The following is a 54,360-nucleotide window of genomic DNA, read 5'->3' as shown; positions in this document are numbered from 1 at the left end:
TGGAACCACAGAATGCCTGTGCATGGAGCTGAAATTCTCTAATTACCATTATTCCCCTCTGCTTTGCTGGCACGGTGAAATGTGCCAGCAGAATCTCCAAGAGAAGGTTTTGGAGCTTTCAGCAACCAGCAAAGCACAGACCTTTCTATGCAGAAAGACCTTATAATGACCAGCCTTTGTAGTGACCTAAAAAAGAAAAGAGAAATATGAAGGAAAAGGAGGATAAGGAGTAACTTTTCTGTGAAGAAGCTGCAAGGAAGAAGTCTAAACCACGGAAGTTTTGACTATAAGGCATTTCCAACAGAATATCCCTGGGCAGAGGGGATTGTGTACTTTTCCCACATGGATTTTAATCTATTTACTCCCTCTTTTTTTCAGTACAGAGCCCAGGAGCTCAAGTGAGGAAGGGGCTGTGCCTGTGGTGTGGGAGTCGCAGATCAACAGGGCACAATTTACAGCTCCATTGTAACCTTCCCCTAAAACCTGGGTCCCACCACCACTGTTGGAGTCAAAAAGCCATCTGGGAACTTCAGCAGGGACTAACCAGTGCCCACAACCACACTGGGCTGCTGCAATTCCACCCTGGAGCCCTGCCAGCGCCTGCACTTTGTCTGGGTGAACAAACAAAAACCAAACTCACGTTGAAGGGAATAACTCACTGGGCTGATTCTCAGAACCTACAGCTTCAATGTTTTAAGAAAAATATAATATAAAAACAGACACAAACCTGGCCTGTTGGTTCCCAGCAAGAGAAGAATCTCTTGTTTTCACTCTCAGCTGCAAATCTGAAGGAGGCCTGGAAGATGTTCCTGAAATGGCTGAGCACGTTCAAATGAGGCAAGAACAGAGAGAAGAGGTGCCCATAAAGAACTTTCCTGAGCATTACATAAAACCTGAGCCTCTTTAAGCATTTTCTTTTCATCCAACAGATACTTTAATAAGGCATTTAACGAGCCACTAATGAAACAGGAGATCTTTTAGGCAACAAAAACACAAACTTCCAGTGGGCAAAACCGTGAAAGCAATTGGAGAGAGGGAAGCGGCCGGAGCGAGCGGGCCAGAGATTCAGCTGGATGATCACGTATCTTGCTACAGGTATCACCAACCCATCTTTAGGCACCTTCTGGAAAGAGAGCTCACTGATACCAGCTGGATCAGCGCAGGAATTTGTTTGATGTGCTTAAGAGGTTGGTAACAATAGCTCCTAACGTGACAGCGGCGTTGCACGGTGACAGCGTTTCCCTGGAGACGGCGGATCCATCCAGCCCTGCCAGGATCAGGATCCCATCCCGGCAGGTTCCCCCTCTCCAGAGGCCCTGGAACTCCCTCCCCGTGCAGGGCCAGAGATGGGAAGACAAGCTCTGCCTGTAGACAAATAGCCCTGTGCAAGATGTGAGGATTTGCTGCAGCAGCCAGACATGTCTGAAAGGTAGGAGGGTGCAAGGAGACACGAACCTGTAGTCATTGCTTGACATGCTTTGACAACAAAGATAAAGTTACAGGATTGAGTGTCTTTTTAAAATGTACCAGCCTGTATTGCTGAAGGAGATTGCTGTGCAGGGAAAGCAGGAGTTCAAACAGAGCTGTTTTTCTTGGTGTCAGTGCCTGATTGCTGAAGGAAAAAGCTGTCCCAACAAAAACGTTGAGTTTGTTGTGAAAATGTGTGGAAGGAACGTGGATTGAGATGTGGGCTTCGTGTTGGTGCAAGCTGGATCCATGAGGAAAATGTTAGTTAATATGCTAAGAGTGTATCATTATGGTGATAGGACCTAATTAAGTTAATTATGTCTTGGGAGGGGGGCAATTTTATGAAGCATAAAGCAAGATAATTGATGCTGCAGCTATCAGCAAGGATGCTTTGTAGCCATAACTTACAGGTGTGTTTGTCACTAAATTACGCTCAGAAGAACTGCTTCAAAATGTTGCATAATGTCTCCTAAAACTCCTATAAAAATAATTGAAAGGTAATAGAGCATGCAAACACTATGTCCATATCTTCTACTCTCCTAAGTTCAGAGAGTTCTCATAATAAATGTTTGCATACAAGCAGAGCTGCTCTGGAGCAGTAAATTGTGTGCATTTGAAATGAAGCACAGCCTGAATTCTGAGTTTGCCATCCCTTAAATACTTTCACAAGCTGTGCTGGTAAGTTACCCCTGCAGTTCCTTTATGGCTTTGGCGTTTGCCATTGACTGGGACAACTCAAATAATTGGGTGTTTGGAACCTGGGAGCAAGCACTTATGTGTGCAGGTGGTTTGGGCAGATCCAGAACCTGTCAGAGCCTGCAAAATCAGCAGCGCCCACCCAGTGACACAAACCCTTTGCTTTGGGAGGATTTATTGTTCTTTTCTTACTTTCTCTAGTTTGGATTTTTTTTTTTTTTTTCTATTCCTTCAAGATGATCTTGAAACACATTTGATTTGGTTCCTTCCTTTCGAATGGTGCACATTTTTCACTTCCACAGCATCAGGACTGAATGAACTGAGAGCACTTTGCTGCTAAATAAGAGCCTGACCAGACCTCACTGAGCTCAAGCTCAGGAGCAGAGCTCTTTCCATCAGATATGGGCTGTGATCTGGTGGGATGTAGCAAGCACCACGGGAATTCTGACTCTGGATATGTGAAGAGTTATAAATAGCCCTACTACTTGTTCCCAAACCTTTTATCCAGGGCATTTCAGACTTAAGGGGAAAGCAGCTGTGGCTCAGGGAGAGCTAAGCCCGCTGGAGAATGCTGATTCCTCAAGAACAGCTGGGATAAGGCTGTGAGAAGCTAGACCAGACCCCAAAACTGCTCAAAAGGCTGGGACAAAAAGCCTTTCAAATCCCAAATGCAAGAGTTTGCTCATAACCCCCTGTATCCTTACTCCTCTTTAGCTGAGCTCCCCCTTTTCTGGGCAGCAGAGCTGAAGCTGTGCTGCAGTCCCAGATGTTTGTTTGTCGAGGCTGCTGCTTCATCAGGAGAAAGGATTTGACTGACACTCCTTTTTTAACAGCCAAATAGCTAAAATACACACAGGAGGGACGTTTCTCTCCGTTTCTCACTCAATGTCTTTCATGGTGCAGTTTCAGAAGCAGCTCAGCTTTAGCTCTTCAAAGTCTTCTCGTGGGCTTTTAATGTGTGCTGAGCTGGACTCAGAGGTACTTGCACTGCAGTCAGGAAACCTGGAGCATCCTGGGCTCTCTGGAGGCCTGGCCAAGGTGTCAGTGAGAGCAGAGCATTTCACAGCCCCACAGCTGACACTGACATCCCGACGAGGTGGGGCTTTGATCAGGGAGCTCAGCAGGGCAGGATTTTCCAGGGTACAGCCTGGTATCTCCTCAGTCGTCTTCTGAAAAAGGCAGAAGCTGCTCTGTTCTCATTCCTGACAGTTTGCAGAACACTTCAGGCTCTGAATTCCTCACTGGGACTTCCACTGAGGAGAATAGTACAAAATGCAAGGGGTTAGCCATGAGTGCTTCCAGTTACCCCCCAGTCTGTGCTCCCTCTTGTCAGCTCACACGGAGCACTCCAGACTTCAAGGTGCCTGCAAAGAATTGTTTGGTACACTTTTGTGGGGTTTTGTTTATTACTGAGATGAAAAAATAATTTTGTGCCTGGATGTGGTGTCAGCAGCAAAGCTGCAGCCATGACAGGAACCGGACTGAGGGCCAGCCTCAGAAATTAGGAAATGGTCACACACAAGATTTTTTTTCCCCCCATTACCTTTTGAAGTTTCCTTTCCAAACCTCTATTAGAGAATTCTTAAAATATAGTCAAGTACCTCTGCTTAAAAGAGATCATAAATACTCCCCCACTCCCCACAAAAAGAGGGAGAATGGAGGAATGCAATTGCCACAGAAGGTTTCCATTAGAGAAATTAATTCATCTCTCATAAGAATTTAGGCCCATGATTTATGATAACCACCAATTTCTCACTGCAGGCGAAGTGAGAGGAAATGACTCAGCCTGGACAGACATCATGAATCTAATTTTTTTTCCCCTAATGCTTGACATAATCTAGTGTGCAGCTCCCAGAGGTGTCATTGGAGATTCATATCCAGCCGAAGGGCCTCACAATCAAGGCAGGAAATTTTGTTCCTTTCATGTATTGTGAGATCTGTAATTGCTTGGAATTGCATCCTGCCTCCTTCATTGCCACTCCTTCTGCATCAAAATGGGAAGGTAAACAAAGCAAGGGGGAGAAAAGCTCAGTGGCACTTGGTCCTCCAGAAAAATCTTCCGTGACAAAACGTGGGGGTCCAGCTGGTGCTCATTAAACCCAGGCAGTTTGGAGATGAAAGATGTTTCTTTCTGTCACTCCTTCCCATGGAAATCTCACTACCCACCTGACTGGGGAAGTTCGTATCCATCACATATTTATTTTTTTCTGGAACTTTATGTTTTACTTGCCATCACCAATAGAGAATTTTGTGAGTGGGTTTCCTGCCAGGAGATCAGAATAGATATCATGGTAAATGGTGCAGCTAAAATGTTTTATCCCACATTTCCAGGCACTGGGAGTGTATATTCCTGTCTTAGCAGAGGAGGTAGTATCTAGCTGAGAGGAAGGTAGGTTTTGAAAAGTCTTGCAGTTATAAATAGTCATTTGAATACATCCTAAAAGATCACTTCCAAACTGAGCAAAATAAGAGATCTTTGTCTTAAACACAAAGGAATTTCTACAAATTTCTTTGGTCTGATCTCATTTAACATACAAGGAGGTAAAAGCAGAACAAACAGCAAGATAGAGCTAAACAAGAATTCCAGGCATTTTTTTATTTTCTGGTGTTTCTTTACCATTCCCTCAAAGTAAATCCTCTTTTCACAGGGCTGCTGTGAGTGAACTCCAGCTGCTCTCTAACACATACATCCCCCAAGGGGCTGCCTGCCTCGAGGTGACCTCAAAAAGTCTCTCAGTAAATAGCTGCTATTTTCCAAAATGCTGAGCTCACTCACACAGCTTCCCGGGAGTCACCTACAGCTCGCTGGGGCTGGTGTGACCCCATTAAAACCCCAACATAAAGCAGAAGGGAGGAGAGCAGTTTGTCAGGGCTGCTCCTGCACTGAGGTCACCAGGACACCTCTCCTCATCAGGGTTTGCCAATAATCTGTCACTGTCCATTTTAACCAATGCTCTGGTTAACCTGGCTGTTGCTCCCACTATGAGACCTTCTTTCCCTCCCTCCCCAAACCATTTTAAAGCTGCATTTTTATTCTGGTTTATTATATTTTATTTATTTATTTCTGCTCCTGATTCCAGTGGTTTTATGATGCTGAGGCTCCCTGGCAAGAGCTCCCCAAGCCTGTAGAATAAACATCACATTGCAGTGCTGGATGCACACCCCGACTAAATTAAATCATTGTTTTCAAGTGTTCTGTGGTAAATTCCTAAATTGCAGCTGCCAGCCTGCAAATTCTTCAATCCCTCTGAAGCATAATTGGAGAAATTGCCCCATTTGGGGTGTATAAAATGTGACTTTTGGAAGCATTCTTAGGCAAGGGACTAAGAGAGCACAAGAACACACAGCTTCAAGCTGAAGGTTGGACTTGGTAACCTTGGAGAGCTTTCCCATAATGAATTTATGATTTGAAGATTCTATTGAGCGAAGTGCAGCTTTTCTCCAGATCTCTCTCTGATGTTTTAGGATCCCCAGATCCTGGAACATATCCAAGAGACTGAAATAAATGCATTACTATTAGTAAAACAATGAGTTAAACCGCATGTACAATGGAACAAAATAAACTGAGGTATCTTTTCATCCAATCCAGATGCATAAAAGCAGGGCTCTCTTGGGTAGAAGGGAGCAAACACATCATGCTGTTGGACAAGTTCAGCTCTCCATTTTCACCAAGACTCAGTTTTCCTAACAAACTGCCAGGAAATTCCTCTTTCTGCTGTTTGCACACACCTGTGAAAAAGGAAATGCAGCTCAGGTGAGGGGGTTGCCCATGGTTTGGCCTCAGGATGTGGCTGTAGCCTGCTGGCAAGTCCTACCCCCAGCTATTCTGTATTTTCTGTAATTATTTTCTGTAATTATAAACCAAACCCAACAAAACTTGCCCTTCTCTGGACAGAATCAACACTGGCTCAGCATCTCCCCTCTAGTTCCTCAGGTCTGACTACAAGCAATCAGAAGTTCTTTCAATCCTACTCCTCCTGCTCCTCCATCCTGAGGGATGCCCACAATATTCCGCTGGATTTACCCCAAAACAGAGGAACCCTCGGGCAGAACTGGGACCCCAGGCTACCTTTCCCAGTAAGTGTTGGGTTTCCCAGGTTTGTAGAAAAGAGACATTGACAAGGAGGAGCTAAGGCAGAAATCCCCTCCTCAGCTTTGAGGAGGATTTTGTTTACCTCCTTTTAACCTCCGAAACCGGGGTGGAGTATGAACAGGGTTCTGCTCTTTGGGGTCAGCTCTGGCAGGGGATTTGCCTCAGCCTTTGAGCACCAAACTGCTGCTCTGGCAGGGGGATGATGAGCCCTGAGGAGGGTCCCTCCAATATTTGAGCCAATTTATTGGAGTTAACCAGGATGAGCTGTGGCAACCTCCACTGAGCTGTGAATTGCCACAGCATTTACCAGCTCCTGCATATGGCTCTGACTGGGGGACTTCTGCTGCAATAAGGTCAGAAGTAAGAGAAAACGCAGTGCCAAAACCTCAAGAGCTTTTACTGATTCTTTTATGTCTTTATTTTGCTTCTTTTTAAGCTTCCTTCTGACTCCTTCAAGTACCTTGGCTGGTGTGACATAGAGGAACACGGTGTTCGAGGCAATCAGCTCCTCTGTCCCCGAGTCAGGGAAGGTAAAGATCAAAAAGACACTTTGACACTTCAGCCCTCACTCTGTTGAGTCAAAGAGTGCATCCTTAAAAGCGATGAGCTGAAACCCTGGAGTTTGCCATCCTTTTGAAAAGGGGCAGGATTTCAGCTCGTAGTGCCCGCGCTTGCTTTTTTTTTTAATCATTAGGAAATTACCCTTTGTAATTGCCAAAACGAAAAAACAACTGCCTGAACTGCAAATTGAAAAATTTTAGTATTAATGTGCTGCTGATTACTTCTCTCAGAAGTTGATTAACATTTGGCTGCTCAGAGTGCAGTAGCCATGTGCCAAACAGCCAAACAAGAAAGCAAGAGGGAAAGCCAGTCCTGCAAACAGTGGCACATTCCTTGTATTTTAAGACTAAATTGGCTCTATTACAATCTACAGACACGCTCGAGAACAGATGGGTTTTAAAATCCAGTATTTGCATGTTTGGGAGTAAACAGTGGAAAATTTCCAGCCAGTCCTTGCTTTAATCAGGAATTTGAAGATGCCCACAGCTCTCAACTCTTCATTAAGACTTTAAGTCTTGGTGCGTGTCTGTCTCAATACAAATGAGGTTTGGAGTGGGGCTGTTGGTTTTGGGCACTGCTCTGGAAGCTGAAACATTTTCCTTTCTCAGGACAATCAAAGGTTAACTCACAGCATGGCAAGGAATGAGGAGTTTAGAGCTCAGGTCCTCATGAACAACCCTTCAGGAATAGTTTTCATTCTGATCTGCAGCAGATCTGTCATTTACCATCCATGCACAAAAGCATCACGACCGTGGATTGCTGGCTGAATTATGGGCCTGGGAATGGTAGAAAAATCTTCCCATTAATTTAAATCTCAGAAGCCTGGAAAGTCACACACCTATAATATTATATATATTTCTTCATTACAGAATCTTCCCAGCAATATATATATATATATTCTTCCAGCAAGAGACTAAGTGCCAGTTCTGTATCACATCCTCAACTGTAAATCTTTCTCTCTGACCAGGGCCCTCAGAAGAAGAGCTGTTTTTCAGGAAAGAAGAACATACTCTGAGAAGAAGAAAACAAGTAACTGACACAGAGAAATGGGAAAAGAGGCTGCAAGAGAACTGGGAAAACTGTGCTGTAAAACTTTCTCATTAACACTTTGGACTGTAGTTGTAAAGAAGCCAAATAATCATGTGCTGGCTGCTCACTGCATTTAATAGATTTAAACCTGTTACCAGGAAGGTGTCCCTGGCTGTGGCAGGGGGTGGAATTGGATGAATTTTGAATTCCCTGCCAACCCAGACCATTCTGTGAGGACTCTATGAATATTTAAACCTGGCTGCTGCACAGGGCTTTGGTGCCAGTTGAGTTTAGAGGCCAAACCAATGAGCCACAACCACTCAGTGCTGCTCCCTCCCGCACACTGGTAACACTCGTAGAGGAAGGAGGAGATGGACACCCAAATTCATGCTTGAGAGATGGCTTCTGTCTTCCTTTCAAAGAATGAAGGAGTCCATCACTGTGATTCTGAGGTGGATTTGGCACTTGGTACCACCAATTGTTATAAGAGCAGCAGCATAAAATGTGTTCTCATTTTAGCTACCTCTGACTAATTCTATATTTAATTATATAGCTATTACAAAGCAAGGAGGAAAAAAAAAGTGATTTCTCTTATTTTTTTCCCTTCCCAGGAGTTGAACCTTTCCTTCCAGGACCTGGGTGATCTTTACCAGGTGGAAAACTTTAAAAGAATCCTCCGCAGACTGATTCGGGTGGAAAAGCTTTGGTTGGTGGACAATTCTCTGACAGACCTCAGTGCCATAAGGTTGCCAAGGTAGACAAAGTGCCCTGCTTCTATTTTTATGGAATCTGTTTCTGTTTTTATGTAATATCCCAAAAATCAAAATTTTCCTGAAGTGACAGCTGGAGCAGGCTCTTGAGAGCTGCCAAATCTGCTCTTGGGGGGCGCTGGAGTGAGACTCCATCAGTTTATTGCTGCTCTGAGTTCGTGTCATCCCCAGGCTGAAAATACCCAGCGAGGAGATCACATCCCATCCCCTCGATTCCTGGGGAATAATTGATGAGTCCAGCCAGCTTCAGGGAGATCTGTGCCAAAAGGGGAAGTTGTTGCACACAGGAGGAGTCTCTGTGAAGAGATGGGGGAACACAACCCAAGCAGAGAGGCCAAGCACGACCGTGACAACTATAAATTTATTTTACCATCCATCTGTTGCTACTCTGCTGTTGTGTATTTTGGGTGTATGGAGAGCTGTAGCATTGAGAACAGAAATAATGATGCATCTGTTGTACAACATAAAGAAATAAGGGAATATAAAGTGCAGGGATCTGATCTGGCAGTCCATGACTAGGCAAAACCAGCACAAAACGTAAAACCAGTGTATAAAAGCCATCCCTGCTGCAGGGATCCTGTCCCAGATGTGATAGTGATGCCATACACTTTGTACTTTACAGATGCAGAGAGCTAAATGTAAATAAAAACCACTTTACATCCTTCAAACAGCTGCCAAAGATCCCTCAGATTCAGCACTTATCTCTCGCTGAAAACAACATCACGAGCCTAAGTGGGATTTCAGACTTCAGGCACACTCCACTCGAATCCCTCATCCTCAAGAGGAACCCCTGTGAGTTCCAGGAAAGATACAGACAGCTGTAAGTCCAACCCTCTCGTGGCTAACAAAAGTGATAAACACAAATAAAAACGTTTGTGAGAGCTTCAAGGGAATGGGATCTCAAACCCAATGAGCTTTCTAAAGAAGCTTTTCGTTTTCCTGTGGTTTTAATGCTCTGAAATGCTCCAGGAAAGTGGGTTAGTGAGCTACTATGTGATAATGTCACCCTGCTCCTCTAAGCTCTCCTAAGCCTCCTGATGTTTACATTCTTGCAATGAAGATTCTCACGCACTTTTCTGTAAATAATCATTGTTTTTCATTCTTTTCTGGAGGAGGAGACATTTGATGGACTGTTGGCTTGTCCAGTGTCATTGGAGAGGTGGCACTGTCACCCTCCAATCCGCTGTCACTTTTGAAAGTCTGTAAATGTTGGAGTCAGAAACTAAATTTCCCTTCTTTTTACCTTGGAGGTTCCAGCATGCATGTCGTTTTGTTTTGTGTCCCATAGCGACGTGATAAAAGCCCCCAAATATTCAAAAACTGCCTGTGATGCTTTTTAATGGCATGGCTGGCAGTTCTGGAACTGAACTAAGCCCATGGATCAGGTTCAGAGACGGTGAGCAGGGCAGATAAATTAGATTCCCTTTTATTAATAGAAACTACCTATTACTCAAACTCCCTTCAGTCTCCTTGCATCCTCGGTGGGTTCTGCAAGGAGCCGAAATTGCATTACATGTCAGAGCTGGGATCAGGAGGATGTCTTGAAAGATGGGAGCAAAAGCAGCAGAAAATGAAGTTCCCTTCATTTGATTTTTCTGGATTCCCCTGTCCCTGTGGCAGGGAGCTGCTCTGCCTTGAGCAGCCTTTGGCATGGGCTGGAGATTTAACAGAGCAGCCTCAGACTGGAAATGGAAATTCTAATCCGAGGCATTACAATCCAAGAAAATCCAGGAGAATATAATCTATTCTAAGCCTCACTCCTGGAAAATCTGCCTGGTTGCATGTTTTTCCCCATTACAAACACAGGCAGGTGTTGATATTTTAAAGATAAACCTTGCAGAGCGTGTCTGAAATCTCCTCCCATCGTTCCTGGGAGGGGGGGAAAAAAAAAGCAGGAATTTAAAAGAAGCGTTTAATGAAAACCTTTCTGAGTTTCCAGTGTATTTCCCTTTAGTCTTGTGGGCTTCCCTTTGGCAGTGTGGTGCTGATAAAGGCAGGGAGGCAGATACCAGCATGGAAGGGGAAAAGCACATTTTAAATGATGGATTTCACCTTTCATTTGCATATCTACGAGTCCAGGAGAACAAAAGCAGAAAATCACCTTTTAACAATTCCTAATTGTGTTTCTGCTCTCAATCTGTCAGTTCTTAGGGCAATTAAATATTGGTGCTATTTGGTATAACTCTGGTATTATGTTCAGTGTCAGTGCTGGAGGACAGATTCTTGAAGTGCTTTATTGGGTCTGAGGATATAAAGATGGTTCAATAGAGTGAAATCTGAGAGTTTTAATTAGCTCCTTATCAGATAAATTCTGCAACAAACGACAAATCAAGATTTCCAGCAACCCAAATCTACTTTAGCTATGTTTGAATCCGCTGTTCTTTTTTATCAGTGTCTGTTTTGTTCTCAACATTTCCCAAGATTATTTTTCTCAATTTCTGTTTTTTTTTTTCTTTTGTCTCTCTTTAAGTGTGTTCTCCAATTTGCCAAACCTGAAAATACTGGATGGTATCCCAAAACTGCCAGAGGACTGCTCACCCCCTGAGGTCAGGTTTTTTTACAGAATGTGTACTATACTCTAGCACAGTATTTTTGTAGGATCTCAACTGTGCTACAACCACCTTGCTTAAAAAAGACTGTAAATCCTGCTTATGGAAGTTATATTTTTTTTTTTTTACTGGTCAAAGAGATATTGAAACAGAAATAAAACATTTTTGAGTGCATTGGTGATACAAAGTAAGTATGTGTATGGATGTGTAAATAAGACATAATGTTATATTGGATATCATGAGTTTATTAAATTTATTATTAAAATTATTATTTATTAATATCAAATTTAAAATTTATTATTAAAAATAGTGTGTGTTTTTCTCATCTAGGAACTCTGTGTCAACAACAACTCCCAATGTTTGACTCCCACTGCATTTAATTAGAACACATCCAAGCTCAGACCCCAAGCTCATTGTGGGGCATGACACAGGGACGAGCACCCAAAGAAAAGGAAAACAAATCCCCCACGTGAATAAAAAGCCCCACCAATGTCCAAGTGCTCTTTAATGAGCTTTGTACATGGGAAAAGCTGAGCCACCCCAACCATTTCGACCCTAATAATTAAAAAAGATCTTGCTTTGGAGTTTGGTGTGGCCAGGGAGCACTGGGGAGGTAAATCATGAAAAGGAAAGGAGTTTTTTGTCTCGCTGCTGGCATTGTTTGGGGATGTCCTGTTGCTTAATAGAGGCTCCTCAAAGCAAAGCCACAGGAGGGAGAGACCTGTGGGAGCTGATGGGATTTGGTTTCTGGATGCAATTATCTCTGAGAGGTCCCCGTCCTTGCCTTTGATTGATTTGCTCTCCAATCTTTGGGGTTTTTTTTTCCCAACCAGCACACAAATAGCTGTGCCACCAACAGTGCAGGGGGAGAATGGCAGAGCCCTGGAGATGAAGCCAATTAGGAGAATTGCCTCGTTGCAGAGGCAGTCAATAAATTCTCTGCTGTGTGCTGGCTGCAGGGAGGAGGAACAGGAGCTCAGCCCTGCAGGGCTCTGCAGTGCCAGGACTCAGCAGCAGAGAGGGCACAGCAGCTCTGTTCACCATCTGTACTGCGCCCAGGCAGGAGAAATCAGCAGCTTGGAGAGGTTCCAGGCTCTCCCTTAGGGCTGTCCCTGCCTCTCCCACAGCTCAGCAGCCAAAACAGGTGATCAAAATATTGCACGAACCAAATCAGGAGATGTTAAAGGCGTTACAGGATCTGGCTCAGAGGATTTTGTACAGCTGGGACAGGAAAAGGCAGTGGAGCACAGCAAAGAGGTGTCAGCTTGGTGGTCACCCTCTTGAATTTTGGAGGAGCAGAGCAGTGTTTACATACTCACAGGGCTGCATCAGCAGCTCCAGGCAGTGGGATCCAGCCCAGCACTGGGAGCAGAGGGGACAGTGCAAACCCCTCCATGAACACACCCCAGGGTCAGGCGGGAAATTCAGCAGCACACAGCACAGAGCTTTGAGAGGTTCAGCGAGAGATGGTGTGGTCTGCACAGAAACAGCAACACAGCCAGGCCTTAGGAACGGGGAAACAGAACATTCTGTGTGCACATGGCAAACTGGTCCAGAGAACAGGAATGTCTGCTGTGGAGGGGATGAGAACTGACAACATGAAAGCTTTCTGTGGACTGAGGATGGTGGACTAGAAATCATCAGGTCTAGAAATGAATCCAGACACCCTATGACACATTATCATTGTAAGGAACCCCTGTCGTGTCTGGGAGTGGAAGGTTGAGCATAAAGCATTAAATATATTCTTTTCAGCTGAGGATCTGTGTGAGAAAACACTGTGCTCTTGGAAATGAGGCAGGGAGCTAGAGCAGAGGGAAAAGAGAGCCTGAAGGATCTGCCTCACTGACCACCTGACATTAGCGACCCCCTTAGTGACCACCTGACCCCTTAGTGACCACCTGGCCCCTTAGTGGCCCCCGAACCCCTTAGTGACCACCTTATTGAGCCTTCCCAAGCCAGGAGCAGAGGGAAAACAGAGCCTGAAGAACCTGCCTTACTGACCACCAGACCTTAGTGACCACCTCACTGACCACCTGACCCCTTAGTGGCCACCGAACCCTTTAGTGGCCACCTGACCTTAATGACCACCTTATTGAGCCTTCCATGGCCAGGAGCAGAGGGAAAACAGAGCCTGAAGAACCTGCCTGACTGACCACCTCACTGACCACCTCGCTGACCACCTTGCTGAGCCTTGCCTGGCCAAGCCAGGAGCAGGGAGCAGCCGGGCACCGCTGTGGGGCTGTGGCTGGAGGCAGGACAGGCAAACAGGCTTTTGCCAAAGTGTCAGACCCTGAGGAGCACTCAGACCAGCAGTGCTGGAATCACAGCACGCAGCACTCGAGGACCAGGCTCTCTTCCCAGAGCTCAGCATCACAAAGCGAGGCTGGGGTGGGAAATTGCTCCAGTCCCGCGGGCAGAGGGTTCAGTCACCAGCTCCTGGTAAAGCTCCCACCCACCTCTTGCAGCTGTAATTAGGAGCTGCTCCATCCCTCCTGGGAGAGGCTCAGAGGCTCTGCTGTTTGCACCTGAGTGCTGGGTCAGCCACCAGGGAAAGGCTCAGACACTGATTTATTCTTTCCTAACAGGAAGTTGGTTCTGCTCTCATAATTTTCCATTTCATTATTTTAATGCTCTGGCTCTGGGATCTCAGGGAAATATGAGGTAATTCTGGGGAGCCTTGCTGGTTTTATTTAAAGTGCATCCAGGAGCAAGAATGTGCTGGTGATGTTTGAGGCATTTTGCTGTGGAGAGGTTTAAAAGGAGATCACAGAACCACGGAATGGTTTAGGTTGGAAGGGACAGAAAAGCCCATCTAAATCACCCCCCTGCCAAGGGTTACTCCAAGCCCTGTCCAGCCTGGCCTGGGACACTTCCAGGGATCCAGGGGCAGCCACAGCTTCTCTGGGAAACCTGTGCCAGGGCCTGCCCACCCTGCCAGGGAAGAATTTCTTCCATCCATTCTGAAATGTAAAACAACAGCTGCCACCGATGAGCTCAGTGTCAAAGTGTCACGAAATCAATTTCCAATGACTTACACAGATTCCTTTGAGCCTGACATTTCAGGAAAATTTAGGAAAGCGTTCCCAAAGTCCTGCTCTAACATCCTAGGACAAGATTTCCTCCAGGCTGAGCTGCTCTCTCCTTGCCCATTGCCTGCTCCTGCCCTGCTGCTCCTTCCAGGGCCACCAGAGCATCTGCTGTCACCAGCTGGGACAAGGTTCATTCTGAACCAATTCCAGCTATTCCCCGGAGTCTCCTTTCCTTCATTTCACTGTTTGAGCAAACCCCATTGACTGGGAGAGAAGGCATTCACAGAATTAGGGGCTCATCTGTCTGATGGATGTCTGTCTGGGCACTGGGAACTGCCACTGCCATTAATATTGGCTGGGGTGAAATAACATGACCTGAACTATCCAACAATGGGAACTGGAGAGAGCAGGGCAGCCACAAAACCCTGGCCAGTGAGCTGAAGTGCAGCTGCCAGGAGTTCAGATGAATTAGGAAAAAAAAAAACCCCTGTTTTATTCAGTGGAATGAGCTACAGCCAAAAGAAACACAGAGTTCACAGAGAAACACTGAACTTTTTGACAATAATAACCAGCTGCAATTTGCCACTCTTTCTTCCTTAAGCCATTCTGGGTCTCTTGGTTGTTGAGTTTTTGCTGAAAGTTGTACTCAGCATGCCTGAAAGAGCCCACCTGAGGGAGCTGGCACTAGGTCTTGGCTTTAAAGAGCCTTTTTTCCTCTTTGTGCTAATTTTTGGGGTTGTGCAAATTATTCTCCAGTGCTTTCTGCAGGCCTCAAAGAATTCCATTTCATAGGATTTCTAAAAGGATAACATCCCCTCATTATGGAGCTCCTTAAAATGGCCTAGATGTTCATGTTAAAGGTCTCTTTTAGAGTCACAATGGACTGGTTCTGTGCAGGGAGACTCCCAAAACCCTCTGTGGGGCTGAGCAGACTCAGAGCACCCCACAGACCCCTCCCAGGCTGTTTCTGCTGGGCAGTGCTTCACCACTTCTTCCTAAAAATGATGAAATTCAAGTTTCCCACCTATAATTTCACCTTCAGATGGTGCCTGGTGGATATTTCCACTGCCTGGTTTGGGAGGGTGTTACCAGGGAGCCCCAGGAGCTGCCTGGGCTCTCATCAGCCATCACTCCCTGTTCAGCTGGGGCTGAGCTCCTCTCCCAGGTGTATCTCCTTGCTGGAAGTTATTGTGGTGGTCAGTGGAGGTAACTCAGTGCTGCCTCGTGGATGGACAGGATGGACACCACCTTGGACAGGTCAGGCTGGATGGATCCTTCTGGGGGCCCCCTGGGCCAGCTCCACCCAGGTAAGGGGAGATCCTGCACCCAAAGGTGCCCAGATTGCCCCACAACCTGCTGCAGCTCAGCCATGCTCAAGGGTTGGTGCCCCGGGGTTTGGCTTTTCTGTGTTTCACATTCTGTGCTGCTTTGCTCTGTGGGTCTGGGCTTCATATTTTGGGATGGTGAGAAAGGAAATGATGAGAAAATTGTGTTTTTTTAGGCTGGAAAGAAAGGCTTTGGGGTGGCCTAACTGGGACCTTCCAGTGCCTGGAGGGGAGTGATGAAGAGGGACTTTGGGCAAGGGCCTGGAGTGCCAGCACAAGCAGAGCTGGGTTCCAGCCTGAAGAGAGCAGGCTTAGATCAGGTATTGGGAGGAGGGGAAGGTGGTGAGGCCCTGGCACAGGTGCCAGAGAAGCTGTGGTGATGCCTCAGGTTTGGCTTTTCTGTGTTTCAGGTTCTGTGCTGCTTTAGTGTGTGGGGCTGAGCTTCACATCAGGGGATGCTGAGCTCTCTGCACAGAGCAGGGAGACAAAACAATTCCTGCTCCAGCTGGGCACCAAGGACAAATGATCCAAAGCTCAGCCCAGGAGCACAAACAGCGTGGGCTGCAGAGAGAAAAACAAGCAGGGTGGGAGTGCCTGGGCTAAAGCTGGAACTGGACAATGAACTGCAAGGTGCAAATGGAGCAGAGCTGAGCCAAGGCAGAGACCCCGGGAGCGCTCGTGCATTTTGGGACCATTTGGGTTCCTCTTGGGGGCAGCCCTGGCTGGGCTCTTGTGCTGCCCAAGGTGGATCCATGGAGGAGATGCTTTGAATAAATCCCTGCTTGATTCTGGAGCTCTGCCCAGCCCCTGCTCCAGGGCAGCCTGCACAAGGCATTGGGGCAGTGCCAGTTCCACCAGGATCTGCCTCCACATCCCCTCTGTCCCCCCGGGTGTGCTGGAAATGTCCACACTGTGGAGTGCAGGGCTGGGCTTTGGGAGCAGCATTTGGGCTGCAGTGGCCCAGGAATGGCAGACTCTGCTTTGCTCAGTCCCAGTTCATGAACAGGAAGGGGCTTTACTCAGCAGGTCTTTATTTATCCAGCATTTTCCCCATTTCACAGGAACAATGTCCTGTACAGCTTTTTCATCTCCTCAGCCACAGAGGGGATCAGGCTGTTATATACAGAGGAAATTTGCTCTCATAATCAGTTCTTGAGGGCTTTTGTGGCTATTTTTTATTGTATGATGCAGGGTCTATGCTGCTTTAACACTACACAGTGTCTCAGCTCCTAATCCTTTCACAATTAAGCAAATATATTTTGCTTTCTTGAGAGATAACAGAAATCCTGCTCAAAACACAAAGCAAAGCCAAACAACGAGAACAGAATTCTTGCACAGTGAAATTGCAGGAGCAGCACCGAGGAAGCATTTCAAAGGCAGTGAAACCTCTCCACAAAGGTAACTCCAGCCAGCAGCCACTGTCTGCAGGAATGGTTTTAAAGTATTTCCACGTTTTTCGTGCTCTTTTCTTTGACCTTTAGTGCAAGGCCATCTGTGCTGAGCAGCTGATTCTTGTGGTCCCTTGAGTGGCTGCTGTAGATAAGCTTCAGAGTGTATAATAAGGACTAAAACCTGCTGGAAGAATACATTTTTAAACCTTCCCCCTTCCAGATAAAGTTTGCTATAACTAATTTAGCCCCTGAAGGAACAAGTCTATTAGCCCTTTGATAGCTAATTTAATTCCTGATAATTTATTGTGCTGGATGGGTTGGGAAAACAGATTTAAATGCCTTTTGGAGGATAATAAGAAATCATCAGGGGAACTAAAACACTGTGGAAAAGGAGAATAGTTGAAAGATGAGGCTGAGAGAGCTGGCAGTGCCTCCCTGGGTTGTGTGAGGAGATTGGCAGCTTGAAGGGGGCTCTGAAGGCAAGTGCAGTGTCTGGGGAGGGGATAAGGTGAAGAGCCTGGCTTGAGGGAAAATAAAGTTTTTCAGGCTCAGTGTTTTGGCAGCTCCTGCTTTTCACTGTTAGATAAAAGGGTGTGTGATGAAGCAGGGGGCCATGGTTAAAACTGAGGGAGTTTTTTCCATAACCTCAGGGATTTATGTCACTTATTTGATTTTTATCTGCTGTTCCCATAGACCTCTGTCTCCAGGCAGGGCCACGAGATGCTGAGTTGTGCAGATCCCCTGCTGGCTTCTGTTGCTGGCTCTGGAGCTGGCACTGTGCTCCCCCACTGCCCAGCCAGCATCAGAACCATTTCTGTGCAGAAAGGAGACCATTTATTGGCACTTGCTGTGCTTGTGGCACACCAGGCTGGGGAAAGGTCCTGCCAGTGAGCTCAGGGCTCTGCAGGACATCCAGCATCCCAACCTGCAGTGCCTCAGATCAGCCACCCCCTCCTGCAGGCACAGCACACCTCCACCTCACCAAAACCCCCCCGAGACCTGGCTCTGCTCCTCCCTGGTGGTTTTTGTGGCACCACAGCTGCTGCCAGGCTGATTTGGTGACTGCCACGTGTGGGCAATTCCCCTGCCACAAACCCAGCCAGCAAACCCTGCAGCTGCCTGCTCTGCTCAGGCCTGGAGCAGGACAGCAGCTCAAGGCAAATGTGGGAACCCTTCTCCTGCTCCCTTCTGCAGCCTTGGCACAGGTTTTTGTGCCATTTTCCAGGCTGGCTTCTTTTCCTCTCTGTCCCTCCCTGAGGTGCAGCCGTAAAATTCTTAGGGAATGAGTTGTCTGCATGAAGCAGGAGGTAGAGCAGGACACACAGGAACAAACCCAGCAACTGAGAGAGAGCAGGACACACAGGAACAAACCCAGCAACTGAGAGAGAGCAGAACACACAGGAACAAACCCAGCATTTGAGAGAGAGCAGAACACACAGAAACGAACCCAGCAACTGAGAGAGAGCAGAACACACAGAAACAAACCCAGCATTTGAGAGAGAGCAGAACACACAGAAACAAACCCAGCAATTGAAAGGAGTGTTTGCACAGCTCAGATCTCAGGGGGATGAGCCCTGGGAGGCTTGAGAGGCTTTCTGCCACCTCAGAGTGCACTGAAACCTTGTGGGGACATGCCTTGCCCCGGGTGATTCTCCCTCTTGGAGAGGAGTGCTGCCCACAGGAGCAGCTCCAGGGGGTGGGGGCAGCTCCCAAAAATCCAGCTCCTTGCAGAGGCACAGCTGTCAGGGCTGACAGGTTGTTAGAGATTCATGCTCACTTATGAGCCATGAAATAAAGCTCATCTCCCCTGCAATTTACTGCTATGCAGTGCCATTGATTTTTATGGGAGCTGCCTGGTGTTTCATAGCACAGTGTAATTCTGCTCCTTTTTTTTCTTGGACATTTCCAATTTGCCCATCGTTCACTTAATGGCTCAGTCAAGAGCCCACTGAGCTTTTTATAGGATTTAAATGGGAGACATTAGCATAGCATGGATGCTTTAATACACCTATGGATGAATCTTTAATACATTCTTATTGATCAAGTCCCTATATGATAACAGAGGACTGTCCTTCCTGTTTACACAGGCAGAAAACAGGCACAGGAGGGAAAATTATTGCAAATGTCACGTGCAGGATTTAACAACAGAGGACTCAAACCCACTTATTCTAAGCTGTAGAATCACGAATGGTTTGGGTTAGAAGAGACCTTAAAAATCATCCAGTTCCAACATCTCCCACCACCCCAGGCTGCTCCAAGCCCTGTCCAGCCTGGCCTGGGACACTGCCAGGGATCCAGGGACAGCCACAGCTGCTCTGGGCAGTGTGCCCAGGGTCTCATCACCCTCACAGGGAAGAATTTCCTCTCAACACCCCCTCTAACCTTACTCTCTGTCAGTTTGAAGCCGCTCCCCTAGTGCTGGCACTCCAGTCCCTCCCAAACTGTCCCTGTAGCTCCCTCCAGGTACTGGAAGGTCACAACTGGGTCACCCCAAACTCTTTTCCAGGCTGAACAACCCCAGTTCCCCCAGCCTTTCCTCACAGCAGCTGTGCTCCATCCCCCTGCCCTGACTCCTGGGTCCTTTCAGAAGGTTTTTATTGCTGTTTTTGTGCCTAGCAGCACCTCCTGTCTCTGCCCCTCTGCTCCTGCTTTTGCACAGCTCTGTTTGTGCTGGTGAGGTTTAACCCTGCTCTGCCCTGAGCCTGGATTCACAATCAGATGAGAATTGCTGCAAAGGAGCTGAAACAGGTCGTAGTGTTTAGCAGGCCCTAAAGGAACTAATTAATTAATGAGGGTAAATTGTTGGTAAGATGATGTGAGCGTGTGGAAACAGCTCTCGGGGTCATTAAAAACCAGGAACAGATTTATTGACTGCTCAGATGTCAATGAGCTTCCCTTACAAGCGTGGACATTGTATCCTGTGAGGCAGGGGAGGGACCTGCCACTGCTAATGCAATATTAACCAGAATTCCTCCACTTAATCCTCTTATTAGCTATTGCATGGCCGGGGCTGCTGCCTGCTGGGGAGGCTGAGGAAGGAAGGAGCTGTCCCCTGCTGAGCACATTTCAGGGTCTGGACACTGAGGGGTGATCCAGCAATCCTTCTGCAGGAGGTGATGCCCAAAAGAGCCCAAATCCTGTGAGGAATGGGGGGAAATCCCTGCAGGTTTGCAATGCCCACCCTGGCAGGGGGCAGGGTTGGCTCAGTTATAGGGTGTGAGCCTGGTGGCACGAAATGAGCACTGCCTTTCCCTCCCTACCCACGAGGAGCCAAAACAACCGAGCTCTTCCTGCAATTCCTTGTTTTCCCTGTGCTTTCCTGGCCTGCATTCTCTGAGGTGAATTCTGTGGGTTTTGGAGGTCAGGAGGGGGTTCCAAACCCCGCTGCCCACACCAGAGGGGTGGTGAGGGATCAGTCAGCACGAACAGGCAGGGACTTCTGAGCTCCCCTGAGCTGACCTGGGGCAGCTCCTTTGGGTCTGGGAACAATTATCCCAAGAAAACACAGCCAGAAGGCAAAATGCAGCAAGGGAACAAACCTGGGAGCCGATTCTGTGCTTTTACCCAGCTTGGATGCTGCTCCCCACAGGAGGCACCTTGAGAAAATTGGGAAGCTGCTCAGAATGGAGTTTTTCACTGGAGTTTTTCCACAGAGCTTCAGGAACCCAAGCAGGAGCTCTCCAAAGCCCAAAGCCCTGAGTTCCCGTGGATGATTTGGGGGCTGTGTTGCAAAGCAGGGGGACTCAGAGCGAGGATGAAGACAGAGCAGGCGATGACTTTCAGCCTGCTTCACTTTCCCAGCTGCTGGGAACAGGGAGAGGTGATGTGGGATAAGCAAATCCCAGATCAGGTTATTCACCAACAGAATTGGCAGTTGTGGGATTGCCCTGGAAGGGAAAAAATATTGATTTTATTTTTTTTTTGTCCTCTGCTGCTTGAAATGCCAGCAACCCAGGTTATAGCTTAATCTGTGATGCTGTACCTGCAATGAAAAACACCACATCTGTTGCACACCAAAGAGATTTAAGGCACCTTTCTGGAAAGCCAGGGCTCTTTGAAATATTCATGAATCTTCAGCCGTTTCCCAAGATACAGAGGAATGTCAAATAATCTCCTCTTCTGTAACATTTAATACCTTGAGCTGGGAAACCTTTGCAAGATGGAAATGCCCCCTCCCTTCTCCCCTCAGGACACTGCTGGGAATTCCTGTGATGCAGATCAGCACAGGGGCAGCTCAGGTGTGGAGCTGGGGTTAATTTCATGGGGATGTTACTGCAAAGGCTTCAATAAAGCAGTTTTTAGTGACAAGGGGAGGGCCTGAGGTGTCAGTGCCATTCATGGGGATCCACGTGGAGCTCTGGAAAGCCAGAACTGCTGAAGGCAGGAGAGCTGAGTGGGAGTGATGGCTCAGGTTTTGGCTTTTCTATGTTTCAGGTTCTGTGCTGCTTTAGTGTGTGGGTCTGGGCTTCATATTATGGGATGGTGAGCTCTCTGCACAGAGCAGGGAGACAAAACAATTCCTGCTCCAGCTGGGCACCAAGGACAAATGATCCAAAGCTCAGCCCAGGAGCACAAACAGCGTGGGCTGCAGAGAGAAAAACAAGCAGGGTGGGAGTGCCTGGGCTAAAGCTGGAACTGGACAATGAACTGCAAGGTGCAAATGGAGCAGAGCTGAGCCAAGGCAGAGACCCCGGGAGCGCTCGTGCATTTTGGGACCATTTGGGTTCCTCTTGGGGGCAGCCCTGGCTGGGCTCTTGTGCTGCCCAAGGTGGATCCATGGAGGAGATGCTTTGAATAAATCCCTGCTTTATTCTGGAGCTCTGTCCAGCCTCTGCTCCAGGGCAGCCTGCACAAGGCTTCAGGAGGAGTAAAACAGGGGGAGAAAGGCTGGAACTGGGCTTTGTGTGGCACTCAGGCAGTGCTGGACCAGAGGTTTCTCGGAGGCAATCTGACAGGAAGCTTTGGATGGGGAATGCAGCAGGCACTGAGGTAAATTGCAAATTTAATGGTGTTTGCTGTGAGGACAAGCCCTGAGGGGGATGTCTGACAGTGTGGAGCCACCATGCAGAACAACCTGGAGAGCTGTTCATTACAGAACAGCCCAAATCCATGTGGGAAGTGAAGCAGGCTGAAAGTTATTGCCTGCTCTGTCTTCATCCTTGCACTGATTTGCTTTGCAACACAGCCCCCAAATCATCCAGGGGAACTCAGGGCTTTGGGCTTTGGAGAGCTCCTGCTTGGGTTCCTGAAGCTCTGTAGAAAAACTCCAGTGAAAAACTCCATTCTGAGCAACTTCCCAATTTTGAAACTGCTGACAATTTTTCTAATATTGTAATTTTAAGTTTTCTCCAGAATGAATCTGTCTCTTCAGGAGCACCATGGATTGTGGCTTTGCAGATATGTCACTGTGAATTATAACACTTCCACAAAGACTTTCTTCAAATCACGGCATTATTTTCAACAAATTTATTTTAAAACTTCTCAAAATATTGATTTTGAGGTTGGAAACATCTCAGCATTTTTCATTGTTGCACCACATCCCTTCCTTTTACAACCAAATCAGTGCATTAACGTGGCCATCTGGCATGGCATAAAATGGGGGGGAACCATTTCCATTTCCAATTTGCCTTTGTTTCCTAGAGCATTTGGCAGCCCAAGGAGTGCAGTTGGCTCTTCTGTGCCACATAATGTTCCTCAGGGAAGGAGATCAGTGGGATACAGGTATTCATAAAGGTCTGGCTTGGGTTGCAGGAGGGTCTGGAAACGCAGAACTGAGCTCAGCTACAAGAGCCTGCAGCCCAAGGCTCAGGTGAAAACAATTCTACACAAATTACTTTGAGTAACAGATATTTCTGTGTGTCTGTATACTCACAGATGTAGAATTCCAGGATGGTTTGGGTTAGACGAGAACTGAAAGCTCGTCCAGTCCCACCCCTGCTGCTGTGTCACATGTACCAAAAGCGACTTTTAATCTTGCTGTGGCTGCCCAGGTTTGGATTCTGCCTGCCCTCGCCCTGCAGGCGCTGTGTGTGTGCATTTACCCCCGATGCAGCCGAGCCAGCAGCTCTGTGAACTCGGGTTTTTCGTGCTCAGCCTTGCAAAGCTGAGCCCAGGTCGCTCTGAGCAGGGAGCGCCCTGAGGCTCCTTCCTGGGGAAGCCCGAGCAGAGGTGGATACAAACACGGGTTTGTGCTTGGGTGACAAATGGATTTAGGGCCGTGTTCCCAAGCACAGCCTGTCCTGTTGGCTTTTACCAGCAGTGCCACTCGGAGCAGCCTCACTGAGGTGGGCTCTGGTGTCATTACCAGGTATTAATTAGCACAGACTCCATTTATTTCAGAAGGCTGATCAGTAATCTATGTATTTATTAAGAAACCCACTGCTCTTTTATAGACTAGCTCACTGGAGGTTGACCTAATTGGTCCTTTACTTAAAACACCATCACCATTGGCTAATTAAGAAACCACCCTTTGGTAAACAAATCTCCATCACACATTCCACATGTTCCCAACAACAGGTGCAGCAAGTTAAGATCTTAAGAATTGTTTCTCATTTTTTTCCTCTGATCTTCTTGCAGACTTTCTCAGGCACTGGCTGGGAAAGTTGTGTGTTTCTCTCTGTGGCCAGAGAGCTGCTGCCACAGCCTGGAGCACCAGAGAGTGCTCTGACCCACAGAGTGAATTCCACTGCTTCACTTCTTGCATTGTGGTATTTTTTCACGGGTTCATGGCTGGAGCAGCTCTCGTCATCCTCTTGACTGACCTTGTGGTGGGCAGGATTCTCTCGTGATGCCCAAGCTGGGGCTGGACCAGAGAGGCTTTGCAAAGATGTCTCGTGGTCAGAAATTCATTGCAGCCTTTAATTAATTGCTGCAATGACTAATTGACTCAATGACCAGACACACTGCTTCTGGTCAGAATTTTATGGTGGGGTTTTGCTTTGTGTTTCAGTGGGAGGCTGAGGGCTCCTGTTTCACTGGTGTTTTCCTGAGGGTGCTCTCAGCCAAACCACCAGGACTCTCCTCTGTCTGCAGCGTGGATTTTCCTCCCATCCATCAGCAGAGCTTGCCCAGAGCTCTCCCCCTGCTCCCTGAACTGGCTCCAGTATTTTGATGAGTCCCTGCCAGCCCTGCTCACGGCTGCTCTGCTGCTGCCAAATCCCAAAGCGATGGAACTTTTCCCTTAAAATTCCAGCTTGGCCTCTGGCTGGTCCTAAAGCCGAGCATCACGCTGGGATCGCGCTCTGAGCTGGAGAACTGAGCACCCCCTGTGCTGCTCATCCTCTGCCCCAGGGCTGCGGCTGTGGCCCAGCTCCACTTGGTTTCAGGTCACAGAAACTCATTAAATTCTTGATTTAGCCAAGCATTTGGCATTCCCTGAATTCCAGGGATCCTGTGGCAATGAGGACCAGCTCAGCTACCCCATGGTCCCCCTGGGTCTGGCACTCTGACCCTTGTCAGGCACAGAGGTGGGAATACCATTAACAAAAATATTCCACTTCCCTGAAAATGCTGCCAGGGCTCCATCCCTTCCCCTGCCTGCCCCTGCTTCCTGTATTAAAATGAAATCCAAACACAGCATGAGGAAAACTGACACAAACCCTCATGCATGTGAAAGAGCAGTAACTACATTCCAGTTTATTGACTGCAGTCAAGTTTTATTATGCCTCAAATAATTAAATACTGCAACCATGACATTAAAAATACAGGCCAATTTACCAAAATAATTGTATTCTGAAGATTATGTACATATTATACATTTTACAGTCTCATGTAAACTTTTTTTTTTTTATACATAAGGTAAATCTGATTTATGGTAACTAGAAAACCCAAAAATACTCACTGACAAAAATCTTCCTATGAAACATAAGCACTGGATCTGGGACAATTAGCAAAACTGCAATGAATGGAAACCAACTATAAAACATAATATAATCAAGTTAGTAGAAAAAAATGAATTAAATTACATTCATATAAAAAATTGAACTAAAAACATTGCTATGCATCATTATTAAAAAAAAAAACAAGGGAAAAACCCCCACTCCCTCTCCCTTTATATATTAACACAGCCTTTGATGGGGAGCTCCCCTGTGCCTCATTTCCAGCAATGGGGCATAGCCTGGGAAATCCAGATTCCCATTCTCCTTTAGCATATATTAAATAACTAGTGTCTGTACCAATACAAATATTGTATAATTCATGCACTGGGATTATGTTCAGGGTAGCCCACACCAAGGCACAATTTTTGTGTCATTTCCCCCCCCTCCCCTCCCCAGGTTTCAGCATGCAGTGCTGGAGATGTTTGCTAAACAGCTTCTGTGGGCTTTGGCTCGAGTCTGAGTCTCACCCTGGGGCACACAGAAATCCTTCCAGCAGATTTTTGTAAATAAATAAGGAAAAAGAAGGTAAAGGCCTTAAGTTCAACATCTTGCACCAACTGTTGTCAGCTCAGCTACCACACCCTCCAAGAAACACGGCACTGAGGCAACATCATTGTGGCTCTGGTCAAATATTTTATATATTAACTAGGACAAGGAAATTGCTGCTGCTGTAAATCTTCATCCCTGTGACAGCTGTAGTGTTTTGATTTGGCATAATGGAGCTCCAAGTCTAAATTGGTTTTCAGCTCCCAGCTCCTCTCAGCACAGCCCCATTTGCATGAGCAGCCAGGTACTGCCTGTAATTGAAGTACCTGGGAATGCTCATTAAAATAAATGCATAATTGAACCGTATCTAAACAGCTGCCAAAATTAACAGCTGGCAACTTGGCTGCATTCTGAAGGCTTGTAAAATTTGCATATTTTATAACTGTTCTGCACCCAGAAAAAGGCCTGGTCCTGCAAAGGGCACGGCCTGTGCTTGGCTTTGTGAGGTTACAAGGAATTTGCAGCCCTTGGTCAGAATAAATCCATGGAAGACAACGAGCTGGAGTGACTGATGTCACCTGGATTTAGGCACTAGGAATATTCCTTCAGTGGTGAGTGCACCTGACATGACACCAAACATTCTGTCAGGCCTGGACAAGGTGAAAGTGTATCCAAAATGGCCTCTATAAACCGTGCCCAGAGTTACAAAAAATCCAGCCTAGAGGATGTCTGGTTATGTACAGCCTGGATAGAAAAGAAATCCTAATCTAGAGTATCAAAATACTGTATTCATATAAACACAGGACAGCACCTAATAGAAAAGTAAAAAGTGGAAAACACAAGCTTCTGTTTGATTTTTTTTTTTGAAATTAAATACCCTAAAAAAAGTTGGTTAAAAAAAAAGCAACAGGAATTTGTGTACTGGAAAAAGAAAAATGAAGGGAGGAACTACATCTCCCCTCGTCTGCGAGTTTTTGCTGCAACAGCTCTGCCTTCCTCCTCCTCCTCCTCCTCTTCCTCCTCATAATTTTCTTCATGAATGGCCTTCTGGTTGTTTTCTTCTTGCATTTCTTGCTCTTGGTTTGTCCCTCTGTTATTCTTTTCATCTGCCTGATTGGGGAAAACAAAACAAAATGAGCTTACTACAGATTCAGTGCCAGTTTCTTTACAGCTGATTTTAGGGCAGTGAAATGATTTTCAGCTGGACTTGTGAAAGCTGATGGGCAGAAACAGGGAAAAAAAAAAGATTTTCCAAAGCCTCCAGGGAGCACGAATTGACACAGAGATGGAAGGGTGAGCTAAAAGAAGTTGTGACAGTATGAAATGTGCAGCTCTGTGACCCAAAACAAGCTAGAACAATTATGATGTCACATCCCTGTGCCATGACCAGTTGTGGTCAGGGTTTTGATCCTGCCCCTGAGCCCTGGCCTGCACAGAACTCACATTGTCCTCGTTTTCCCCATAGGGCTCCTCAGCATTGTGCTCCAGCTCTCGCTTCTTCTCTTCAGTCAGATCCTCCTGCACCTGCAAAGCACAAGAGAGGTTCTGTATGGTTCAACTGCCTTTCAAAGAGTGGCCTGTGGCACAACTGGGCACATCTTCACATATTTTTACAGACTGGTTATTATGTGGTATTTTTACAGAATGATTCTAAAGAAGGGAGAGGAGAGCGGGGAGAGGTTAAAGGAGGATAAAAAGAACCATAACCACCCAACAGTCAGGAAACTCACTTCCTCTGAGAGCATCTAACTTTTAAATACAATTCTCACAGACAATCTCTTCCTTGGAGAGAGCAAGTCGTGCTGAATCTGTCTCCCTGATATTCAGCTTTTGGATCTCTCACTCCCTTCTGTTCTGCCAGCACTCTCCCTCCATTCCATGCCCCACTTCCCATGTTAGGTGCAAATTTGAAAGAGGAATGTTTCCTTTTGGGAAGTGCTGCTGTGCTTGTCTGCTCCAGTGTCCCGTGAGCTGGGTCAGAGGCATCCATCACACCAGGGTCACTTTGGGAAAGATCTGAACAGCAATATTTGAGTCCACCCACTAAAGGAACTGATCCCCACTGCAGCATCTCTTTTCTCTCTTAATTGCTCCCTCAACCCCTGCTGCCTCTTCCCTGCTCCCACTCAGCACAGTGGGCACACCCTTTCTGAGATGTGCATAAATGGTTCCCGGAAGCCAAAGAGCAGCTGCCAAAGGCCAGCTCTGCCCAGTTCCCAGTGGCCTGCTTGGATGTGAGCAGCAGCATTTTGCTAAGTGCATCCCAGCTAATCCAAAGTGCTGCCCATGAGGGAGTGACAGCAGCCAATTCCAAGGCTCTTTTTGCAAGGGGTTTTGTGGGAAGCAGAAAGAGGAATTAATCAGGTATTGCTGAGGGGCTGTGGCAGCTCAGGGTGGTGCAGGACATGAAGGGAAAGTCCCTTCCTTCTCTGCTCCAGCTCCATGTGCTGTCAGCTTCCTGAGCAGCTCCATGAACTGCAGCTTGGATTGCTCAGGAGGAGCACAGATAAATCAAAGTCACAGCTAAAGAGTAAGTAAGTGGCCAAGGAAGCAGTTTGCTCAGAACTGCGCTGTGTGATTAGAGATTAATGAGGTTTTCTGTGACCTTGAGGTTTCCAGGAAATTTTCCTCGTGTTGTGAAAGGCTTAATCTTTTCAATTATTGCACAATTAATGCTGTGTGGCATGGAAGACTAATGGATTGCAGCACAGGAGCATGAGTAACCCAGAGTGTATCCAGAAGGGGACAGCAGAGTAATGGCAAAGACTTCCCAGGTTTCTAAAGTCAGACAAAGTGATTTGGGTTCATCCTGCAGTTCCAAAAGACACAAAAGAGTGTTAATGGAGCTGTGCTCTGCTACCTGAGCCTACATCTGCCTTGGATCTGTGTTCTTACCTCCTCTTCTCCTTCTTCCTGGTATTGTTCATCCACATTATCCTCCTGCTGGTCAGGATTTCCTGCCATCTGCACAAAGATCACATAAAAATTCAGATCTGTGAGCTTGCCTAATAACCAGAGGGCTGAAGATTAAAGCTTCTTGTTCTGGAACTAAAGCTCTCTGTAAAGCTGAAGTAACAATAATGGCAGGAGAAGTTTTAGTGCATTCATTAGCAGTAGTGAGAGCCCAGCTCTGTGATTTAAAGTTGCCCTCAATTAAAAAATAGCAGGATGAATATAAGAAAAATCACTTCACAGAATAAAGCAGGACTTTCCATACTAAGCAGGAAGACAATGGAATATTCACTCAACTGAAGACCAATGCCATAAAAAAACCAGACTCTCTCTGCCTGGAGGAGTTTACAGCTCCAACACAGTTGAAATGTGCAGCTTTAACCTCCTGAAGGAGCCCCAGAGGTGCCTCTTTTGCCTTTACCCACCACCAAGTGCTCCTCCATTCCTGGATGTCCTTGTTTCTGACCCGTTTCCTTGTGCTTCTCATTTTCCTCAGGCAGGTTTTCTTCTCTCTCTTGCTCAGCTTCTTCAAATTCATCTTCTCCCTGATTATTGGGGTCATCAGCAGGATTTACATCTTCCATGGCTGCCTTCTGTAATTTACAGGAGGGAGTGTCAAATACTTTCAGCCCACGGTCCAGCTGCATTTCCCTTGAAAGAGCAGCAGCTGGGCTGTCAGAGCCAGCTCCATCCCCACTGGCAGCAGCTGGAATCTCTGCAGGCTCAGGGCTCCCTGAGGAGCCTCAGCATGAGCAGGGACAGAGGTGCAGGTACCTGCCTGCTGAAACCCACAGAATCTGAGCACCTCTGCCCCAGAGGCTGCTGCACAGCTTGTGTTTACTGACCAGCTGACAGGGCCTGATAAGGCCATGTGAACAAAGATAAGAGCTGAATGCTCACAGCTCCACAGAGCTGATGGCATCATTCACTATCAGCCTGTCCTGCTCTGTTGACCTTGGCTATATCTACAAGAAAACAAAACACTTTTCACCTCTGCCATGCAGAAAAGCAGCATTTTCTGCTTATCATTCAATAAAAGCAGTTTTTTATCTTTATAGACAACAAGTTAAAGATCTCTTAGAAATATTCACTGCACCAAATCTGCTGAATGGGAGGGGAGTAAGGAAGATGCACTTGATGTTGAGAGCTCCAGGTAAGCTGGAGTTTGGTGGAAGGCCCAGGGTGATTCTCCTGCCCCAGATCTCTGTGCAGTTGGTATCAGGGCTCAGTTCAGTGCTGACCTACATCCTCTTTCAGGACCTCACACCTCTGTACTGACTCCAGCTGGCTACAGAGCCTCTTGAGCTGGCCTTTGATTAATGACAGCATGAAAAATCCCATCCCTTCTCATTTTGACTGGGCACTGCTGGTATTTTTTGAAGCCAAATGTACCTGTTCAAGTCCCAGCTAAGACCAAATCCTTTATTCCACCGAAAGCACAGATCAAAGGAATGTGGAAATAAACACCTTGCTTCCCACAAGGGAGCTTTTTCTTTTTATTTCTTCCCAAATGAGTAAGGACACCTTTAAATAGATTTCAGACGTTGTTTTCAACTGTCAAGCCTGTCTTTCTAGCAGACCTCTGCTTATCTCACTTCTATAAGGTGCAATTATGTCAGACGAGACCTGTGGGTTCTCACTTCAGTAACACTGCAACCCTCAGCATCTTAATTCATACTTACTGATTCATCAGCCTGCTGATTTTCTGCCTGATGTTCTGCTTCTTGCTGTTCATTTGCATTATTCTGATCCTCATCTTCACCTTCATCCTGGTGCTGGATGTCGTGTTCATAAGCTGAGGAATTTTTGAGGTGGTTATTGTTTTACAGCAGTTTTTAGTTATCCCTTTAAGAGTCTCCCATAGACAAGGTTCCACATGTGCTGTTAGCAGTGGGCAGCCTCTACATAAACAGATAATGCTCACAGAATTGATTTACTCCTAATAGGAAACAGAAATTAAAAGATCAGGCCAGGCTGGATGGGGCATTGAACAGCCTGGGCTAGTGGAAGGTGTCCCTGGTCCATGGCATGGGTATAGAATGAGATGAGTGCCTTCCAACCCAAACAATTCCATGATTCTGTAATTTAAAGAGATCAAACAAACCCACAGGCAGGGCCAGGAGCATAACCAAGATCCACAGAGCCTGGCAGTAACAGCTCAGTCAAAAGGACACTTTTCCCTGCAGGAATGTGGGGATGATCTTTAGTAATTCCTCTATTTCACTCAGTCAGTTCAGCCATGGCTATCTGAGCTTCTGGTTTTAAATTGCAAGTTTATGTTTCACTTGAATCCAATCTGGATATGAAATGAATATTAAAGTCTGCCATGCAAGGCAGTACACAGGGAGCCTGTGAGCATGGCAGGGACAGAAATTCTCTCTTACCTCCTTCCTCTTCCTGAATACCTTGCTCTTCCTCCCCTTGTACAATGTCCTGGTCCATGTTATCATAATGAGCCTGTTGGCTGAGAACATTAAAAGCCAAGCATCATTTCAGTTTCAAAAGTGTGTTTTCTGCTTTAATAAACAAACTCCCCACCTGCAGCTCTGCCTCTCTCAGCAGCTGCCAGAGCAGGCCTCAGTTTCATGCTCTATTATCTGATATTTTCTCACATCACCTTTCCTGAAAAATGCTTGATAGAACAGAGACTTTCTTGTGTTGCTGCACTGACTTTGTGTTGTGTGTCTCTGTATGTGGAGCCTGCAGTCCTGAATGATATGGGTCAGGCAAAGAGCAAAGCCAGGACTCTGAATTTTAGGGAACAAAGCTCCAGCTCTTCAGGGAATGAGCCAACAGAACCCCCTGGAAATCTGCCCTCAGGTACAAGGGCCCAGAACAAAGCTGACAACATAAACCCAGAGCACAACAAACTCAAGAGGGAGAGTTGCACCTGAGGCGGTTTTTGAAGAGTTTCTCCCCTTGCTCTGCCTGTCTCTGCAGCTGGAGCTCTCTCTCCTGGAGCTGCTGCTGCCTCAGGAGCTGCCCTCTCAGCCTCTGCTGGTGCAGGGACTCCTGCTGCTGCCTCAGCTGCTTGGCCTCCTCTGCTCTCTGGGCTCCAAGGTGCTGCTGCTCCAGTTGCTGCTCGTAAGCTGCTTTCTGCCTTTTTGTTGGGGTTACCTGTCACAGAAACGTGTTAGTCACAGATTAATCATCCTCTCAGTCATCAGAAACAAGCAGGGAGAAAGCTGTCCAGAGGGAAAAACAAGCTCCATGCAATTACAGCAAAGTTATTTTCAAGTTTCTGTCCCTGCTTGAAGTTAGAACATTTCTTGGAACACAGACTGGAAGTGTTGGGGTGTTTGTGGAGTACACAGGGAAGAAAGAGGAGATTGTAGGCTAAGGAAAGACATGCTTTTCCTGTAAATAATAAAAAAAGCCTCCCAACATATTACACAGTAAAAGGAGGTTTTGCTGACTGATAAGACAGCAAAAAGTTTCCATTGATTTAAGTGGTAATCTCAGGGGGAGCTGCTTTTAGCCTTAAGTGAGACACTGCACATCTTTTTATACTCAGCAATAACTTGGACTAACTCCAGCTTCAGAGCTTAACCCATTGCTGTTCTGACCCTCTTCAGCTCTTCAGCACCAGCTCTTCATAACACCAGAGTGACACAATTAATCTACCAGGACAGAAAGTGTTTACAAAGCCTACAGTGGGACCAGTGAAATACATTTTCCACTGCAGATCCAATCTAGGATGTAAATCCAGGATTTGCTGGTTTTATTTAGAGCTGCACTCTGACTTCCCCTGGCTATTTTAGTCATGTTTGTCTGGCAGTTAAAATTCCCTGTCAAACAACAGTGAGCATGAGCTGGCAGTGTGTTTGCAGAAGGCAGGTACCTCTGACAAGGAAACACTCTGCAATTTGCTGAGATGCATCAAGTTACCAGACCAGAGCAGTTCTCCATCCCAGCCTCCCTGTCACCTGCTGAGTTCTCCATCAGCTACCACGGGCCTCAGGTTTAAAGTGGGAGACAGGATCCAGTCTGCTGCTCTTTTTTTTTTCCATCTGCTGCTTTTTATCAGCAGAATTAATGTTCATTAAGATCTGGCCAGCACTGCAGTACAAGTGTGCTCAAGATGAGCCTGAATCCTATTGCATCCAAGTGCTTTGAATCCCAAATTTTCTATAAACGTGACAGTAATTTTATCTAAAACCAGCAAGTGCTCTGAATCCCAAAGTCTCTATAAAAACTTTATTTTGCCTAGAAATAGGTGACTGCAATGCAAGGCCAGCACTGAAAAGAGAAGCCTCCACCGAAACAGCAGATTTAATCAATTAGAAATGAGCTCCCTACCTCTGACTGCAGGTGATCACCCAACATGTTGGTTTCTTCTTCCTTTTGTTCCTGCTTTTTCCATTCGTGCTCTTCTGGGGCTTGGTCCTGCTCCTCCTCCAGGTGCTCAGGCTGCCCTGCCTGCTCCATTTCTTCCTCCTCAAGCTCTTTTTTGCGTTCTTCTTCCATCTGCTCTGCCCGTTGCTCCTCATCCTCCCCAGCTTCCTGCTGCTCCTGGATGTTCAGCTCCTTGGCATTCTGGCCCTCATGAGCCCTTCCCTGCACGTGGAAAGGCTCAGCCCTGTCCTGCTCCTGGCTCTTTATTTCTTCTCTCTCCCTTGGCTTCTCATTCTGCAAAACAGACACAGGATTATGTGTGTACAACACATTTATGGATTTCAGTTTCAAGAGAGCCAAGGACAGGCTCAGATCCTTTATGCCAGCCCAGAGCTGTTGTCAGGAGGGCCAAATGCCCGCTTTGGAACGAGCTCCTCCTGCCAAATGGGGTCATTACCTGGTTTGTGGCTGTACAGCTACACAAGGTGTTGTACAGTTCTACCACAGAGTAAGTTAAGCCTCATTTTAGTTGAAAAATGAAAAACTCTTACAATTCTACAAAGCCAGCTTTGTGTTTTAGAGACACAGTTTACTGCTGGCTTTGGCAGAACTGGGTTCATGGCTGGACTCAAAGATCTTAAAAGTTATTTTCCAAACTAAATGATTCCATGACTTTTATTTCTTGTAGGTTCTGCCGGCCAGAAATTCTTTTAAAACAAAATCACAACTGTTTTTTCTTAACTTCTTCATTTACTTCTACATTTACTTCTAGATTACACGTTTGCTGCTTGAACCTTGGTGTGCCAATTTTAAATTCACCAGTGGGCCACTGGAACCTCATAAAATAAAAATTTCTTCGGAATTTCTAAAAGCTTTCTGTAACACTTGAGACAGCTAAAATTTTAGATTTCTTATTTTAAAAATTAGATTTTGAGCAACTTCTTAAAGCAGCTGGCCTGGACTAATCAGGTGAGAAAAGATCATCATGAATAGATTTCCTTACCACTGCACAATTTAACCATTCCTCACCGCTTTCCTCCAGCAGTGACAAAGGTGCACAGTAAAAAACACTCTCCTAAGAGACATTCAGCACATTCTGCTGGATCAGAGCCATTGCTGGGCTGTCTGGAGCCCTTTACCTGCTGCTGCTGCTCAGCCCCAGCTCCGGGGGGCTCCGGGGGGCGGCTCTGGGGGGACGGGCCCCGCACCTCGGGCTGCTGCTCATTCCCTCCTTCCACCTTCTCCACATCCTGGAAACTTGGGATTTTTTTGAGCGTGTCCTTCAGCTGTTTGTACTCTTCCACCTGAGTCTAAAACCAACATGTTAATTATAGTGTGTCCAAATTAATTTCTTAATCAAATGTTGTCACCTTGGAGTTGCTGGCGGGACACGTGGTAGAAAACTTGATTTTCCACGGAGGAGAAGGGATGGGAGCTTTTAAAATATAATTTTTTCCTCCAAATATTGGATGACACTGATCCATCAGGATCATTTCAAAGTGCACATGCATACCAAAGTGTATTAAAAACATCTCTGTGGGACAAAGAAGAGGAGTTGTTTTATTCATGCCAAGCAGAAGTAGTGTCAGAAGAGGATGATGAAGCTTTCCTGGCAGACTGAAGTGAGGGAAGTTGAGAGCACCACAACTTCTCCTTTGCTGGTAGAAAGAAGTACAGCTCTTTCAGAAACAGAAGTTTTAAAGTACATCTAAAAGTCGTGAAAATGCCAAGTGCTCAACATTTAGACAGGTGTTAGACAAGACAACAGCCGACATACGGAACTGAGGCAAAGAAAGTCACAGTGGTGAAGAGCAAGGGAAAAGCAGAAGGGAAAAAAGAAAAGTAGAAGGAAAATGTAAATTTCTAAAGGCTTCCTGAAATACAACAGTAAAATGTTGGAATTTGATTTGCTGTTTAACTTTGGACAGGATCAGGAAGCTTTAATGAAAATCCAGCAAGGTTGGTACCCCAATCCCTGGCTCTGCAGTAAGATTTCCAATTAAAGAGGATTTTTTGGGGTGGGCAGGGTGTATAAAAGCTGACCAGCTGCACACACAACAGGTGCTACACCAGTTTCCCTGCTGCTCCAGGGGAGGTGTGGGTGTGTTTAAGAACCTCCACAAGCCTATGGACCCCTAAAACAGAATGGCCTAAAGGGACAGCAGAGTGCACAGTGATTACCCTGTCAGTCCAGGGGGATGCTTCTGCTCCCTGATGAACTGCTGGAGAGGACAAACTTCAGAGGGAAAAGGAGCATTTACTGGGAATAAAACTAATACTCAGGTCTCTGACTTTTTTGTCTCCTCTTGGAGACCATGAACACACTGGGATATGTTGGAATGAGTCCAGAGGAGGCCGTGGAGAAGATCCAAAGGTTGGAGCCCCTCTGCTCTGGAGCCAGGCTGGGAGAGCTGGGGATGCTCACCCAGAGAAGGGAGGGCTCAGAGCCCCTTGCAGGGCCTAAAGGGGCTCCAGGAGAGCTGGAGAGGGACTGGGGACAAGGGATGGAGGGACAGGACAAGGGGCCTTAAGCAGAAGGAGGGAAGCTTTAGATTTGATATTAAGAAAAAATTCTTTACTGTAAGGATGGTGAGGTCCTGGCACAGGCTGCCCAGAGAGGTTGTGGACTCCCCATCCCTGGAAGTGTCCAAGGCCAGGTTGGACAGGGCTGGGAGCAGCCTGGGACAGTGGAAGGTGTCCCTGCCCGTGGCAGGGGGTGGAATTAGATGAGCTTTAAGGTCCCTTCCAACCCAAACCATTCAATGGCATTTGAACAGTGCCCATCCAGGTCAGAATTCAAGTACTCCACTGCAGAGTCACTAAACTGAACACTCTGAGTCAAGGCCACAGCTTAAAAGGTGCTGACACTGGCAGAAAACAGGGTTTATTAAAATACATAATTTATCTGCCTGGCTGGGAAAAAGCACGAAGACCAAAATGCTTTAAAGGTTCGGGTTAGTGCAGTATTGACTACTGGTGTTCACCTAGAAACAGAGGGATCCTTTCTGGAGCTGGGAAAGAATCCCTTGGGGACTTTGCAGCTGGTTTGCAGGAGAAACCACACAGAAGTGTGGAATACCCTCTGCTCTCAAGGCATGTGCAAGACCCTTCCCTGGAGGGTCCCCACAGGATAAATGTCACAGCCTGGCTGCAGACAGAGAGGCTTTGTGTGACACAAATTAGAAGCTTTCTACTTAAAGAACTGCATCAAAGCCAGCAGAGTAGGGAGCTTCCCTTTGGGCTTGGTGAACCTCCACATGGCCTTGTGGAATTTCAGATGTTATCAGCACACACCACACAGCAAACGTGGCCAGTGGGAGAAGAGCTCAAAATTAGCAGCCAGTGTGGGCTGGTACTGCAGATTATGATTCTTCAGATATTCAGTCTATGAGGGACCTTCCTGATCTTTCCCTGGCTTTTGAGTATCTTACACATATTGACAGGCACAACAAGCAGAACGGAGAAAAAAAAAAATTCAATGCTTCTAATGCTGCTAACGATTTTGTGGACTGTGAAAATGCCTAAATGAAGAAAATCAGTCAGGAATAAAAATAACTTCACACTGCCTCATTGCCTTTCCCTGTGATCTTTCACCAAAAGTCTTCCTCTGCTCCAACATCACTCCCACTTCCAGATTCCCTGTGGCCTCCACAGCTTGTACTGGCACAGCTGACTGAGCCTGCAACAGTTTGTGCTTCATGGATAGTTCACTTGAAAATGACATTTAAGGAACTTAATGCTGCTGGTTCTTCTAAAAACTAATCTGAGCTGCACCTGGAGTTGTCATACCTCCATACACATCTCCATCTATGCTCTGCTGCTGCTGCACTGATGAGCACTGCCCAGAGCAGCTGTGGCTGCCCCTGGATTCCCTGAAATGTCCAAGGCCAGGATGGACACTGGGGCTTGGAGCACCCTGGGATGGTGGAAGCTGTCACCATGGCAGGGGTAGCACTGGATGAGCTTTCTCCAGACCACTCTGGAACTCCATGAAAGCCTCACAACCTCCCCAGCCACAGAGAAGAAGAGATTTTACACCAGCACCCAGGTCTAGGAGATAAATGTGAAGGTCAGAGTGCAGGGTGCTCACAGCAGTTCCATCAGAGAGGACAGAGACAGAAAGGCACTGACAGCCCCCAGGGAAGCAGAGACTCTTTTGCCAGGACCACATGCACTGCTGGGCTGGCCCACAGCCTGCTCTGTCCCCTGAGCCCTCTGGGGAGCAGCCCCTCCGTGCCATGCACTCCTGGGTCCCCATGCCAGAGGCACATGCAGCACCCTGCAGCCAGGAGAGGTTTGGAGACAGATTTGGGAAGCTGAGAGCCAGCAGCAGCTGCTTTCCTTCTGACCTGAGCAGCAGCTAGTGCACTCTTGTGGTCTTCCAATGTCACCACAAGCTCGTTGTGCTGGGACAGTAAGTTCTTATGCTGTTGCTACATAAAAAGAAGAACATCACACATTTCACATAAAGTTCATTCTAAAGATCAGTTAGGGGGGGTTGGAACTAGGAAGATAATTCAATTTATTTTGAAAAGAAAATCCTTAGCTGGAATTTATTTATTTCACATGGAATGCATATTAAACAGGAAGAGGAAGCAAGCACACCAGGGAAGGCAATTTGGAGGCCAGGATTTGCGTAACTAAAATAAAATTAAAAGTAGGGGTAGATGTTGATGAACATTTAAAAAACAAAGCAGAGATGGAAAACATTAGGCACTGAGTTTTGCCAAAACCCAATTTTTAACTTGTAAAACCAAATTCTGATTTCTATACTAAATACTTCTCCTTTTATTTTTTTATGGCCATATACCTAAAGTGCAGGTGGCCAAAGAGGAATCCAGTCCAGCCTATTCCTCTCCTTTTTCCCACATAACAGAAACTAAGAATCTACAGCACAGCCTGTTATGGGCTTGGGAAAACTTGGGAAAATTTTTTCCTCATGATCTTGAAAGTTCTCCTCAGAGCAAGGCCTACCTTGACATCCTGCAGCTGGGTGTGAATGTCTTGGTGAGCTTTTCTCAGCTGCCTGTTCTCCTCCCGTAAGTTATACAGGGATTCTGTTGAAAAGAAATCAGAAGAAATACAGAGTTGAAACCTAGCTGGATTTGTAACACCAAGCTAAGCACTAAAATTAAGACCATAACACAATCTACATAAAATCCCACACGAGTGCTGTAGTAAAAATTAGGTAGAATAATTGTACGGTTTGTTTTTCTTCTCTCCCCAGCCCTATTAAAAGCTTTCCATTTTCAAGCAGAAAATCATAACATTTGGTGAAATATTCTATCAGTGCACCCAGCCTGCACCTGGAATTCTGCATCACTGCTCCTGCGGGGTGCTGCAGATGGCAAAATTCCCCCTGGAAATCTGAATCCTGGAAAGGCAGAGAAGAAGGCACCCTCCCCTCTTTCCCCACATCACACCTGGTGAGTGAGAGCTTTCTGTCACAGGACCCAGCTATTCCTTTGGAAGGGATGCCCAGATGGCTCCAAAAGCTTCTGGGATCGGGGACAGAGGCTTCTATTCCCACTTTCTACATGATGACACGAAGCCAACAACCAACCTCTGCCTGCAGTGCAGACAAACAGCTCCAGAACCAGCCCCTGTGTTAGGGACAGGCAGCAGAGAAAGCTCTGATGGACACAGCCCCATCCTTTTGCTACGTGGAACTGTGTAATCAGAATGGAAGAGGCCTGAAAACTGCCCAGAATCTCCAACAGGAAACTGGATGCCAAGAGTGAAAACTAATCACCCAAGTGTACAGGTGCAGCGTGCTCCAGAGGGGCTGGCACATACAGGGAAAAAGGAGGTATAAAATGTAAATAAAGTCACTTCAGATAGAGGCACAATTACATCTCTGCTAGCAGTGGCAAATATTCTTAGACTAACTTTCAGTTACAAACAAGTTACAAACCTTTTTCCCCAGGTTAATACCAGTCTTAGAATTAAAAATTAAAGACTGACTCAACAACCTCTGACACTGGACAGGCTTTGAAGTGCTGGGCTTTTTGCTATTTCTGTGACCCAGACAGAAACACAGAGCACGTATGAACAGATTTCAGAGAGAGGCCTCAGAAAATCATCAATAAAATGGAACTTGCCAGGATGCACAAATGACCTGTGAGTGAGAACAGAGAAAATGTCTCTCTCACACCACACAAAGCCAAACACCCAATTTAATGTGGGCAGCCAGACACAGGTTAAATTTACCCTTCAGCTTGGAGATCTCCTGCTCCTTTTCCTGCTGCAGCTGTAGGTATCTCTCCTTGTGATCACTGAATGTCCTGCTAAACTCCTCTCCCTGTTTTCGGTGATCTTCCTCAAGGTCAGCGTGCTGTTTCTTCAGCTCTTCGTGTTGACTCTGCAAATACCAAGTTGGGACACTGCAACAGCTCTGTATCTGCAGATCTGGCTAATATTGTCTTTGGCAATTTGTTTAGTAAGTGCAGATGAATAGGAGGCATTCATAACAGGAAGGTTATTATTCAAAGCATGCACATTGCAGCTCCTTCCAAACACAAAATGATCTCTGTGATGAGCAGGCTCCTCTTCCAGGGCTGTGTCACCTCACCCCAGAGCTGCACTGTCCCCCTGGGAGCTGCTGAACGTGTCTCAGAAAATCCCTACATGCCAAACTACATGAGGGCTGATAAGTCAGCCTTCCCTACAAGTAATTGCATCTGATAAGATTGAATTACCCACTGGAGAGCCTGACTAGGAAAATCTGCAGGAAACCATCTTTTAACAGTCGGAGGAAGGCACTGTCCACACCCTGGCACTCTGCAGTGATGCCAGAAGCCAGCAGGCTGTGTCCCCCCAGCATAACCACTTGCACAGGTGCTCTGCTGTCCCAGTCACCCACCTTCAGCATCTGGTGCTGCACACTCAGGGCACTGTATCTGCTGTTGGAGTCTTGCTGGAAAACAAAAGCACTCGTGTGAAACCCCCTGACATCCCCTGAGCTTTGCACACACAGCTTTTGTCACCAGCCAAGGGATGCAGCTCCCCAGGACACATCCATCTCTGCCCTGGCTTTGGAGCTCCCAGGACACAAATCCATCTCTCCCCTGGCTTTGGAGCTCCCAGGACACAAATCCATCTCTCCCCTGGCTTTGGAGCTCCTCAGGACAAAAATCCATCTCTGCCCTGGCTTTGGAACTCCCAGGACACAAATCCATCTCTGCCCTGGCTTTGGAGCAGAGCAAGCTCCCACACTCTGCACCTACTGCAGCAACAACCTATTTTAACTCCTGCTCCTCAACTCCCAAACTGCTCCCCAGTTTCAACATGAAATAGCCATAAAATCCTAATTTACTTGCTTTATAAAGAGTTCTTTACAGGTTTCTGGGTCCTCTGCCAGACAGAGCTTTCCTTCTGGCACTTGGTATATAAAACAAAGTTTCTTGATGTCTTTATGCTTTCCAGTTCAAAGCCCATGTGTTAGAAAGCTGTCACTGTTATTTTCCCTGGGGGCTAAGCTACAAAAAGATTTCTAACACCTTCTTACTCCCCTTTCCCCTTAAATAAAACAAAATAACGTTTGAACTACCCTAACATAAACAGGGGATTATTTTCTAAATTAATTTTCTGGAGAGGTATTAGTATCTCCCACTATAGCTCAAATAATTAGGAATTGGAGAGCACTTATGAATGCAGAGTAGAACTGGGATAAGTGAGAGCTCTTTCAATTAGTATTTTGCAAGATCTCTTCCTTTGAACAGTCATAATTGCAATGTATTTCCTTTTCCTTGCAACTCAAATAGCATCAGCTATTAAAAACTTATACTAGGAATGATGACTTACCCTTCCTTTATTTAGTGTTTCCTGTGCTTCTAGTTTATAAACAAGAAAATCTGCAACATAAAAGGGAAAGTAATGATGAAAAAAAACCACCAAGAAGATGAGAATCTCTGCTTGAATAACTCGACTGTTAAGTACATAAATTCTTTTCAAGAGCTGAATATTCATGCAGGAACAATTTTCAAAGGATCTTAAAAAGAAAAATAAAAAGAAAAACAACCTATAGAGAATTTGAAAAAATGCACAAATTCTTAAAATGCACGAACTTAAAAAAGTTTCATAAAACATTTTCAGCTAAAGTTTTCCTACCATAGTGAGAGATGCAGAGTTCAGGCTCAAATCTACAGATGGGTAATTAGATCTGACACATGAACTCTCCCAGCAGAGGCCCAAGAGCATCATTCAAAAGGAAAAAGGCATTTATGAACAATAAACATTTTATTCTTGGAAATAAGAAAACATTTCCTCATTTATTTCTTGACCTCTCTCTGTTTCCAGGGTTTGAAAAGGTGCCTCCCCCTCGGGTAGCAGCGGGACCATTCTACGCTAGATGGCACCAGAAACCCACCGAGACCTGCACAGTGAGAATCATCTCTCACTCCCTGTCAGCTCTGCTAAAGTCATATTTTTAATTCAGCAGCTGAGTCCTCAGTTTTAGGAAGAGCAGAGGCTCTGCCCTGAAAACAGCAGTGAATTTAGAGGCTGAGGAAACTCAGAGGCTTGAATCCTGCTGAACTTCCACAGAGGGCACACAGAGGTGTAAGAAATGCAATTTGCATTTGCCTCACCCACACCTAGAATTCAGTTTTAATCAGGAAAAGGTGTATAAGCATGTGCTCACCCTAAAGCACGTGTAATAGCACTCATTCCAAGTTTACTTCCCAGTTGATGGAACGCAGGAAAAGATCCCATGGTTTTGGTACAAGTTTTGAATTTTTGGCACGCCAGGACAGGATTTACACGTGCCCATACCCCACATACATGTTGGGTTTTTATGTACATGGATACAAACGTTTTCTCTGTGTTTATTACTTCATATTGCAGTCAGCTGTAAATAGTATTAAAGAGATGATTGCTTTTAAAAAGATCTGATTAAAAAAGATTAAGTAAAAAAGAGCTACTAGAAAGAGCAGCACAGCTCTGCCAAGTGGATCCTAATATATTGCTTATATATTACCCAACTGATTTAAAATTGAAGAAAAACCATTTGAAATTACTTTCTGCTATAACCAAGTTAAATATCAAAGTGAAAAGTACATTTTTACCTTCCTTTGCTTTCTTATGTTCCAGCCTTTCCTTTTGCAGTGACTTTTCTAATCTTGACCGGTGCTCATACACAACTGAAAAGAGAAATTTTGTTCACAACTCATTTCAAAAATAACATACAAAAACCTCACCATCCACCCCAACACACCCAGGGAGTGTTGGCACAGAATGCAGCGGGGAAATACAAGTGGAATGAGGTCACGGCATAAAGGGCTGTTTGTAACCCTTGTGACAGTAACTTTTTCCCTTTCTGCACCCTTTATCGATCCCAAATCCTGGGTTATTTGCATTGCCAACACAGAATGTGATAACCAGGTGAGGGATTTGTTTGTGGAGGCAGCCAGCTGTGGTGGAGCTACCAAAGCCTCTTTGCTTCTCAGGAATGCAGGGACATTTTCCACGTTTCCATCCTCCCCTGCCTTGTTTGCACAGAGACAAGGAAATAAGACAGGGCAGCTCTGCTGCCAGAGGAATTCCTGGCAGCACACACAGTGTCACAAGGAGGGAAGGGAGATGCCCGGGGGCAGGACAGCTCCAGGAGGTGCAGCAGGGCACTGCTGCCTAAGCTGAGGCAGGGGGAAACCTGGGAGCCACCCTAAATTCTTCCAAAAACTGGGAATACAGTATTCCTCTGCACTGCCTCCCCGCAAAAATGACTCCCAAGGACTGTCCAAAGCTGCCCATGCTTGCTTTGCAGACACCATCCCAAAACGGGGTTTACATTCATGACTTTGTTTCTTGTATTCAGGTGTGTTTAGGACATCCAATGTCCTCTGGCACCAAGTTCCCCATCTGGCTGCCCGTAAAGCAGGATTTCATTCAGGCTGTGCTTTGGACAAGGAGTTTGGGATGTGGCACATCAGTCCCTATTTACCCTTTCCTCACCTCTCATTATCTGAAACAGTCAAGTTTGCAGCAAAGATAGCAATTAAAACTCCTGGAAATGTACAATTCCATGTGTTTAAGCTTAGTTTAACACAAGCATCTTTCACTGCCCAAATTACAGTCTTCATTCTTTTAATGAGTTATTATTTTGCAGTAAAACAATGAGTGATTTTTCCATCAAAACCAGGAAACTCATTTTCTGAGAATAAACCATTGATGAATGCAAGCCTTCAGCAAGAAGCATCAAATAAAGATTTGTATCTTTGGCAGCTACAGAAAACTCCTCTTGCACCTTAAAACGTGTTCTTAATTCCACCAAGGTGCATTCTGCAGCCTTATCTGTAAGTGTTTATGTTTTAGCTCTGAAGCTGGATTGCTAATCAATCCCTGGCACCTATCTCCACTTTGCTCTTTATCTTCTAAAGTCAAGGGCATCAGTCAAGATGAGCCAATGTATCAACACCCTCGGGAAGGAAGCAGGCAGGAATGAATATTCAAAAAGTCACCAGCAGGCTTGGAAAAGGGAAAAAAAAACAACAAAAAGCAGCACTACACAGCAGTACAGTGATGGTTTTATTTCAGCCCTGAAGGTGGTGAATGCTGAATTATTGTGCAAAAGGAACAGTGGCAGCAGAGCAGCTCAGGAGAGCAATGAAAATCCATAATGGGCTTCCCCTCCCATGCAATCAGGGTGGAACAGGGTTTTTGGCAGACACACGAAACCACAAATGGATTTGGAGGGAACATTTTCCATTCCTGCAAGTGCACCTTCCACAGCTCCCGCTGCTGCTTTAACAAGTGTGTGTCTGTGGGGGGGAACCCTGCGCAGCAAACCCACCACAGGGGCAGGAGAAAGGGGCAGAGAAGGCAGGATTTGGGGTTTAGGGACCTCTCAGAGCTCAGAGAATCCCTGCTGAGCTCTGGGTTTCACCCTGCACCTGCAGGGTCTGAACACAGGCAGTGCAGCCTCTCCTCTACCTGCTGGAGAGGAGCTGGAGAAGTCCTAAAACAACCCCTCAGGTGACTAAAAAGGGCAAGGAAAAACCTACTCTCCCTCACCTCTGCCCTCTGAGTTCAGTTACTGATTGGCCTAGCACGTTCCCCTCTGATAAAAGTTCATAAAGTGCAATGCACTGAAGGTATTGATTAAAAATAATTATCAGCAAAGCACAGCTCCCATGTTTCCTCACTTGCTCCTTTCGGGAGTAGGTTGCAGGTCAGATTTTTAAATACATACTGGAGTTAATCTCCCATAAATTTGAATTATTTCCACCAGTTAGGAAATTAAACTTAAAACAGAGATTTCCTAGTCTTCACGTAAGGGGCTTGTTACTACAGAAGGAATTTCTCCTTCTTCACTGCCAGCCTGGATGTAAGATGTCTGAGCAAGAATCTGAAAGAAATAATACACTGAAAACCAGGTTTTATAGAAAAGTCCACCCCAGTAGGGGGTGGAACCTATATAAGGAATCTGACAAAATCCCACTGCTGGGATGCACAAATCATTTTTCCTAGGGTAAGCTTTTAATTTTGCACTGATCTTTGCACAAATAACTGAACTTTATTTCTACATTATATTTAATAGAGTGGTAAAAAAGGGGGGGAAAAGTTGTCATTTAATGGCTAATAGGCACTATTCCAAACCTGGAACTACTGCAGGTGTCAGCTTAATTGTTGAAATTACCTATAGAATGTAACCTACGCAAATGAGCAAAGACCCACAAACTCACAGAGCCCAGAAACTCAACTCTTAACCTCACAGATCAATAAAAGACCCTTCACCTTCAACAAGAAAACAGCAGAGAACATCCCAATAAAATCAAGTCCTCAAGGTTTTCCTCATAAAGAAAAGGAAGTGAGGGAGAAGGGAGGTGTGGAATGCCCTGCATGTTCCCAGATTGCACCACTTCCACCAGTGCCGAGCGTTAATTACAACACAGGAGTCAGGGAGGTGATGAAATTGAGATTATTTAACAGTCAAGGTTCCTTCTCTTATCTTTGCTCTACCCCTCTGAGCAATGAAGCTGTTACTCAGCAAAATAAGCCATTATTATACATTTAAAAGAAAGCATTTCCTTGTTTACATTATCAGCAATTTTGTGACCGTGTTATTTTAATCATTTGGTCTGTCAGAAGGATTATCCAGAGTCTAAAATGCCACAGCTTCCTGGAAAATTAAGATTACACTGGGATTTAAATATCAATGATACAAGAAATTTAACTAATTTCAACATGAGTGCTTGTTACACAATTCTGAAATGTTTCTCTGAGCTTACAGTAGTATCTTTCACTTAAAACCAGCAGATTTCAGTAGTCTTGGCAACAATCAGTGTTGTTTTCCCTCACACTGTGGCAGAGTTGAACTGAACCAGCAGCATGGGGTAAAGCACCCTGGCACCTCTCTGGTGACACTGTGAAGGTCTGCAGAACACAGACTCGCTATAAAAATGGTTAGTTCCCCATTCTTGTCCCTGCAAATAGAAGCATTTAAAATGTGAACCCATGGAAAAAGCTTTTCTGCTGAGAGTAAAGCATCTCCACGAGTCAAAGAGGAACCCCTTCAATATGGGTTGTAGGATAAATTCTCTAATCCAATAATTAAATTATTAAAATAATTAATAATTAAAATTTTGACCTCAGATGACATTTCATGACAACTCTGACACATTTCATGCTGGGAGGAGATATTACTAATAAAACAAGACCTGCTCCCCAAGATTCCAGCCCTGTGTTTCAATCAGTGAATCTGCTTTCAAACAAGATCCACTGATTTCACTACTGATAATCTTATCAGGAACAGCTTATCAAACTGCAGCAGCAGGATTCCCCACCATGGTACAAGCCATGCTGGCCTCAGTATCACAGTCTGAGCTCCATCTATTTCACAGACTCAACTGAGGGTTTAGCAATAAATGGATATTCCAGTGACACTGCAAATATCTTGGGGAAAATGGAAGTATTCCCACAATGAAGACTAGGAAATCTCTGTTTTAAGTACAGAGCAAGAAAACAACATTACCAAAAAAAAATTTATTTATCATAGAATGGTTTGGCTTGGAAGGAACCTTAAAAGCTCAGCTTGTTCCACCCTCCAGCCATGGGCAGGGACACCTTCACTTCCACTAGACCAGGCTGCTCCAAGCCATAATATTTACAATATATTGAACAACATATTATAGAAACATAATACATAAACAACTTGATATATAAATTTATTCATTTATGTCCTTGAAGTTTTCTGGTTTGAATTGCTACAAAAAAAAAAGGACAGAAATAGAGACCAGGGTAAGGTGAAACTAATTGTGTGTGAGGCTTCACTGTGGAACATCCAGGCAGGGATGGACTGCTCTCATTTTGCTCTCTGCAAACCACAGCTGGCACTGTGTGGACAATGAGAATTACCTTGACTTCCAAACAAACTCCCACACTTTGCAATTTACTCACAAGATCAAGTAATGGCTTTGTCTAATTACAACCAGTCACGTCAAATTCCTCCTGGAAAACCACACCACGCATTGGCAGTTAGTTGTGCTCTTAAAAATGACTCCTGCTTTGACTGAATTCCCCAATCATTTATTTTGTTCAGTGTAGGAGTAATTTGAAAAGTTTGTATTTAATATCAGGATCTTTACATTCAGGGGATTTTTAAGAGAAAGCAGAACATGTGCTTTTAAAGATCCTGCACCAAAAATGAGCTATCAATTAAAATAAACCTATTCCTCTGACTCACTCAGTATTCCAGGATGAAGTTCCAACAAGCAATTCTAGTTTTGCCTTCCCTACAGTTCTGAAAAATGGGAAATGCTGGAGAATTTGGCACATTAATGCACCCCAGAAACACACACTTGTTCTTCTGAGGGATCATTGTGGCCTTTATTCAATTGCAAGGATGACAGGAAAATTAATTTTTAAACTGGAGCAAATATCTACATTTAATAGAATCCTTTTACTGCAGCCTGCCTCACACACTGCCTTTCTTAGAAGTCAATAACACCTCTAGGAAAAAACACACGTAAGGTAAGTTGGGACAGCAGGAAGGAATTCTCATGTTCAAAGAGTAAGCTGTAATAGCTGCTGCTAAAAATAAGCTGGAGAAGGGGTATTAAATGTGATTAAATATTTAATCCCTCACAGATAGGCTTCAAACCTAACTTTTATCAGGAAGGAGATCATGTTTCCAGAAATGATTTCCAGTGCACTCCACAAAAGGTTTCTTCCAACCCTTGGTACCACGGGTGGGATCAGCTTTGCTGTTTTCTATACACCACTAGATGATAAAGCATTTGGTTTTACTTGGATTGATGATAAATGCAAATAGTTCAAACAAAACCTGTGTAGTGATTTTAGACTAAAATTAGCAGAAAAACACATAAACATTGATAAAAGCTGCAGAGGCAACAGTTTTCTTCTCACATCATCTCTGCATCTCTGGGTCTGCTCAACCCTCAGCTCCAGGAAACAAGGGCCTGTTCTTTCTCTCAAAAAGTCTTTTACACTTTTTTCAATTTCATGAATGTTTAGTGATTGTATCTACATGGTGTCAGGATACACATAAATATCTGTATTCAGGAATTAGTAAAAAATACAGCATGAAGAATACAGCAATCTATAGATGCACAAACTGCATCCAGAAATCAAGGGTTTGAGTTAGTGATTCATTTTTTTGACTGAAAATGGCTTAGTTGAGTGTGGTAGTGTGGATAGGAGCAGGCTCCTTATTCTGCCCTCTAGGAGCTCAGGCAGGCCATCCTTCTCTCATCAGGTCTGTAATTGAGCCCTGGAAATGACTGCCAAACTCTGCGATCTGAGTCACCTCAGGAAAATAAGATAGCAGCTAATTTCAGATACTTTTGGGGAGGGGGAAAATGCAGAGGACAAGGTGGAGCAATTGCAGTTTCTTGTACTGATTAATTAAAAAGACATAGTAGAAAAATCTCAGGAGGTTTGGGCTAAGTGACTACAAAAAGATCAGAAGTGCATCCAGCTCACAAGACCCTTCCTTAAACAAGGACAGCATCTGAACAGGTTGAATTCCTCAAGAGCTCACCTCAGGCTCTGACATGACTAGAAATTCACACCCCTGAATCCTGAGAATCCCAAGAAAAATCACCCAACAAAGGATTCAGCTTTAATTACTTGTTCTGTAGAGCTCATTTTTTCCAGTAATCTGATTTATTTAGCTTTCATTACCATCAAACCTCAAAGCAGCACCTGACTTTCAGCAGGGCAGATTAAATGACTTTTTCCCTGCAAGGATCCCATTCCAAAAGGAGCAAAGTGAACTCTGTTAGCCACAAATTGCTGGCAATATCCTCAGCAGCACATCAGAGATGCTATAATGGGCACTCGCATCTCTGAGAGGGTGGAAACCTTACTCATAAGTTCCCCACCCAAACTCACAAGCTGACAAGCAAACAGCCAGCCCAGTGAGACAATGTGCTTGGAACATCATTTGTAAGGCTCAGCAATTCAGTCTGGCAGGAATTTGAGTGTCCAAGAAGCCAGAATGCAAACTCACCACCATCAACCCATCCTGCCTCCCTCCTGCTCAGCTCCACCACTGACAAGCTTTAGGAGGCTTAAATCACCACCAGTCACAAATATTTGGATGTATTTTGCATCACGTTGGCTACCGGGTCTTGTGTCAAACTGGGGAGGGGGAACACCAAAGCCCAGGGAATAAACCCACCCCATTACCTCATTCTGCTCAAAATTCCTGCAGGATGCCCTGTGATCCTCAGCCAGGCTGCTGCAGCTCTGGTAGAAATTTATCCTGCAACTGGTGCGTCCACAAGGAAAGGGCACTTGGGCATGGGTTACACATAAATACGGGCACGTGCTCAATTTATCTTTCAAGTCAGAATTCAGCTGCTGGACATGGAAATTCTGCTCTGGACCTGGAAACAAACTTCCCTGAGTTCACTGATCTGAACAGAGCTCCAGCACCTTTTCTGTACTTGGGTTACCAGTAAAAGCTGGATCATTCCAGATAAGCCAAAATCTTGAGGGTGAGCTGCAAAACAGACACATCTCTATCTAGTTTATACATATATGTACATGCAAATGCATATATATATAAATATACATTACACCACATACCTCTTCCATACTAAAATTCTGCACCATTTCAAGTATTTAATGTTTTTTAAGTATTTAGAATATTAAATATCAATTGAAAATGTGAATGGAGGTAAAAAAAACGGAGCCAGGTGCTCAGAGGAGGTTACAAAGCAAAGCTTTCCATTTCAGGAAGCCAGGCAGCAGAATTTGGGATGCTGCACTTGCCACTTCAGGGGAAGTACATACAGAACCATCCACTCCTCTTACAGTGCTACCAGGGATCTCTGAGGCAGCAAGAAAACACTACCAAAGTGCTGCAGTGGCATGTGCAGCCTGAAAGTCACAGGAGTGACAGGAATTCAGGATTCTGTTATTAGGAAGAACATCCAAACGCACAGGAGCTGCAGCTCTACTTGTCTGATGCACGTGAAAAATAAGCCATTAAAAGCAGTGCTGGTTCTTCCCAGCCCTGCCAACTCAAGGTACAAGTTTAAGGCACTGTAAAAAAAGGGATGTAATAGTGAAGTACACCCAGAACTGTGTGATGTCAGAGCAGCTTTGGCATCTGTGCAGTCTGCACGCAGATGTGATAAATATTAACCACTAAGGTGACACAGAACTGTGATCTGCAGGGCATTGTGCCATTCCACACTCATAAAGCTACCATAGGTCTGACCAACCCCCAGCAGGTCACCCCCTCAGGGAGCCTTCTTTTAGGACAACAGGCACAGAGCAATCCACTTTTGCTTTACAGCCATTGCTTTCTAGCACTGCATCAGAAACCTTTGAGGAAATCCACACCTTGGCCACAGCAGGGAAAACTCTCAAGCCCAGAGTCCCTGCTGGGCTGGCTGCCAGGATCACAGGACACTCTCAGGCTGCACAGAGATTGCACAAAGCCATCAGACTGACAGGAAGAGCAGAAAAAAATTAAGGTAGTAAGAGGCACTAACTGTAGGGTGTTATTAGGATTAAGGATTAAAACAGATTAACCAGATTAAAATAGTACACAAGGGGTTACTTAACACCCAGAGGATGAGAAGACAGAAGCTGCAAGGGGTAAAAAGATGTCTGTAGATACTTTCAATCCTGCAGCAGTCACAGGTACATCAGGCTCACCTGCAGCTCCCAGTGTGGTTCTGTTCTAGCAACTGAAGCCTGCTCCTGTATGGCCAACTTAGATTGACACAGTTTTAAAGGAGGCAAAAAGCATCAAGTTTTGGCTTTATCACTTTAAGAAGTACTAAGTAAGATTATCTCCATGTTTCAAATGTATATAGAGCTCAGAGAATGAGACTTTAAAATAATCAGCTTACTGGGAAGATCAGCTTCTCTACGAAAGACCTTATAGATAACAGTGACTCTAGATTTTCTCAGCAGTCAAAAAATTTTGTGTCATCTCTGAATTTTGCCCCTGGTATTCCCTTTGTGGATTACAAAAGCAGCCCTACTTTCTCTGTGCCCAGCAGAACTTTGTTAGAGAAAAATACCAAAGTTTGATATTCTTCTACGAAACCTTCTGCAATCTGATCCTCCAAAGGGGGCGAGTTTAAGATCCCAGCTTTTCTAACCCAGTCATTGTGTTTCCCAGGTCTGCCACCCTTCCCTTTGTACCCTGGGCTCATTCCAAGGGGCACAAACACTTCTCAGCAGAGTGGCTGAAGCTGGGAACACCAGGGAGAGCAGAACCCCCCAAACCCACAGCCATGGGCAGCTCTCTCCAGACCAGGTGTGTGTGTGTTAAATGATTCTGAGACTCTTCCTGCCCCATTTCCCACTGATCTGCGCATTCTGCCTTGGTGTTTTCCCACGTATTCCCAGGAGAGTGAGCCTCCTTCAGGTGTTGCTGTGTTTGAGCAAAACAAGGCAATGAAAAAGATAAAAATCTAAGACAGCTGGCTTTTCATGGAAACACAGAAAGAACAGCTCATTCAGGCACGAAGAACTGGCAAGTGCCAAAAAGAAGGTTGTTATTACCTACATTTTGGAAAAAAAACATAAAAACATGAAAAACAGTGGAGAGGACAGCAGGAAGTGAAGGGAGCTGCACTCTGAGCTGCAGCTGAGGATCTTGATTCAGATTTTGAGCAGACCAAAGGCATTCAGGTCCTGAACTGCCACTGTGTCCATAAACTCAGGAGTGTCCATGCACCTCAGGCATTTCACAAATGGACTCAAGTTTCACTCACAAGCCCTGACAGGGGAACTCCCAAGCTCCTCTGTGTGCAATCAGGAAAGCAACTGCCTTTGTAGGCTCCAGCAGTCACAACAAAACCCTACACAAAGTCAGACAACAGGTGATACTTCACTGCCCTCCAAGGGACTCACACCAGTCAGACTTCCGGGGCACAGCCAGCCTGCCACAATCCAGCCTCAGCATTCTCAAAAACACCACTTGTAGAAGCTGCCTTTTTATTTTTGTAGTTTACATTTAAACCTATAAGAGCCTCCTGATGAAATGGTTGTTCAGGAAACAGAAGTCCAAGGAATCCTTTTCTGCTCAGCTTTAAAGTTTTATCCAATCACCCAGAAGAGCTGTGAACACCAAGAAATCAATCCCTGTGGCTGCAGCACCCTCCTTTCCTTTAACTTTGCCCTTTAACTGGTTTATTTTTAAAAGATTTCAGAGTGCTTCCATCATATTTCAGGCCCAAAAGTTACCTCTAGTCCAGGATCTACAGAGAAACTGGTTATGCTGCATGGAAAAGATAAGCTGCATTACTTTACCAATGCAATACTTTAATTTTATTGTTCTCATAAAGCAATAAACTCAAAGAATAATCTTTGGATAGCCAAGAGACGCAGTTCAGATATTCGTAGAGTGATTTTTCATTTGGTTGGTTTGTTTGGTTTTTGTTTTTTTTTTAATTTGGCAACAGAAAATTGTTGATTTAAAATCCAGCTTATTTAAAATCAAACGTTCAAAGTGCAGTCAGATACTGCACCTGCAAACTGGAATTGCTGTCAGCATTTTATGTTGCTTCCAAGTCTCTTCCCTCCTGCTGTTCCATAACAGAGAGTTAAAGAGGACAGGGTCAGGAGTGGGTTTGGTGGTGGATATCACCAGTCAGCCTGTGTCTCTCCAGGTGAGCTGGGCACAGGCTCTGAATTCTCTGTGCTCTCCTCATTAACAAACTCCTGCTGCAAAAATCCAGGTGATTGTGCAGGGGAGGCCATTGCAGAAAGACAAGGAAGAAAAGTTTATTTCCCAGATCCTCTGGAGTCCTTAGGAATACAACTTCCCTTTACTTTAGTGGGAAATGAGGCAGCTAAGGGCTGCTGCTGCATTTAGTATTTCTCTGGGCTCTCACCCTCTCTTAGGTCTAACAGCTACTTCCAGAACACAGGAAAATTTAAAGAACCATTTTTTGTTGTTACATTTTATTTTCCCTTGTATTCTGTAACTTAATTGCCAGCGATTATTTTTTTAAACAGGGTTTACTGCTACCGTATTTGGCATAGATAAATTCTCCTGCTTAATGGGCTTGATACACTGGCATGGATCCCAGAACCATGTGAGTTTATTGCACGGATCATCAAATCTATTAATGTTACCAGATCCTGCTCCATATCTCACATTCCCCATTGATACACTGAAACGAGCCAGAGAACTACAGAAAACGCAGCTCCCACGATTGCCTGCTGTTCCCATGAACATGCCTGGATAGATGGTGGTCACTCAAAATCACGTTTCAAGCATGGAAAGTTCAATCCAACAGTCCAGACCTCACATATCTGATGCAGAGAATCTCCCCTCTGTGGCAGGACAAAGTCTGTTGCACGCTCCTCTCTGGCAAAGCTGGAGCAACAGAAAAAGCCAACTTGTAAAATTTTAGCTTGAGAACAAGATGTTCCTGTGTCCTCTGTTGGCAAATGCACAGCCCAGCAAGAGTAGCCCTTTAGCCATGTGCCACACACCCCCTTCCCAGCCAAACCTTTACACCTTTCCTGCGACTCAAATGAAGGTTTCTGGCAAAGAGCTGCCTGGTATTACCTGGAAATGGCCTGAAATTGAAATGTGGTGGTGTCAGCTGGTGACTGAACACATTGAAGGAAGCAATCACTGTAAGAACCTAACAGCATAAACCCAACTCTGTGCTCCCTGCACACAAACTGTGTGCTGCCAGGCATGCTTTGATGGATGTTTCCACAGGGAAAAGGATGGCTGAGGATCACCCTGAAGTTTAGTGCTGCTGCAGCAGATCCCTCTGATTCTTCTTTCATACTATTTTGAGAGAAAAAACTTGAAAGTTGGCTCTGGGCTTTGTGCTGACCTGATAACCTTGCACTAGACAATTAGAGAGGTGCTGAGGTCTTTCACTTCCCAGACCATTGATGTTTCAGGTACATCCCTGCTGCTTTGCTTCTGATTTCTTGGCATGCAGATGTCAGACACGGACAACTTTTCATCTTCAACTATAGGACCCACATCTGCTGCATCCTTAAACCAAGATACACAAGGATCTGTATTTATGTGGCACCTTTAAGCCAAGAAATTCAAAACTTTTTCCAAAAGTAATAGAACAGCCTTACCCAAGTAACTTACTTGAACTTTACTCTTAAATCACCCTTTAAAACCACTTTATTACAATACTCCTCTCCTCCACCCTGGAGCTATTTAAGGTTTATGCTGCCCAGGAGCTGCAGACAGATGGATGCTCAACATAAAACCCTGCAAGACAAGGGGGTTTTTGTGGGGGAAGCCCACAAAAATCCCAGACTGGACAGAGTCTGCACTGCACGCCTGCCTTTCCCTTTTGTGCCAGGAATCGCCAAGTGATGTGCAGTCCTTTGGGAATAAGAGTCACTATGGGATGTGCAGGAGCGAGAGGGCATGAGAGCTCTGCAGGAATCCACAACACCTCACCTGACCTCGGCGGGGCAGGGAGACCCTACAACCCCGCAGGCTGGAGGAGAAGAAGGGGGAGAAGAAGCAAAACTTTGATAGAGGCTGGACAGCCGGAGGAGGAGGAGGGTGTTCTGCAAGCCTTGGGGAAGGGCAGCAGAGGTTCCTGCCGAGGGAGTACCTTGTAACTGAGCCGAGAGCGACTCCTGATGCTGCTGGTACTTGAGCGCCGTGGCCTCAGCCTTCCTCAGCTGGCCCTGCAGCTCGTAGTAGAGCATCGCCCCGTACAGGAACCCGAACACCACGGTCAGCAGCAGCAGCGTCTGGAAAATCCGCTTCTGTTTCCGGGAGCACATCCCGTTGCCCATGTCCCCGGCGGGGTCCCGAGGGCCCCCGCCCGTCACGGCTCAGCAGCGGGCGGGAGGCGGCGGCATCGGAGGCCCCGGGAGGAGCAGGAGGAGAAGGAGGAAGGGAAAGAGGGACGGCGGAGGCGGGGCCGGCCCAGCGTTTCAGCCCCTGGGCACGGCCGCGGCGCCCGGGGCGGTCTCTGCGGTGCGGGCAGCAGCGGGGCTCATGCCGGGGATGCTCCGCGTCCCTGCGGCCGTGTGCCGGTCCCTGCGGCCGGGGGAGGGGGCTGCGGGGAACAAAGGCAGGTCCCGGCCCCGCACTGACGTGTCCCCGCTCGGCCGCGGCTCCCCCGCTGCGGGATCCCCGAAGGAAGTCCCGCTCCGGGCGCGGCCTCATTGGGTCGGGCCGCGGGGCTCTGCCCTCCCTCCGGAGCGCATTGGGTGCCCGCCGCGTCCGTCCGCAGCGGGCCGCGCTTCCCGCCCGCCCCTCCAGCCTCCGGCTTCAGCCCCTCTGTCCCTCAGCTCTGCGTCCCCGCGTCCCCCTCAGCCCCGCATTCCCTCATCCCCGCATGGCCGCACTCCTTCATCCCTGCATT

General features: G+C 45.9%; 2 protein-coding genes across 5 annotated transcripts; one reads left to right on the top strand and one right to left on the bottom strand.

Moving 5' to 3' along the window:
- The first annotated feature begins 1,290 nt into the window (after window positions 1-1,290).
- Window positions 1,291-11,391, top strand: LOC119704523 (protein tilB homolog). 3 transcript variants are annotated; one of them, XM_038145899.1, is made up of 7 exons: window positions 1,291-1,429; window positions 6,090-6,240; window positions 6,693-6,786; window positions 7,785-7,846; window positions 8,458-8,600; window positions 9,239-9,436; window positions 11,087-11,391. In XM_038145899.1, the coding sequence occupies exons 1-7, from the start codon at window positions 1,419-1,421 to the stop codon at window positions 11,196-11,198; spliced, it is 771 nt and encodes a 256-aa protein (XP_038001827.1). In that variant the 5' UTR covers window positions 1,291-1,418; the 3' UTR covers window positions 11,199-11,391. The 3 variants fall into 3 exon arrangements, with proteins under 3 accessions (XP_038001827.1, XP_038001826.1, XP_038001828.1); XM_038145898.1 differs by having other exon boundaries at window positions 7,785-7,903; window positions 11,087-11,388; XM_038145900.1 differs by lacking the exon at window positions 9,239-9,436 and having other exon boundaries at window positions 7,785-7,903; window positions 11,087-11,390.
- A 14,729-nt stretch (window positions 11,392-26,120) lies between these two features.
- GOLIM4 (golgi integral membrane protein 4) lies at window positions 26,121-54,142 on the bottom strand. 2 transcript variants are annotated; one of them, XM_038146177.1, is made up of 16 exons: window positions 53,599-54,142; window positions 41,626-41,700; window positions 40,364-40,413; window positions 39,423-39,476; window positions 38,771-38,921; window positions 37,535-37,617; window positions 36,910-36,993; window positions 33,700-33,870; window positions 32,525-32,854; window positions 31,116-31,342; window positions 30,610-30,689; window positions 29,908-30,020; window positions 28,651-28,818; window positions 28,169-28,237; window positions 26,717-26,797; window positions 26,121-26,383 (listed from the first exon to the last, which is right to left on the bottom strand). In XM_038146177.1, the coding sequence occupies exons 1-16, from the start codon at window positions 53,783-53,785 to the stop codon at window positions 26,222-26,224; spliced, it is 2,085 nt and encodes a 694-aa protein (XP_038002105.1). In that variant the 5' UTR covers window positions 53,786-54,142; the 3' UTR covers window positions 26,121-26,221. The 2 variants fall into 2 exon arrangements, with proteins under 2 accessions (XP_038002105.1, XP_038002106.1); XM_038146178.1 differs by lacking the exon at window positions 36,910-36,993.
- Between the last annotated feature and the right edge of the window lie 218 nt (window positions 54,143-54,360).

The sequence above is a fragment of the Motacilla alba genome, chromosome 9 (genome assembly GCF_015832195.1).
Source record: "Motacilla alba alba isolate MOTALB_02 chromosome 9, Motacilla_alba_V1.0_pri, whole genome shotgun sequence".
Classification (NCBI taxonomy): Eukaryota; Metazoa; Chordata; class Aves; order Passeriformes; family Motacillidae; genus Motacilla; species Motacilla alba.
Note: the sequence above shows the minus strand (reverse complement) of the source record. Positions and strands in the feature narration are given on the sequence as shown.

Coding starts and splice junctions, on each gene's coding strand:
- LOC119704523 (XM_038145898.1), top strand. Junction 6,241..6,692: donor ACCCCAGGCTACCTTTCCCA/GTAAGTGTTGGG, acceptor CTTCTTTTTAAG/CTTCCTTCTGACTCCTTCAA. Junction 6,787..7,784: donor CTGTCCCCGAGTCAGGGAAG/GTAAAGATCAAA, acceptor CTCTCTGACCAG/GGCCCTCAGAAGAAGAGCTG.
- GOLIM4 (XM_038146177.1), bottom strand. CDS start 53,785: ATGGGCAACGGGATGTGCTCCCGGAAACAGAAGCGGATTTTCCAGACG. Junction 30,690..31,115: donor CTCTTCAAAAACCGCCTCAG/GTGCAACTCTCC, acceptor TAATGTTCTCAG/CCAACAGGCTCATTATGATA. Junction 28,238..28,650: donor GAATGGAGGAGCACTTGGTG/GTGGGTAAAGGC, acceptor ATCTTTGTGCAG/ATGGCAGGAAATCCTGACCA.